Genomic DNA, 72089 nt, shown 5'->3' with positions numbered 1-72089 from the left:
GCTGCTCACGTGGTAGGCCTTGGTGCCGCGGTTGCGGTATTTCCTGCTTTGGGGCTGAAAAAAAGGCATCGGCCGCTTCGGGTTGGTGAGCTGATGGCGATGCAGGCGTTGGTGTGTTCGTGAGAGGTAGGATGCCGCTGATATTCGATCGATGATATTGTCGCTGGTCGGAGCTGCTGAATATGGCGACCACTCCGTTGCGCTGCTAGGCTCCGCCCCCCCCTCATAGTTTTTATAGTAAAAAAAACTTTGCCTTAGATTCAATTTTCTTTCTTCTAGCCTGAATACGTGACCTCGTGCCCTATGTATAGCCTTGTTTATGAATCGATTTCCAGATAATGGTGTGTACTGGTCCCGAATATAATTATGGTCTTGGAGTGTCCCTTTAAAGCAGTTCTACAACAGCTGATTATAAAACTTTAGGCTTATTGTCAGACCTATGACACTCTTAATCCCAATAAGAACTTCATGTTAAATTCCCAAACGGACCGCACTGTCTAAGTTGTTTTATTCGTGCCTCCGAGCTGTCTCAGTTTAGGCAGCCCATTCACGATTTAAGGTTTCTGTCCCACCATGCCAACTTCGATCTCTGGTGTCCTGATTATGGTCTCATCAAGGAACTGTCCCGAAAAAGCAGTGCTCTCTGCATGTCTTGCCCTCAGTGGGCTGACCTCTGGGATAACAGGCAGCCTGGGGTGCATTCACGCCAGGCTGATCTGTTAATTCTTAAGGTTCCCTTTCTAGGTTAATCACATCACTGGCCGTCTCTTCTACATCTGCCCACCTGATTCTTCCTTGCACAGACAAAAAACTTGCCAGATAATGCAACTTAAATGAAAGCTATAGGGTCAGGAACAGAAACATGTATTCCTGACCCTATAGTGTTAAAACCACCATCTAGCCCTCTTCTCATTTCCCCCCCCCCCCCCCCCCACCCCCCCACACACACACACACACACTCCCCTTGCCCCCATACATAAAGGAAAATCTTACTAGTATTCAAGTCTGCAGCTGCTGGCTCTGCCCCTGATCTGCCTGCTTGGCTGACATAATCAGAAGTGATTCTCGTAGCCAATCACAATGCTTCACCTTCGGACTGGCTGAGACTGTCAAGGAGGCAGGTCAGGGGCAGAGCCAGCAAAAGTCAAACACAGCCCTGGCCAATCAGCATCTCCTCAGAGAGATAATTTGAATCAATGAATCTCTATGAGGAACGTTCAGTGTCTCTATGCAGAGGGAGGAGATACTGAATGGCAGTCACACTGTGCAGCACTGCCCCAGGAAGCACCTTTAGTAGCCATCTGATGAGTGGCCAGTGGAGTTATCACTAGGCTGGAATGTAAACACTGCATTTTCTCTGAAAAGACAGAGAAAAAGCCTGAAGGTAATGATTCTACTCACCAGAACAAATTCACTAAGCTGTAGTTGTTCTGGCGACTATAGTGTCCCTTTAAGCTAATTTAAAAGTTGTTATGGGGGCAGGAATGCCCTGGCAGCATCTCACATTCATGTGTTAAACCGTTTTGCGCCGCAGTCAGAGAAAAGTTTCGCCTGGCGGCTGATGATAGGATGAGAGTTATAACGTGTTTTAGATTTAGTGCCATACCACTATCCTAGTTTATTTTTTGTGTTAGAATGAGAGGCAGCCTATTCTTTAGAGAAATAATATGTACCTGGATACTCGTGCTCCCATAACTTAAATTATATAAAGTTGTTATGTAGTGGTTCATTAACATGATCTGTCAACTGTGGAAACCAAATGGTTTATATAATAATTATTGTAAAAAGGTAAACGCAAACTTCAGCAATTCTACCAATGATTTAAACAATAAAATACTGGTGGAATCAGCACAAAATGAAAGACTCAGGTGTCAACTGAGTCAGCTGTGCACGAACATGACAGTGAGCCCATTCACCCTTATACTGCGGTAAGTACAATGTCAGGGCGACTCACTGTTTTTGGAATTTCTGGGAACAAATAAGGTTATCGCAAGTATTAGCAGAGCAGGATTAACCATAAGGTGACTTTAGACAGCAGCCTAGGGCCCACGGATCTGACAGGGGCCATAAATAAAATCATGAACTTGCTTGGCTCTATTAACCATCCCTATGTAAAGAATGCATTTGTAACCTGCCTTGGGACCTGAAAGCAAAATGAGTGATAAACAAATTCGGAGCAGCTAAAAAAAAGCTTTCACGTAAATAAATGTGACATCAATTTTATGAGAAATTATGAGTGATGTAGTGTCCCTGTTCCCCTAACTCTGCAGAAGAAAATATTGTAGTTTGTTCTACCAGACAGCCACCAGAGGCACTTCCTGCGGTTTCGTGGAGTTTGACTCCGTGAAACAATGCTGGATGTCCTCATGCATGAGGACATCCGGCATTTTGCAAAGCCCCATAGGAAAGCATTGAGGCAATGCTTTCCAATGGGGAAGGCCCAATGTGCATTCCCAGCACTCTCCGTACATGCGCATTAGGATCCCCCATCGGCGGACGTCTGCAGAGGAAGAGCGAGACACAGTGCCGATGTCTCTCAGGTAAGTGAAAGAAGGGGGGCGGGTCTACTGCAGGGGCAGAGGAACATTATAATGTTAGGAATAAATCTTTGTATTTTTAACACTAAATCTGCCCTGTTTATATTTTTGTTTTTTCCTTTCCCTATTCAATCATTATATTCACCACTTGACGTTTGCATTTACTTATATGTATTATCTTTTCTTATATGCTCTGGATCTCAGTAGCCATTTTGTTCTCCTCTGCCCATGAGCTCGTGATGTCTGCTGTCTGCCCTTCTGCAAAAAATATTTTAATGATGAGGTTTGTGGTTAAATGTGATTGGCAGCTAGAACAGATCCTCACTTTAAGTGACCGATGACAGGGCTGCTTTAAAACTAACGTAGCTAAGCTGGAGAAATGGACAATTAAGAAAAGTTTTGTAATTGTATTTTTTGTTTGCTTAAAAATTGCATTTCGCTTGCCAATTCTTCACAATACCCAGTTTAACCTGATTGTGAGCTATTCATGTGCTACCATACGGAAGGGTGCAGTATCCAAGGACACCGACATCTCTTGGTGTATTAACTGGAGGTGGTCCACTCTTAGTGACAGGAGGGGGGAGGTGCACAGAGCCCCTTCTACCCCCACTGGTCACTCTTGCGTAGGTCCCAACATCAGAGTCACATGAATGGGAATGCTGGCTGGAGGGGTCAAAGGAGGTTATCAGCCCAAAGGGGGTGGACTTGCCCAGGATGGGGGTGGATCTGCCCAAACTACTGGCAGGTCAGTCAAGCATGCCCAAAGTGCCCTATGAATGCCTAATGTCTAAGAGGGATACCATGGAACAAACTCAGCACAGCAGAAAAGGACCCTAATATCGAGAATGGGAGACAACTGGGAGCCATGTTTTTGTGTAGCGTGTCCTTTGCGCACCATGGAAGAGGAACCACTTTATACTCTACCTGGTCGGAGAGTGCCTGGAGGGAGCAGGGAAATGATATGATAGCAGCTCCTGTTGGACCAGGTAGAAGATAAAGTAGATTCTCTATCGTAGTCTGCAAGGCCTCGCTACAGACATGGTGAGAGCAACAAAAGGTGAAGGCAGGAGTAAGAGCCACATTGGGACAGAGAGGACGAAACGTAAAAGAGGGGAGTATGAAACGCAAGGGGGGGGAGGGGGGGAGGAGGGAAAATAAGAAACTCTAAAAGAGAGTGAGACATTTAAAAGACCTACAAAGGCACCCAGACCACCTTATCTCAATGAAGTGGTCTGGGGGCTGTGGCCCTTTACTTTTACCATGCAATGGAAAGCATTGCCATTTAGTAAATAAGCAAATGTTGTGATTGCTGGGTTAACACACCACTAAAGGACATAGTATTCTTGACAGCCACGAGAGGTGCTTCCTTTAAATAATTGAATCAGACTCAATATTCTATAGTATTAAATTCAATTAAATGCTGCTCTCACAGATAGCATCTAATTGGTGCAGTGTGGCGTTTTGACAAGTTGCGCGCTAGCATCCCATTGCTGCCCTCTGGAGAAGCAATGGATTGGTTGAGATCATTAATCATGATGATCTCAGCCAGGTAGGCAGAGCGGCAGTGCAGAGATTGGTGCGGCGATGGAGTAACGGTGTGTAAATCGCATTACGTAATTTGAAGGAGTGTGCAATAATCTATTCTAGCAACCTACTTTTCTACCCTACCCTTACCTTTTGTGTCATTATACCTCACTCACTCTAGCATGTAAGCTCATTGAGCAGGGCCCTCAATACCTCTTTTTCTGTGCGTCCAGCTTGTCTGGTTACAAATACGTATCTGTTAGTCCACCCATTGTACAGCGCTACGAAACTTGTTGGTGCTTTATAAATAATAATAATATATGTACTAGGACACTATAACGTTAGGAATAGATGTTTGTATCCTTAAAGCTATAGAGTTCCTTTAAAAGGAGGGGGTTAGAGACACAAGAGTTGGTAACTGAGGAGGCGTTAACCAGTGACATGCGCGCTTCACTGATGATGGATGTAATAGACATGACCTTTAGTTGGGGGGGGGGGCACTGAAGGGGAGTGACAGCCTGTCCGGCTGGCCACTTACTGACAGGACCATGCTGTGCACAGGGTGACCACGTCTAATTATGCGCTAACGCTTTGCTTTCCGGGGACAGTCCCTGAACACCAGGGAGCTAAAACGGGACAGGATCCAGAAATAGAGACTTTTTCACCAAAAGCATGGCTGTTGGGGGGCATGGTAAGAAGCACACATGCCTACAGAAGTGAAGAGGCCTTTGGAGAATGGGTATAAAATCCTTTCACCTGCCCTGCATGTGAGGCTCAAATTTGTCAGATTCTTAATTTCAACTGTGAGGTTGTTAGTTCTGTTTACAGCCATTTGGGGTTATAATTTGCAATCCCTCATAAACAAAAAAAAATAAAAAAATTAAAATTACCGAACCAATGAATATAAATATATATACACGTGAAGCCATACCTACAATAAAATAACTGACAATATGTATTAACAGTAATTTGTGTACACATAAAACAGGCCAACCACACACTGAATGGAAAACATGATTTACTTAAGGCAAGCACAGACTTGTTCCTCTGGAGCCTTTAAGACACATGTTTTCCATCACATGCCCGCCCCCATTTATTGCATACATTGATCTCCTGTAATAAAATATACATTAATCTGCTTGTTTCATAGTGAGTGTATCCTCATGCTCTACCCACACCATGTTTGGGGACATCTGTAAATCCAGTCCCAGGCTTTGCGGCCTACTCCTGGAAGTGGGTGCACAACTACTGCTGTTACAGCTCTCGTATGATCAATGCTGTATATATAATGCTCTAAAGCCATAGTGTTCGCTACCTATTTGCCCACGAATATAGTGCTACGTTGAACAATATGGTGTTAATCAGTAAAGTACAACATTGTATGCTATATATGTACTTAGTATTCTAAATCTTCAGCATATTTGTTGAACATAAATCAGATCATATGCAACGTCTACGTTTATTATTATACTGTTGTGTTGGACAACATATGATGGTGTTTTCTAAAAAAAATAAAAAATAAAAAAATAAACGCAGACTTGCAAATAAATGAGAAAATTTGGCAAATCAATAAATAATTTATTGTTTGCGTTCTCCTGCAAGAACTGCTGTTGCAGACCTGGTGTATTTAACCCACGTATCGGTCAATCAAAATATACAGTGCCAAAGAATATATTGGGACTATTATATAAAACATGGCTATAGGTAATGTATCTATTTTTCCAGAGTACTCATTTTCGTATTTTACTTGTGTGACTGCCCTAAGCACAAAATTAAAGGGATACTATAGGCACCAAAAAAATTTAGCTTAAAGGGACACTATAGTCACCTGAACAACTTTAGCTTAATGAAGCAGTTTTGGTGTATAGAACATGCTCCTGCAGCCTCACTGCTCAATCCTCTACCATTTAGGAGTTAAATCCCTTTGTTTATGAACCCTAGTCACACCTCCCTGCATGTGACTTGCACAGCCTTCCATAAACACTTCCTGTAAAGAGAGCCCTATTTAGGCTTTCTTTATTGCAAGTTCTGTTTAATTAAGATTTTCTTATCTCCTGCTATGTTAATAGCTTGCTAGACCCTGCAAGAGCCTCCTGTATGTGATTAAAGTTCAATTTAGAGATTGAGATACAATTATTTAAGGTAAATTGCATCTGTTTAAAAGTGAAACCAGTTTTTTTTTTTCATGCAGGCTCTGTCAATCATAGCCAGGGGAGGTGTGGCTAGGGCTGCATAAACAGAAACAAAGTGATTTACTCCTAAATGACAGTGAATTGAGCAGGGGAATGATCTATACACTAAAACTGCTTTATTTCGCTAAAGTAATTTAGGTGACTAAAGTGTTCCTTTAATTAAGTGGTTTTGGTGTATAGATCACACTGCCATTTTGGAGTTAAATTACTTTGTTTATACAACCGTAGTCATACCTCCCTGCATGTGACTTACACAGCTATCCTAAACACTTCCTAAAGAGAGAGCTAATGTTTAAATTTTTCTTTCTTGCACATTCTGTTTAATTTAGAATGTCCTAAATCCTGCTCAGTGAATAGCCTGCTAGAGCCCACAGTAGAATTGTGTGATTACAGTTCAATTTACAGTGTAGAAGACAGAAACTTGAAAAGTAAGTTTAAGATCTGATTGAAAATGAAACCATTTTTTTTTCATGCACCCCGTGCAAGTCAGAGCCAGGGGAGGTGTGGCTAGGGCTGCCTAAAGAGAAACAAAAACGATCTAACTCCTAAATAGTAGAGAATTTAACAATGAGACGGCAGGGGCTTGATCTATACATTAAAACTCCCTCATTCAGCTGAAGTTGTTTTGGTGCCTATAGTAGCTCTTTAAAGTATTTTGTGAAATGGCTGGTCAAAATAATATTGTAGTTTAATTTCATGGAGAAAATCCAGCATACATGGTCTCTTAGAGATGAGGGTTTATTTGGGAACCAAATAATTATGTCCCTTTTTGTATGCATCCAGTAATTCTTCCTTCCCTGACCTGCCACTGATACCGGAGAAACTGACGGAAGCCAAGCACAGAGAGATGGACACAGGTTTCTTCAGGAAGGAAGAGATTCTTTATTGGATCACCGATCGGGACTCAGAGGGACTAGCGTCACCAAAATACAGCAAAGTCTGAGTACTGAATACATAGAGTACATTCCTTATATAGCACTGTAGCTCCTCCCACAATTAACTACACCCACACATACCCTTAACCTATTTAATGAATAGAGTCTAAACTCATCCATCCGGTCTAACCACGTGGCTCATCTGATACAAAGGAGAGGGACGCGTAATTCCAGTTCTTACATTCCTGCACCTGGTCAGTACAGTGATGACAGTATCTTAGCTACGTGTTATTAACTAACTGATACTACAAACACATATACATACATATGCCTTGTGGCAATCTTAGCCTGCTAAACTTGTATTTTACTGGAATTACATCACATTCCCCCCTTTGATGCCTCTGATATTTCACAATTACTTGAGGCATCACTTAACCTTGGTTTGCATATACCTCAGGTTACCATGAACCAGACCAGACTTATCTTATGATGTGAATCTTCAACATTCATCTTCTTGCATTGGTTCTCCCTGATCTAGAGCCTTATACTTATATATCGCCATTATCTGTGCAGCAGCCTTCCTCTCTGCTATACTTCCTATCAGGCTTTGCACAGACCTAACTACTAAGGGTATAAGACACGGTAGGAGTAGACACAACAGTAAAATCAGTAGGACTCCACCTACCACTGCCTTAAGCCCTCCAAACCACTCATACCAGCTACCAAACCAACTACTTGGATTGTACCCTTTCCATACCTGAGTAGGCACATGCGCTAGTTTAACCATATGGCTAGTAAGCTCAGCTATTGCTTGCCCTTCGTCATCTATTTGAAGACAGCAATTACTTAGGTTAAACTTCCCACATACACCTCCCTCTACTGCCAAAAGGTAATCCAAGGCTAATCTATTTTGGTAGACTGCTGTCCTCATCCTGGTGTTATGCTTCGCTAGAAGATTGAGCGCTTGTGATGTCTCATTTGTGATAATCTCAACCACCGCCTGTAATCTTATAATACGGTTGAGCATATAAATAGGGGTTCTATAACCAAAGGTACCATCCTCAGCCCACGTGGCTGGCCCATAGTAATCTATAATACGCTGGGGAGGCCATTCATCATCTTCCCAGGCGCCTATCTCTATGGGTCCCCTTTTCTTCCTATGATTCACATCATACACTTTAACACCTAAAGTCTCACCTGTTTCAATCGGTAACAAGAAGAAGGATGGTTTGAGCATACCCAACACACATGCCCCTTCCCAGTCCTGTGGCAGCTCCGAATAGGCTTTCTTACCACAGATCCAGTACAAATTTGCTGGGGCTCTCCAAGTAGATGTGATGGATAGATCAAACCACACATCCTTTAAATTGGCATATCTAGCAAACGGGTTAGATGGTTCTGAGACATTTGAAGCCGACCACCAAGTTGTATTCTTTGTATCATCATCATAAGCTTTTTGCCCTAGACAAGTTAATTCTCCTACAGAAGTATTATACATCATTCCTTTCCTTGCTATGCAAACATAACCTATGATGGAGGTCTTTAATCTCCACTCAGATTTACCTCTAACACTCATATGATAATCGGCTTGTGTAGATATTAATTGGTCAACTGCCTCAGAACCGGACATTACCTCCTTTGCTTCCCAAGGCCATTGGTCTCCCATGTTAGTACCTCCACACACATAGCAGTTGGTAACATTAAGACTACCGGCAATACTTTCAGCTAGATCAATGAACAGGTTTTTAGCATTATGGGGGATCTTATTATCTATACTCATCTCTTCGTAAAAGGAATGGTATACTTGATGAGTCTGGGAGGATACCGTATCAGTCTCTATTCCTATAAACAATAATGTCCCAGGATCTAAACCCGTCCCGTATATTTGAAACCCAAATAAATTTCCATACTTATCTAAGAACTTGTCGGGGTTATTAATGAGTATATGGACTGGGTTGCATTCCATAGACTTACAATAAGGGCTAGTCGGCAACTTAGTCACTATCATGTCTTTGTCTACTGTCTGTCCCCAAGTTGCCCACCCCACACAAGACCAATATGGGCAAAAGTTATAATCTCTATTTGGGCATCTAGGACTTACATATTTATTTTTGCTACTGGGACAAATATATTTATCGTTAGACCCATACGTCCTCTCCCATCTAAGATCCCCACATACATTCCACGGCTTTCTACCACTCGATATCGCTTTACACGCATCAAATAGCAGAACACCCGAAGAATGTACGGATTCTAACACCGTTTTATTAATTAGGGTCCCCTGAGGATCTCCATTCCTGAGAGTCAACCAAATTGTACGAGGCTGATACTCCGGACTGAAGCACTTAGGTTCTCCTACTCTTAAATGGCACACACTATAATCTATATTTAAGTATCTACATCTCGATACATCTCCTTTACACTCGTATTGTGAATGCCAAATTAGGGTTTGGGAAATATGGTTACCTGTTCTCGTAGTCTTAATGCATACCTCACAGCTAGGAGTGTCGGTACCTCTACCTTCCTGAATATAAAAACACATATAAATAAACACTATCAAAAGCACATCTTTCGCCGTCATCCTCAGTCTTCGTCCGTGCGATGGAACCTCAGCTTCCAGGATGTGAGGGGCTGCAGGGAATGGAGTTCTGCTCATCTTCACAGGTGTCCCTTCGAGACTTTCCTGGCTTATACACTATGTGATGGTAAGCGGACAGGCTTTATTATGGCCTTCTCACTCACACCTGTAACAATAAAATTTGTAATCCACAATAATTCCTCGTTACTCCGACTGAGTAGTGCGTTTCAACCGGATCTTGCAGGGATTCTCTGGATCTGCTGTAACTTGCCAAGAATCGACTGCTGCTGGTTTAACCCTGGAGTGATGTATCCACGGAGTCACTTCTGCTACTTTTATTGCTGTAGGGGTAGACAAAAGAACAACATAAGGACCTCTCCACTTGGGCCCTAACGGTACATTATTCCACTCTTTAATCCACACTTGATCTCCTGGATGATAACTATGAACAGGGGGATAAATATTCACCGGTAATCTATCTTGTACCCATTTCTGTACCTCCTCCATAGTCTTACCCAACTCTACAACCTGCTGCCGAGTAATTCCTTCTCCCAACTGACTCAAGTCCCCCCTTAAGTTACCAAGTACGGGAGGTGGTCGCCCATACATGATTTCAAAAGGAGAGAGGCCCATCCTTCTGGTAGGGGTACTGCGGATTCGCAATAAGGCTATAGGTAAGAGAACGTTCCACTTAAGTTGGGTTTCCTGACACATTTTAGCCAACTGGTTCTTTATAGTTCTATTCATTCTCTCTACCTTACCAGAACTCTGGGGTCTATATGCAGTATGAAGCCTCCACTTTATACCAAGCATATGAGTCAGTTGTTGTAGGCACTGGTGAACAAAAGCTGGACCATTGTCCGATCCTATAGAACAGGGTAGTCCATATCGGGGTATTATTTCTCGTAGCAGGAATCTCACAACTTCTCCTGCTTTCTCTGTACGAGTAGGACATGCTTCTACCCAGCCTGAATAGGTGCACACAATTACCAGCAGGTAACGATGTCCACCCGATTTAGGCATCACTGTAAAGTCTATTTGTAGATCGGACATGGGGAGTCCCCCCATAAACTGAACTCCTGGTGGCTTTACTGGTCCTTGTCTTGCATTATTCTTAGCACACGTTACACATCTGCGTACAATGGCCTGAGTCAAGTTGGACAATCTTGGTATGTAGAAATGTTTTCTAAGAGATTCTTCAGTACTGTCTCTCCCAGAATGTGTCCCGTTGTGATAATTTTGGACAATTTCTACCGCTAGCGATGCTGGTATAACTATTCTTCCATCTTCTAGCTGATACCACTTGTTCTCCAGATACTTTCCCGGTTCAGTCTTTAACCACTCCTCTTCTTGAGCTGTATAAACTGGAGTCCATTGGGACAGTGGAGTTGGTATAAGAGCAGCTATATGCCCCACATACTCCTGTCTTCCTGATTCAGCAGCACGCTTAGCTGCACTATCTGCCATCCGATTTCCCTTGGTTACATCACCATCACCTCTCAGATGTGCTCGACAATGAATAATACCGACTTCTTTCGGCTCCCACACTGCTTCCAATAGTTGTAGGATTTCAGCTGCGTACTTGATTTCTTTGCCCTCTGAATTCAGTAGTCCTCTTTCTTTATACAAAGCTCCGTGGGCATGAGTGGTTAAAAACGCATACTTAGAGTCCGTATAGATATTTACTCTTAAACCTTCAGCCAATTGTAACGCTCGTGTTAGTGCTATTAATTCTGCCTTTTGTGCTGATGTTCCTTTCGCCAGTGGCCGAGCTTCTATCACCTTGTCTATTGTTGTCACTGCATATCCTGCATAGCGGATCCCTTCTTTCACATAACTACTGCCGTCGGTGTAATATTGAACATCGGGGTTCTGGATGGGAAAATCACGAAGATCTGGTCTACTTGAGAATACTTCATCCATTACTTCCAAACAATCATGTTGACTTTCAGTAGGTTGTGGCAAAAGGGTAGCTGGATTTAAGGTGTTTACAGTCTCTAAATGCACTCTTGGGTTTTCACACAACATTGCTTGATACTTGGTCATACGGCTATTACTAAACCAATGATTTCCTTTGTAATCCAACAACGTCTGTACTGCATGTGGGACTCGTACATAAAGTTCTTGACCCAGAGTGAGTTTATCGGCTTCAGCTACTAGCAGGGCGGCTGCAGCTACGGCTCTTAGACAAGGTGGAAGTCCGCTGGCCACTGCATCCAGTTGCTTAGACATGTAGGCAACAGGTCTTTGCCATGATCCCAAGTACTGTGTCAATACTCCCACAGCCATTCTTCTTTGCTCGTGTACATACAGGTAGAATGGTCGTGTGTGATCAGGTAGACCTAATGCTGGGGCACTCATCAAAGCCTTCTTCACATCTTCAAATGCCGTTTGCTGTTCTTGGGTCCATAAGAAGGGGTCGTGCTCTGTACCTTTGATAGCTGCGTACAGAGGTTTTGCTAGTATCGCATAACTGGGAATCCATATCCTACAGAAGCCTGCTGCCCCCAAGAATTCTCGCACTTGTCTTCTATTCTTGGGTATTGGTATTTGGCAGACAGCTTCTTTTCTCTCTGGCCCCATAATTCTTTGACCTTCAGAGATATTGAATCCTAGATACTTGACAGTTGGCAAACACAACTGAGCCTTCTTTCTAGACACCTTGTATCCTGCCTTCCAGAGAATGTGTAGTAGATCGTGCGTTGCTTGCTGACAGATTTCTTTTGTAACTGCTGCTATCAACAAGTCATCTACATATTGTAACAATACACACTCTCCTGGGATGGACTCGAAATCCAATAGATCTTGACTTAGGGCTGAACCAAATAGGGTAGGTGAATTTTTAAACCCTTGGGGCAGTCTTGTCCAAGTCATTTGGCGTTTTGAGCCCGTTACAGCGTTCTCCCATTGGAAAGCGAAAATACATTGACTTTCTGCGGCAATTCGGAGGCAAAAGAAGGCATCTTTGAGATCTAAGACTGTGAAGTAAGTAGCCCCGCCCGGAATTAAAGCAAGCAGGTTATATGGATTGGGTACAACTGGATGTATACTAACAACCGCATCATTGACTGCTCTTAAGTCCTGCACAGGTCGATACTCATCTGTGCCGGGCTTTTGAACAGGCAGCAATGGGGTGTTCCAGGGGGAAGTACAGAATTTTAGGATACCATACCGTATGAACTTATCCAGATAGGATTGGATGTTCTTCTTAGCCTTCTGCGGAATGTGATATTGTCTTAGGCTCACTGGATAAACCCCATGTTTCAGTTCAATTTTTATTGGTGGAATATTGCGGGCCAGTCCTGGTGGGTTGTTCTCTGCCCAAACTCCTGGTATGTTAAACAATGTCTCATCACTCCTAGGGTTTTGGCTAGTCAACACTGTATAAAGTCGCCACTCTTCTTCCTTTGGTACGGATAAAGTCATAATACCTGAAGGTCCATTAAACTTTAAAGATGTTGTTCCATCTGGTAGGAACGTAATCTGCGCTTGTAATTTGGATAGCATATCACGTCCCAGCAATTGGACTGGACATTCAGGCATATAAAGGAATTGGTGTTTTACTACGTGGCCTCCCAATGTACAGAGTCGACTTTTAAGAACCGGTCTTTCAGCACTTCTTCCAGTTGCTCCTATCACAGTAATAGTCCTTCCAGATGGAGGAGCAACCAGATTAGTCACCACTGAATGTTCAGCACCAGTGTCGATCATGAACGCACTCCTTTTCCCCCCTATTGATACATCGACCATAGGCTCCGCTCGACCAAGGGGGATGGAGCCCGGTCGGTATCAATAGTCCTCCATGACCGTGTCAGCCAATCCTACGAAGTCCCTACCTTCTCTATCGCGGGACCTTTGCGCTGCTGGAATATACCTATCTTCCCTCACACTTCCTCTGTTCCCATTACTCCCTCTATAACCATTACTCCCTCCGGGACCTCCTCTACCTCTCGCTCTGCCTCTAAAGTTTCCGTAGCCTGCCCTGGGTTGGTCTCTCTCGTACTGCTCTCTTTGCGGACATTCGTTCCTCCAATGCCCTTCTTCCTTGCAATACGCACACTGATCCCTACTCAAAGGCTCCCTACTCCATCTATTATTGCCTCTATCTGGGCCCCGTTTATCTACGCCTGCGATCGCTACCGCTAGCATATCAGCCTTTTTACGCATCTTGCGCTCCTCCTCTTTCTTGCTTTCTGTTTCCCTATTCATATAGACCTTATTAGCTACCTCCATTAGTTGGGAGATTGACATACCTGCAAACCCTTCTAACTTTTGTAGCTTGCGCTTAATATCTCCGTAAGCTTGGCTGACAAAGGCGGAGTTAACCATTCGGGAATTGTCTGCGTCTTCCGGATTAAAGGGGGTGTACAAGCGGTACGCCTCCAATAATCGGTCATAAAAGACACTGGGCGCTTCATCGCTTTTCTGGATCACCTCAACTGTCTTCGACATGTTAATGGCTTTCTTTCCTCCGGCTTTCATGCCAGCAATTATAGCGTCTCTATAGGCTCTGAGTTGAACCATATCAGCACCATTTACGTTCCAATCGGGATCAGTGTTGGGATAATGTGTTGCGGCCCATGCTGCTGGATTAGCTTGGTTCAAAGCACGGGCTCTATCTTCTAATGCTTTAATGGCTGCTTGATTTATTCTTGTCCTTTCCTCATTGTTAAATAAAGTCATTAATAACTGCTGGCAATCAGCCCATGTCGGATTATGTGTCTGTACTATTGAGGTGAACAGATCAGTCATGGCTTGTGGTTTCTCAGTATACGAGGAATTGTGGGTCTTCCAGTTTAAAAGGTCGGTAGTGGTGAAAGGGACATATACGAAGACAGGGTCAGCGTGTGCCATTTGACCTGCGGCATCGATATAAGCTGACCCGGGATTTAAGCGAAGAGGCATCTGATAGTGCTTTAATTGTTGGGCACCAGTCAACTGTCGGGTTTGGATGGGGCTACGTAGGGAAGCGTCAGTCATGGGTTCCGGTCGGGGAGATATAGGGTATGGGGATGTGGGAGGTTGGTTTTGGGAAAAGGTAGTGAATAGAACACTTCGGGCCGAGCTAGATGAAGCTTGACCGGAAGTCTGAAGTGGCGCCAAATCAGGATATTCGTTTCTAATGGGGGTGGGTTCTGGTTCCGGAAGGGGAGATTTAGTACGAGGGGGGGTGGATCCTGTACTGGAGGAGGAAGCGGAAGTGGATGGGGGTAGTGAGGGAAGGGTTACAGGACTTCCTGTATTTGCGTCACTTCCTCTTACCGGAAAGTAAGGGGGCAGCAAAGGGATCTCGGACTCAGGGGGCGTGTCCAAAATGGGCCTAACACCAGCCCTAGTGGACGAACAAGTCCTAGCTACCATGAGGCGACACTGTTCCTCGTGGCATGTCCGGAGCCATTTTGGCGAGTCATTTACGGCCTGTCTCCAACAATCAATATAAGGAAACTGGCCGTAAAGTTCAGGCCTACCTGATACAGCCACGTGTAAGCGCTGTACCAGAGTTGGATCCAAACTGCCACGTGGCGGCCATGCCGCAACCAAAGTAGGCCACTCCCTAGTGCACAAAGTGACCAAACGTACAGGGGACATCTTAACCCCAAAATCACAAACTTTGAATCCCTTTTTAAAATTCTTAACCATACATCCTAAGGGATCCGGAATCGTTGACTGCGACGCACCCATATTTAACAGTGGAACGTTGTCGACAACGATTACTATACACGCGTACTATTCAACAGTCACACCCGTTTCCTCTGGCAACAGCACCACGTGGTACGGTTACCAAGTGAAACGTACACAATAACAATAAACACTCAGGGAATTCCCGTACACACACAGCTGCTACACCAGTCACTATATAATCAATATTATGCCCTTTGGCGTAACTACACAGTCACCCACGCTATAATTCTCTATATACGAATTACCCGTCTATAACACACCCCAGTAACATCGTCTTTTACAAATAGCGGTTACAGTACGGTTAGCATAGGTCAAAGCACAAGTTAAGGTCACAATACAATTATTAGTGGTTATGGTGTTAAACATGCAATGGACGACAATGATTAGTACTTATTATACAATGTCAGTAAATATACAGGGTTATGGTACCGTGCACTATAATACAGCAACACACTATCAACACTCTCGCTAGACGGCTGAGCTCGCGCTATCTAACAAGATATACACTTTACTAAAACAATCGTTTAACACATTTACAATTCCCAACTAAACTATTGGCCAGTACCTTGAATGGACTACCTAAAACTATATACACCCGTTTTGGTTAGCCACACTGCCCAATCACCACATATACATAGCGAGCTAGAGATCCGAATTTACACAGGCGCCTCTTAGTCGCACTATACAACGAGCTAGAGATCCGAATTTACACAGGCGCCTCTTAGTCGTACTATCAAAAGTCTAGTGGGTTCCAAATTTACACGCCTTCCCACTTAGCCCAGATAGGATGAGAACTAGCGAACCGAATTTACACAGGCGCCGCTTAGTCTCCCGGTCCCTCCGACCTAGCGAACGTAATATACACCCTAGAACGCTAGTCTAGACAAGACACCGGTGTCCGGCTAGGGCTATCTTACACCAGGACCCCGCCTGACTAACCAAATCAAACGGTCTGACTAAAGAGCGTTCGATCGAGCGGTGCGCCTTCGCTCCTTCCCTCCGACAGAGGGGGCAGATACAGATTCAAAAACCCCTTTGGGCCTACCGCACAATCGGTATACCCCTAGCGGGTCCTGCCGTCTAAAACAGCAGTTGTCTTACCTCCTCGTTCCTGAACCTGAGTTCACACTCATCGACGGGGACACCCCAGCACTTCTCACGTAGAGGCCGATGATCTCCTGGACAACAGACCAGTGGCGCCGAGACGAAGGGAGGTCCACGCAGAAGTTCAGGGGTGCAGCCGTAGAGAACGTGGGCAAAGATAGACCGTCTCACGCCTCTGCCTCTCAGCTACCGTTGAACGATGAGCTTCCCGGCCAATGCACCAAATGATACCGGAGAAACTGACGGAAGCCAAGCACAGAGAGATGGACACAGGTTTCTTCAGGAAGGAAGAGATTCTTTATTGGATCACCGATCGGGACTCAGAGGGACTAGCGTCACCAAAATACAGCAAAGTCTGAGTACTGAATACATAGAGTACATTCCTTATATAGCACTGTAGCTCCTCCCACAATTAACTACACCCACACATACCCTTAACCTATTTAATGAATAGAGTCTAAACTCATCCATCCGGTCTAACCACGTGGCTCATCTGATACAAAGGAGAGGGACGCGTAATTCCAGTTCTTACATTCCTGCACCTGGTCAGTACAGTGATGACAGTATCTTAGCTACGTGTTATTAACTAACTGATACTACAAACACATATACATACATATGCCTTGTGGCAATCTTAGCCTGCTAAACTTGTATTTTACTGGAATTACATCACACCACCCCTGGTTTGATCTCAGATACCACACTTCTGGCAATATCAGAGAAACATCTCCAGTAGGTGCATCGTGAATGCATCCATCGTTTTGAAGTCTGGAGGGGTGCCCTGAATGGGGCTGGCCAGGGTGGCTGCTGTTTAGCCTGGCTCACTTGTACAACAGGTTTCCCACTGGAACGACCTGCATTGGCTCTGTTTACTGATCACTAAACAGCCAAAACAGAGGTACAATCATGCAAATGTTAGCAATGTTGAAACGGTGTTCTGAAAAAAAAGAGGAAACAGAAGAAGATGGCCTCTGAAGTGGCCTTAATCAGCCTGAAAGGCGACCGATAAAATGTATCTGCATCGGCTCTGGAAAAATTATATTGGTCGATCCCTACTATAATCACGCCTCATTCCCACACATTTGGTATTAAGTGTAAGTAGGGTTGTAGTTAGTTATGTTGGGTGTCATTTGACGCTCTTAGCCTTTCACTGTTGTCCAAACAGACATTTTTTTTTTTTTGCTAATGCAAAACAATGTACCTTTTACATTAGCTAGGCCACATGTACCCCAGGGATTCCTTTTTTTAAATTGTATAACACAACGAGTCAATGGCGTAGCCTATTAGCCTCATAAACACTATTGGTGCATAGATTGCCCCTTGAAAATGTTTTAGATCGCCACAGATATCAAAGTAAAATCAGTGGTTGCAATTTAATGTAATTTTTATGCAATTCTATTTAGAACTATCTTTTTACTCTCGAAGGAACAATCTACGGATAGGGATATTATCTCTTTTGATGTTTTCTGGTTAGACAGAACTTTTGTTTGGTTATGGCAAACTACTGAACGTTTGCCAGATATTTCAATACCACATGATATCCAATATTTAATTGGTTTCCTGCACTAAACAGTGAGGTAAGAACTGAATTGCAAAATTTATACATAAAAAAAAAAAAAAAACGACAAGCAAGAATGTAAAATTTTCACTTAAAATAGTGAAAATGCTTTTAAAAATACACTAAAACTCTACCCTACATCAATACAGATGAATGCCCCTTCTCCTGAAACTATATGTAGTTTGTTTTTACTGAGGGGTGTGGATTTAAAAAAATAAAAAATAAATCAAGGTATTTTATTATGTTGGTGCCCTAGGAGACATGTTATGTTTACTAACGCAAATATTACTTGATTCTGTGATTTTTTACATATATATTGTATCTATAGCGTGCCATTTCTACCACATGTTCTCTGACAATTTTAAGCCCCACATTTTGTTGAATCGTGGTATAAAATACTGTTGCCCAGTCAATTTGTAGTTTACATCCTGAGAGACAAAACCAGTTACGGTAATTATTATCGGAAGGAATCTGACAGGCATGCAATGTATTCACAGACAGCACAACTTGCTAAAAAGTTTGTGGAAAAATTAAGCGGACTTTTTTTTTTTTTTTTTTTTAAACAGACAAAAACTGTGATGGATAAATTTGTGATTCCAACAGTTGGCACTATTCTTAATGATTCTAAGCCAGCATTCCTTGATGCGTAAGACTTTTCTGAGGCCTAGTACAAGAATGGTCAATGACAGCACTGCATTCTGGGATATGTAAAGGTATATTAAATAGATACTATAAGCACCAAACACAGTTGGTGAAGCATTGTCACTCCTCAAACCTGCCATTTAGGAGTTAAATCACTATTGTTTCTGTTTATTCAGCCCTACCCACATCTCCCCTGGCCGTGATTCACACACACAGCACAGGGTGTTTGGCTTTAGACGGTCTTATCTCCTACTGTGTTACAGTGACATTGTGGCACCATAACAACGTCATCTGCATTAAGTTGTTATGGTGCAAGGAGGGCCTAGGTAATGGCTTACCTAAAGGGGTTAAACCTTTAACAAATTGTTTAACCCCAATGTCTTCAAGCCAGCGCACAATCAGTCTGTCCCTGAAGTTGAATCAGGAAGCATCAGGCCGGATCCCTCTGATTGGCCAAGAGCGTCAGCTAATGCTGTTATGGTCCTTTAATTACAGACAGGAGGTTGCTGCAAGCAATTAAAGTGACACTGTCATGTCGTATGTACCTTCCCCTCCCCCCTCCCCCTCCCCCCATTGCTTTCTCTTTGTAAATCTATTTCTACCCAAAACCATAAGACATATTCTGTTTAATATATTTTTCCAACGCCTGACACTTCTTGACAGTGGGCGGTGGAACTGCCATCAAGAAGTAATAGCTGCAGGGAGCTGGCTCTAGACAGGGGGATCCTCTATAGACCTCAACGCTGTAAAATAGAATCTGCCAGAAAAGGATGGCGGCGCCCGCAAAAAAAAAAAACACGTTCTGGTAAGTAGAACTTAACTTTGAATGCCCCTACCCCCAACCACTGGATCCCCCAGCGTCGATGTAACCATTGGGGGTCTTTGCAAATTATGCAAAGTCCCAGACGCTGACAGTGCCACTTTAACAGATCAGGAGATAAGAAATGCTAAAGTAAACATTCTGTGCAATAAAGGAAGTTTAAACATTTTAATTTTTCTCTCAGGAAATATGTAGAGATGCTGTATAAGTCAAAGTGAAGGGAAGGCATGGCCAGGGGCGCATAAACAAAATGGTTTAACTATGAAATGTCAGAGACATTAGCAGTGAAACTGCAGGGGCATGATCTGAACCAAAACCACTCATTAAAGGGACACTCAACTACCCAAATACAAAAAAAATCCACTGTGCTGTTGAACATGAAAACATGCATGCATTTCATTATATATTTTTTCAATTGGTGGTATATTTAAAAACGGTTTGCAAAACCTGACGTTCTCATCAGCAGCCATTGTAAGCCCTACCCTTCTAACCTCTCTGAGAATTTCTGCGGCTGCCCAATCATAGACTTCCCAATACAGGTGCTATGGACAGTTGCTGCCTCTTGAGTTTAGTTTCATTGAACTCAACAACCAGGAAGTAACAGGACACGTTGTGTCTGTCATCCAGGGGGATTCAACAAGGTTAATTTATAAAAGTGCTAATTTCTATTGAAATCTTAACCTTTAGTAAAATGAAATCAGAAAAAGGAGGAGGGGAAAAAGTGTTTTGGGGGTCTGGAGCCAAAGTTGCTTTGGTGCTTAGAGTGTCTCTTTAATTAGCATCCACATCCGTTCAAAGGACGTTAGAAAACAGTAGTAGTGCCTTGCAAGCTGCAGCTGCCAATTTTCATACGGTTTGGCAATGTACCAGTTTGCTCTTATAAGAAACTCTAACAAGCTAATTCTTTGCTGGAGGAAGTGATAACATCCCTTTTAACAAGACTTGGGCAAGTGGTGGGTTCATTTTATTTTACAGATAATTATCTGCTTTCAAGGCTCTTTTTTAAGCTTTACTTTCACTTGTGAGGTTTTCACAAAGATATACATTTTCATTAAAATTCTGTAAATTGTATTTATTTTTTTAATTCCTTTGAAATTCCAACACTGTCATATATATATGTATATACATTATTTTTGGTAGATATGGTGGTGTTAACAGTTCTGGCCATTTCCAAATATCTCAATATTTCCCTATTTGCCTGTGCAGAATAATCTATGAAAGAAACCCTAGACCAGGGGTAGACAAACCTTCGCTTATTCAGATGTTGATGACTACAGCTCCCACAATGCATTTCCTGCTTTTTGGCGGTAAGAGCATTAAATGACATGTAGTCCATAACATCTGGATTGCCAACGGTTGCCTAGGCCTGCCCTAGACCAACAAGACACAGGCTTGCGTATTGTATTCTACTGGATGTGAGAATACAGGATTGATGTAAATCAGGTGTGCCCAAAAGGTAGATCTCCCATAGGTTTTAAAAATACAGCTTCCATGATGCTTTGTCATTCTGAAAAGCATGCAAAGCATCATGGGAGTTGTGGTTCTACAAAATCTGTGGATCAACATTTTGGGCACCCCTATAGTAAATGAACTGCAGAGGCATAGAGCCAGAGAAATGGGGCCACCAAAATGGAGTGCATCAGGTAAGGATATCTTAAAGGGACACTATAGTCACCAGAACAACTACAGCTTATTGAATTATTACCTTCAGGCTTTTTGCTGTAAACACAGTCTTTTCAGAGAAAATGCAGTGTTTACATTACAACCTAGTGATTACTCCACTGGCCACTCCTTAGATGGCTGTTAAGAGATCCTTCCTGGGTCATGGCTCCTACCTCTGCATGCAGACACTGAACTTACTTCATAGAGATGAATTGATTCAATTCATCCCTATGAGGAGATGCTGATTGGCCAGGGCTGTGTTTGAATTGTGCTGGCTCTGCCCCTGATCTGACTCTTTGTCAGTCTCAGCCAATCCTATGTGGAAGCATTGTGATTGGATCAGGCTACCACTTCTGATGATGTCAGCAGACTGTTTGTTTTTCTAAGTCCAACAGCATGCAGAGTTACAGCTTCTGGCTTCAATACAGTAAGATTTTTTACTATATTTATGGAGGCACGAGGGGCACAGGGGGGCTAGATGGTGGTTTTAACACTATAGGGTCAGGAATACAGGTTTGTTTTCCTGATCCTATAGTGATCCAACAACAAAAAACACACTACCTTCACATATGCACCAAGACTTTACTAAACTCTTCCATTGTATTAGAGAACATACATACATAAGGTGGAGCTTCTTGTATAGGCGTTCAGTATATATCTGCAATCATATGAATATGAATATAAAACAATAGTGCAATATTGTTATAACAAAAATAATTTACAATCTTCCATTGTATTAACCGGGGACAGGCAACCTTTGGCACTCAGATGTTTTGGACTACATCTCCCTTAATGCTCTTGCACCCATAATGATGGCAAAGCATCATGGGAGGAGTAGTCCAAAACATCTGGAGGGCCGAAGGTTGCCTATGCCTGTATTAGGCCAACCTAAAACATCTGTATTTAAAAACGGAGGACCTACAGAATTATTTTAAAGTCACAGGTACTGTTCAGTAAACAAACAAATTAAAAGAATTAGACAAATTGCAAAACACACCAAATTTGGAAAAATTCTAAGTCGGCTCTAATCAGTTTGGCTATTTTGGCCTACATTTTGGAATTCAGTTTTCACTTTACTATAATTCACGGTTTAGTTAACAAGTACAGTACATGTGCACCATTTTTGTGAGGTGGGGGTAGGAAGTCACAAAACCCACACACGATTCTGTTTTGGTACAATGTTTACAATTGTTTAGTGCCTAAATTACTTCTAATCCGACCTGGGAAATAAAAAAGTCAATTTAAACAGAAACCTTGTGAAATCAGTAAAATGAAAACATTGTTGCAAAATGGAAGCCAATATCAGAGTTAGGATAAAAAATTTTTTATTTTTTTTAAAAATACACAAACACACACACAGTCTTCCTGATGCTTCTATTTTGGCCCAATCGTGTCATTTGTTTGCCAGTCATCTGCAGTTCATAATTTAAAGCAGTTTCCAACCCAGTCCTGAAGGCGGCTAAAGGCTGGAGTGTTATGTGCTTTGAGGACTGAGCTGGGAACATTGATTACAGTGTATCAACAGCCCATGACAGTGGTCTAGGGCAGACATGCCCAAAAGGCAGAGTTGTAAAACTACAACTCCCATGATGCTTTGCAGGCCTTAAGAATACTGACAGGATGACAAAGCATCATGGAAGTTGTAGTTTTCAAAACATCTGGGGATACACCTTTTGGGCACCCCTGGTTCAGGGGGTGTTACAGAAAGGACACACTTGGGCTTAGGGAAGAAATAAATAAAAGTAAAAAATATAAAATACGTTTTTGTATGTAGTGAACCCAAGTTTCTCCATTTCATTTGAGTTTGCCACAAATTGATAAACAGTACTATGGAATATTTGTTAAAGAATCAAGCTTGTGATTGGCTCACGGCTAACTTAGCTCAAGTGAATCACAGAATTACTTTTTAGAACTGCAGAGTGAAGAAGGCACGAACATCAATATCACCAGCTATTATTTGACTACAATTCCCATCAGCCATTACCTGTCACCAATGAGTCTTGGCTAGAAAGTGGTCAGGACACTTAGTTCAGATTTTGTGTAGCCTTGCTTTAGTAGCCTATTAATTTGTTAACAGCTGAGGCCAGCTGCACAGTTGACACGGGCTCAGGAATTCTGCACCCTCATGCTAAAGGCCTACAATTCCCATAAATTGTTTCATACAAAAGATGACCAGAGAATCATGGGAGCTGTAGTGCAACAACACCTGGGAGGCCAAGGTTTTAGATCAGGGGTTGGGAATCCTCTGCCCTCCAGATGTTGTGGACTATTATATCTCCCTCTATGCTTTGCTAGCGTTATGGCTGTGAGAGCATTATGGGAGATGTAGTCCAAAACATCTGGAGGACCGAAGGTCCCCAATCCCTGTTTTAGACCAATAGAATCCAATATTTCCCCTCTGGTTGATTTTTGAACTACAATTCACAGAATTCTCTACCAGCTGTTCTGGGGATATTTAAACCAGCATCCAAAGTACACCCAATACAGACCTGGATTAAAATTAACAAGATGTTCCTGTTAGCCAGATGGATGTATTACCACCCAGATGTCCTCACCAATGCCTCGGTATGGTCTTTGTATTAACTGTATACCCATTGGTTATAAGAGGTTAGCAATTGAGTTCTGGTTTATATTTTGTTTATAGAAAAGACTATATAAAAATATTTTGGTTTCAATTTTTTTTTTTACATTTAGAGCACCATAATATATATATATATATATATATATTTTTTTTTTTTTTTTTTTTTTTAAATCACCAAAGTTGCATTCAGCAATTTTCAGCTACTGTATACTGGATCCTAATTATTATTATTTTTCACTTAAAGTGATAGTTAAACACAGTTTCTTTAATTCTAATATGACTTTTAAAGACAATCCTTAAAATGTTCAAGAACAGCTGCATCATTCCTTCAATCTGCATTTCTATTGCCACTAAAACCTACACTAGTGATTTTATGAACCCAGAATTCAAAGATATTTGAATACAGGCTATTCCAGCTGTTTGAAAACTACGACTCCCATGAAGAATTGGCTGACAATTGTGATTTTTGTTCCGGCAAAGGTTGGTGGGAGTTTAAGTTCCAAACAGCTGGATAAACAGTATTTGAATACCACAGCATAGCCTTAAATTCGGTAACCCTTTACGGCCTAAAGGGCCACATTCCACAACTACAAATGTACACACATTTTTACAGTTAAAGAAAAATATAATTTCTAAGCAAGATAGTTATGACTTTATCTGTAAAAAAAAATAAAATAAAGACTAAAGCACAAAAATGTTCCACACTTTTCCCATTTGTAAACATTTATTAAAAAATCCAGACTGCAAAAAAATATATATACAGAATAATTAAACCGGTTAGAATCAGAAGCAAGAGAAAGTCTGCAAATATTTAAGAACATGGAGAAGTTTCATCAAAATAAATACAAAAACCACAAAATTGGGTCTCAGGATCACAAGGTTTGGAGAAAGTCACATCTTATTGTGATCTGCATAGTCTTTAACAGAACAGATTTCGCCCGGTTTGCAGTTTGTCTTTGTCCATTAGCATCAAGTCCAGCAAACCTTTTGGAGCTTAAAAAAAGGTCATCTTTAAAATACGGTTCGCATAGATCAGATGTGCTGGAGTCTTCCTAACTCTAACTTGGAACAATGTTTTGTGACATACTAGGTACTCCAAGGATATGTTAAATGAAAAGGGAGAAAAAAAAAAAAAGTTGAAACATTTAATCGGGAGATCAAAAAGATATGTGCAATAGCACAAAAGGTCAATGTCCACTTGGGTCTGCCACTACTAACTCCTCCTTTTTAAGTCGCTTGTTCTCCTCCTTTAGCTTCTCTAACTCCATCTCTAGCTCACGGATCCTGGAGTCCTCTATCCCACCAACCGAGGGCAACACCTGGAGCCTTAAGCGGTTGTTCTCTTCTTCCATGCGACTGAGGCACTTTTCCAGCTCCATGTATTCTCGGATTAACTCCTGCTTGCTCATGTCCTGCAAGCTCTCTGCATGGTACCGCTCATAGGTCTCTGAGAAGTCCTTCTGTAGAAACTCAGTCCCATCATTACTGTCCATTCCGTCGCTGCCTGTTCCATCCTCGTCCTCTTCCAGGTCTTCCTCTGTGCTATCGCCTTTGGTGGAAGAGTTGGCGTTTAGAGGTGGAAGATTGAGAGCAAATCTCTTTTGCGGAGGGCACAAGTCGGGTTCCTCTTGGTCGTGCAGGTCCATTAAGAACTGCGTGGTGTTGTAAGGTGCCACGGGCTGCCCTTTGGCAAACATTTCCGCTCTCATTCTGGACGCCCTTTGAGTCTCTCGCTCCTCCAAGAGCTTCTTCTCCTCCCAGGTCATCTTATTGTACGGCTTCCATTTCCTCTTCTTTTTGGACGGCCGCCTCCTGTGCCGCCTCTTTCCCACCTGTTTCCAGTCGTCTTCCTGTTTGTCTCTGGCCAGCTGCCCCGGCTTCTGAGAGCCACCCATTTTGTTGTAGTCCTCTTCTGGACAAGCAAGGGTGGCAGCATCTCTATCCAGGCACTCCTCCTTTTCCACCTCCTCCTCCTCCTCTGCTCTTTGCTGCCACCCATCATCACTGCTATCCTTACAGGGCAGCATGGAGCCCTCACCTGTCAAAGTTTTGCAAGGCAGGGTGGGCTCCTGAACTCCAACTTCAGCCATGGCAACCCCAAATCCAACAGGGAGAGTAGGTAGAAAGTCTATCTGGTCACTTTCAGAGCTGTCCAGCTTTTGTTCCCCCCTCCAGTTGAATGAATTTTTGGGTCCTCAATAATCAGCACTCCAGATTCCTAAATCAGACTTGTCTGTGCATGTAGCGTCTCTTGGTACAATTGGCATCCCTGGACACACAGTGTCCCTCCTGCTGTCCCAGCTCAGAGGCTGCTGCACAGGAATGCAGCTGTTGCCAAGCACTGCCACCAGCTGGCTGCTGCTGAACTACACAGTGTAAGAAGAGAAGCCGGAAAAAAAAAAAAGCAGCCGTCCTCCTGACACAACACAAGTGTCTGCTCCACCAGCCAGCCTCCAACTACTGCTCCCAAGCTGTGGGACGCTGCCTTTTATAGGCGATCCTGACGCCTAAACGACGCGCATGCGCGTTCCTAACCCACAGCGGCATTTCGGGATATGTAGTCCAGGGCGCAGCGTGATGACGCCACGTCACAAACGCTCCCATGTCCCCGCCCCTCAACCGATTGATAGCTACTGCCTATTACCCAATCAACACCAACCGTAGGCATCCCGCCTTTTATAAGTGACTATTGGCTGAGGCGTGCACTGGCTGTTGCTAAGATCTCGCCACAATCTGATTGGGTGAGGTTCTAGTAATTGAAGGCCAGCTGACCAATCAGACAACGGCAATGGAACCCATGGGTAAGACCATTTTCGCAACCCAATGGGGGGTGACCATTTTATCATTATATATTTTTTTTAAATCGCTTTTTGCCAAGTGATGATTACAACCAAGGAAATTCAATGATTTAAATTGAGGGAAAAAAAAACCAAAAACACCAACCCGTCTGCGGGCGTGGAAATAATTCATTACAGGTTATTATTTCAAAGATCACAATCATGGTATGGCCTAAAGATATAGTTCCTACATTTAAAGAGTATAAGTCATACACTTACTGCTTTTTTTACCTTTGATAAACAGTACTGGAATACAATGTGAGGAGACAGAGCTTGCAGAGGGGGTTCTGGGGGCCACAACCCGTTTCCAATATATGTTGTGTGCGGATGGATTCTGAAAACCAAATTTATATCAGTGTATCAGATCCTTGCGCCACTTCATGTAAACAGACGTGATATCAAGGTCCGTCTTAAAGGGGAAGTAGCAGTTAGGGATGATTTAAACCCGGAAGTGTGTGTTTCAAGGCCTGCACATGGCCACTTTGTCCCATAATCATTTACTTTCTGTGTTGGTGATACACAGCAGTTTCTTGTCTGATGACATTTGTCTCTGCAGGCATGAAACACCAATCTATTGAGCTCCAAATATTTATTAATATCTGTGTGTCATTTCTAAACCAATCTCATTTATGATAAGACATGTCTGAGGTTGCATTTTACCCCAATGTTTGTTGGTTTTTAGTGAACTGTATTCTCAGACTCATAATTATTAATTGTGGTTAAAACTAAACATGTTATATAAAATGTTATATTGTTTGCCAACCGCTCATAACTAACAGAATTGACAAGTTGACATGTTTTTGTGGTACACTCATCAATTGTGGCCAGTAACACTTTGTTTGGGCTTCTGGCCATGATCAAACCATTGGTTTCACACTGCTGACACATGAATGCCACACAGTGCCAGGCAGCGCCTTCAAGTCTTACTTCAAAGCAATTGATTAGCATCTTGCATACGTGTGGTGATCTGGCAACCCAAACGCCTATTATGGGGTTAATCCGTACAACTGGGGCCTTTTTTTTTATCACCTATTGATTGTCTAGAGTCAGAGTTATAGCACAATTTAAAGAAATACTTTAAGCACCATAACCCTTATAGAGTGCTGAAGTGGTTATGGAGCCAGGAGTGCCCTTCAAACCGTTTATCGAATGGTTTAATTTCTCATTTCAGATCTGCTGGGGTGCTGCTCCCCATCAGTGTTAATTTTGTCGACCAACAATTTTAGTCCGATTTTACTCGGCTAACATTTTTGAGATTTAGTCGACTAAAACAATTCAGATGACTAAAACTAGAATGGCTTTTTAGTTAAAAAAAAAAAAAAAAGACTATGAGTAAAACTAAATTGAAATTTGCTGCCAAAATTAACACTACTTCCCTCCTCCATTAACATTTTATTGGCTAGGAGCCAGAAAGTCTTTAGTAGGAACTTCCATTATCTCATTGGGAACTAGTTAGGAACTTGCAGTTCTTAAGATGTCTGTCAGGTATCCTGATGGTTCCTGGAGTCATTCTAGTACACATTGTAGTGCTGTTCTCCTTTCCACCTTCAATATTGAAACAAAGCAACCCTAATTAGCTAAACAAAAAACAATTTTGCGTTAGTGCTGTGTCAATATTGACGTGAGGAAAACGGACTTAACCTAAAATGCAGCTTTGCATCAATGCTGCGTCAAAATAGTCATGGACTGCTTTGTTCACTACAGATTTATAGCCAATAATGATGCAGTTATGGAGTCATGATGGCTTCACAGGCCTATGACATTTTGGCATTCCACTGATGATGTCAGACGCTAGGGCTATAAAATCTCGGTCCACAAGAAGAACTGTGTCATGTCGTTGTCTATAGCAGCCTAAGAGTGTGTTTATACCGCATTTGCGTGTTGTGGAATTTTGACCTCAGCTTGTTTATTAACTATTCTCATTTCTATACTGCAAGACCTTTGGCTTGTCTCACCATCCTGTTGTCTCTCTATATCCTTTGACCCCGACCTGTCCTCTTACCATTCTTGCTTTTGTTCGGCTACCTCTAAGGCTTTCGTTTGGCCTCCTCAAAGGACTGATAATACATTCTGTTTTACTAGCCTTCCTAGTGTGTTGGGACCAAAACCCATCACAACAGTGCTAAGCTTTTTGAAAATGGTTTGGACTGCTGATAATAAGGCTACCAGAACACCCTCGGTCAGTAGTATGACCACGGTATGCTGTAGTGGTTATGGTGTTTGGGGTGTTGCTTTAAGAAAACATACATGATTTGGAGAAATTGACTAACACAACTATAGTCACAACATGGCTAGATTATCCTCCATTTTGCAATTTGGATTTGAAATCATTGTTTTAGTGAGTAACTGTGACAAAATGCCTTTTGTCACTGGGTTTATTGGTGACAAGCTGCCCTTTACCCATGGCTGTTGGAGGAGCCTGATTTCCAGCCTCTTACCTGTTGACTATGGTCCCTGGGAGATTTGACCCTTCAGGTGCAACATTTGGGCATATTGGATTTGTATGGTGCTGCTGCTGGCCCTTTAAAAACCATCCGTGGACATATTATGACTTTTAGGAAAAACGTCCCCTTAAGACTGTGTAGCAGATTGTGTCAGACTGTGTAGCAGTCTGTCTTCAATATTATGTATGCTATTATGTGTTCGGTAAATTGTAAATGTGTAGGTTCTATGTGATAAATGTAACAGTATGTATTTTTATGTCTTTTATTGTCCTTTGTCTGCCATGTGGCTAATGGAGTTTTGCCTCTGTCCTTGGAGATAATTGAATTACTTCCCAATTATCTCCAGGATAGAGACTCTGTGGAACTTGTTTTGAGCAGAAAAGCCATGCTTCATTTGGTCACAAAGGACTTTCCCTTAACTTTTGAACCACTGGTCTGATTCGTGCCATTTTTTTAATATGTTGTTCCCCTGAATGGATTGATTGTGAATATGTAATTTATGGAGATTGGATGTATGGTTTTAGACTTATGAAAGTTGGGTAAAAAGTATGTTTTAATTGTATGTGTAATTGGGTTACCTCCCAGGATAAGGGGAGGGAATCTGTGGGTTGTAACTGAGATGTTATTGGTTGTTTTATACCTCCCTGTGGGCGGTCCTGTATTGGCAAAGATTGTAATAAAAAACAGACTGGGTGTGCCAGCACCTCAGATCATCTTGGACCTTCATGAAGTTTCGGCTCATGTTTGGGGGATTGGAGAACTACACTCTGGGGATTGCTATAATCACTATACTCCCCAGGGTATAATCACTAAGCTCTGCTAAGAGCTTGTTTTTGTTCCTGCTCTCTGGAATTCAGAGAGGTCCACCTACTGGAAGCTGGACCCTGGTCCTGGGCCCAGAGTGGGTGGAGACGGTGAGACCCCAACCAAGCTGCGGCGTTTCGTGGGGTCTGCAGTGGTTATGGTGTCGGGCAGAGTGCTTGGAGTCCTCGGAAAGCACTAGGAGCATCCGTCAGCGGAGGGTACCCGGTCGGGGTTCCAGCGGTTCCGTTACAGTAACCCTGTGTGCATTATACACATGTTCGCACAATTTAATAATGCTTTTTATACCAAGCAATTTAATAATATGTTAAAAGTGCACATACCCTGTATCTTTAACCAGAGGTTACTAACCAAGTCGTTGCATTTTAACTTAAGATCCAAATAATTAATTATATATATATATATGGACAACTGGAAGCATTGTTATACTAGAACCAAAATTAGTCAGTTTGAATGGAAAAATTACAATAATGTATATTAATTTTTTAATTTATCTGATATTTACTTCCAAAATTTTAACGAAAATGCACAGCACTGTAAACCTGTATTAGAGTATAATTTGAAGAATTCATACAATTCGGCTATTTTGTTCCTAAAATATAAAAATTCATTTTAAATTCCAGATAATTCACATTTGAGTGAATGATTCATAAATTATTTTCGTTGTATGTAGATTCTTTAATTATGTTTCCTATATAAATCATAGATCTTCTGCATATTTTCGACAGACTTATAAGGATTGCCTATTCAAAATGTGACCCAATATTTCTTTTAAGGTATTTGTCACGGGAGTCGTACCCCAACACGCAGGAAAGAGGAAACCCACAAAGATGGATCCCGAAAGACATATTACCAAGCCTTAGAATGGCCGGGCTTAACGTATTAATATAGCTAGAAACGAGGTCAGGAATAAATCAAGGTCAGGAACACAGAAGTACACAGAGTATATACAAAGCCGGGTCAGGATACCAGAAAATCACGAGTCAAGTATGAAGCCGGGTCAGGATACCAGAAATCACAAGTCAAATACGAAGTCGAAGCCAGGATACCAGAAATCACAAGTCAAATACGAAGCCAAGGTCAAACACAGGAAATCACAAGGGAATCTCTAGGAGCACTAAACGACGATCTAACAAGAAACCACGATAGGCTTACCTGTTTACTGATTGGTCCACGTCATTATTACGACTCAAAATAGATTAGGATCACAATGATGACAAGGTCACTTTATGAACAAGCGTGATGTCACGCCTACAATTTATATATAGATGTCATGCCACGGAGGAGGGCTGCGTGGCTCGAGGGAGGTGAGTACACGCTACAGTATTATAATATATAGTATTAAATAACAAAGTTACAAACCTTTAAAGTGTCAACTTTCACTGGGGTGGTGGAGTCTGTAGGGGCAGGTAATAACCCCCCCCCCCCCATCTTTAAATTTCACCAGCTGCCACTGCAATAGTGTCTGTGTACATCTGCAGGAAGACCCCTCCCACACATTGGTGAGACACTCCAATCAGGAGTGTCTCATTCTTGTCTATGTAGAATTATCTTATCCCATAATCCTCTGTCCATCAGGATATTATGTGATAAGTAGTTTATGCCTAAACAGCAGTTCAAATCATTACAGCTTTTTATTAATTATTATTTTTAATATTTTATTATTTATATAGCGCCATCAGATTCCGTAGCGCTGTACAATGGGATCACCCATTGTGACAAACAGAGTGGGAGGCATTGTTACATATCATTGCTCGTATAGCCGAGTGTCAGTAATGATGCAACGTGCATTTGGTGGTTAGATTAAACCCAAAAAAGGAAGCAAGGTAATTGTTACACCAAACCCTCTCAAGGTGAAAAAAGAAATCTGAGCTGTAAATGGGTCAAATTTCATTATTTCGGCTTCAACATACATTTTTCTTATCATTTCTCCTCAATTTCCGATTAAGTGAATAAACTCCATAATGTCACCTAAAATGTCCCTGAATAAAACTGCCTCCCGGCCCATAACCCCTACAGCAGGGGTAGGCAACCTTCAGCATTCTAGCTGTTGTGGACTACATCCCCCATAATGGATATATAAATCAGGGAAATCGCTGTCTGAACCTATAAAAAAATTAATAACACATAGTGAAGACTGTTACATATATAAATAACAGACACGTTCTTGAGTGCACTCACAAGATGTATGAAGGCAAATCGCTCTGAAACAGCCACCACCTACTCCTGTAGGGGGGTCACACAGAAAGTATACTGGATCTTGTAGATATTAAAATCCGGAACCAAAAGTAGAGCAGGAACCAAGTATGGTAGAAAAAGGTATTTATTCATAAATACAATAAAAGGCACTGGTCCAATGCCTTTTATTGTATTTATGAATAAATACCTTTTTCTACCATACTTGGTTCCTGCTCTACTTTTGGTTCCGGATTTTAATATCTACAAGATCCAGTATACTTTCTGTGTGACCCCCCTACAGGAGTAGGTGGTGGCTGTTTCAGAGCGATTTGCCTTCATACATCTTGTGAGTGCACTCAAGAACGTGTCTGTTATTTATATATGTAACAGTCTTCACTATGTGTTATTAATTTTTTTATAGGTTCAGACAGCGATTTCCCTGATTTATATATCCATTTGTTCTATTTTTGGCACCTATGTGGAAAGTTGCCGTTGGGAAGCTGTTGCTAAGTTAAGTTTATTTATTTATTTTGTGTTTGCACAGTCTATTTGAGTGTGTATTTTGTGTTGTATCAATCCCCCATAATGCTCTGACAGCCATAATGCTGGCAAAGCATCAAGAGAGATGTAGTCCACAACATCTGGAGTGCTCTAACGTGTCCAAGTTTGATGACTTGAAAAGTTGTGGCGTATGGCCTCCCCTAATCAGTGCATCAGCAACATTTTTACTATTGAAATAATTAACAGCCACTCCCTCCTCTTTCCATTCAACACCTTCCTATGCAAAATATAAGGTGTGGGTTTTTTTTTCTTACATTTTAATCTACTGGACCGCTCACAAAAGGATGCTAGTTGGAGGTAACACTGATAAAAGATATCCCACTGTGGGAAAAAAACAAAACATGAATGGTACTACTAATAAAACCATTGAGATACGCTCACATGGAGTACTGCACATATTAGATATAAGGAAGCAAACACGTCTCATCTCCCACTGGCATCGTTCACTTCTGTAGAGTCATCAACATACGTCAAAGAATTGGAAAACACCTTCCTTTCAATCATACATCTTGAAAAATACCCCGTCGTCATCATGTTGTGAAGTGCAAAACATACGTGTCAGAATGAAAGTGAGAGTTTACCACGTTTTAATTTATCAAACTGGGCAGCCAATGGAAGTTAAAATCACCATCTTTTTCAGCATCTACTGGTTGCTCAGAGTTCTAATTTAAAAAGCTGGGGTGCTTATAAAGATTCTCTCAGTATGATTTATAGGAATATTTTTTGACCAATATTTATTGCGGGGTTAAAAATATAGAGCAGAACACAAAAATGTGTAAACTGTTTCAGGATATCCCTGCTTACAGGTTAATGCTGCCTCTAAATGATAGGTTAATAAATGACTGTCCAGGTACTCAAGGTGACACCAAGTTAGCTTGAAAAAGACCCTGCAGGGTCGAAACGTTGCTTATTGCTCCAATAAACAGTGCTTACTTTTGTGTCACCTTCAGTGCCTGAACTGCCATTTATTATCCAGAACTGCAAAGTGAGGTTTGGCCTACCTCTGGCCCGGTTGCACCCTAGGGACCAGGAGAGTGCGGTGCCCTAAATGTATATGGTCTGGTCAGTTTTACGAATTTCAAAGCATGCAAAGATGTACCATGGGGAAAAAAACTGTTTTTTTTATAATATGCACAAAATAAGAATTTGATAATAACTAATAACCTATTTTGATACAGGGTTTATCTCCCCATGGAGACACTGAGTGCTTGGCTATTGATTCAATTGTCAATAAATTCATATTTGAATTAAAAAAAGCTGAAATGATCTTTAGATTGTAAGCTCATTTGGGCTTCACCTAATATCCCCGTATTTCATACTTGTATTGTTAGAATTAAATGTCTTGTTTACCTATTGTACAGCGCTGTGGAATAAGTTGGTGCTATATAAAAAATTGTAATTGTCCTGATGTGGCAAGTGACTGTGTCTCACACGCTTCAGTTCTCATACAGGCAAAGAAGCATTGAAACGCAGTAAATAAAAATAGGGAATACCTAAAAAACATAATAAAATGAGCGTATTTAGTCATAGGTGCCAAAACAAGGAACGGCCGAGGGATTTATTGTCAGGCAAGTGTCAGAGCCGTGTACTGTGTAATGATTATCCAGTGATGGTTGACTTTGGATGTCTTGCTGCATGACGAAGCTAGCCAGCAAACCACGGGAGCTTCAATCACCAGCAGCAAAAAGAAAAATCTGATTTCTCTCAGTCCTCAGGTTTCTACGGTATATTTTCCCCAGCTCATGTCTAATTATTGCATTTACTTGTGGCTCCATGAATGTTTGAACATTAAAAATTGATAGTTTGATTGAGGTAGAAGGCAGGTCATCTTTTCCATCGGTACGATCTACGCAACAGCCAGTGCACAATGAACGGCCAGATAAAAATAAAGAACAGAGTCCGAGATTGGATGAAGAGAGAGATCCAAGATTTCTGAAATAAAGGAAATATGCTGAGGTGCAAAGATATTAATAATATTAAATGAGTAATACTTTCAACATGTACAAGACACTCACTGTCTAATACAAATCCTAAGATAGAAGCGTTACGGGGTTATTTACTCAAAGGGACTCTAGAGTCACCAGAACAATTACAGCTTATTGTATTTGTTCTGGTGTCTATAGCCTGTCACTGCAGGCTTTTTTTTTTTTTTTTTTTATTCTTTATTTTTGGTATGCAGGTAGTTACAACAGTGCCTGTCTCGCCACAATAGCGTCGGCAGGCTCGGTTTTCATTGTCATATTAGTACAGAAGTGTGGCATGTTGGTTATGCATACATTTTTAAATTAAATAGGTAACGATAACGTAAACTAGCTATGAACAGTTTGGTTTAAGCTAAAGTAGTGTGGCTAGCATGAGGTGTTTTTGTCTGTCGCTTCTAATGTTAGGTACATATAGATCTATGTGTGTTCACGGTAAACCATGCTAAATTATCAGTCGCTTCGGTAATACATGCTGATTTATCGGTCGCTTCGGTAATACATGCTAAATTATGAGTCGCTTCGGTAATACATGCTAAATTATCAGTCGCTTCGGCAAAACATGCAGAATTTTCAGTCGCTTCGGTAATACATGCTAAATTATCAGTCGCCTCGGTAATACATGCTGAGTTATCAGTCGCCTCGGTAATACATGCTGAGTTATCAGTCGCCTCGGTAATACATGCTGAGTTATCAGTCGCTTCGGTAATACATTCTGAATTATCAGTCGCTTCGGTAATACATGCTGAGTTATCAGTCGCTTCGGTAATACATGCTAAATTATCAGTCGCCTCGGTAATACATGCTAAATTATCAGTCGCTTCGGCAAAACATGCTGAATTTTCAGTCGCTTCAGTAATACATGCTAAATTATCAGTCGCCTCGGTAATACATGCTGAGTTATCAGTCGCTTCGGTAATACATTCTGAATTATCAGTCGCTTCGGTAATACATGCTAAATTATCAGTCGCCTCGGTAATACATGCTGAGTTATCAGTCGCTTCGGTAATACATTCTGAATTATCAGTCGCTTCAGTAATACATGCTAAATTATCAGTCGCCTCGGTAATACATGCTGAGTTATCAGTCGCCTCAGTAATACATGCTGAGTTATCAGTCGCTTCGGTAATACATGCTAAATTATCAGTCGCTTCGGCAAAACATGCTGAATTTTCAGTCGCTTCAGTAATACATGCTAAATTATCAGTCGCCTCTGTAATACATGCTGAGTTATCAGTCGCCCCGGTAATACATGCTGAGTTATCAGTCGCTTCCGGAATACATGCAGAATTGTCAGTCACTTCGGTGAGACATGCTAATGCCACTGGTGTCAGGTCCCTGAACTAGATATTGCAAAACATGTTAGCTTGATTTGCCCATACAGCCAAGCTGATCACAAGACATGTGGATAAACAGGCCGTACATTACATTTCACAGCTTATGGTGTTAGCTAACTATGAGTAATATTGCGTTATCGCGGTTATGCTTTACGTAGCAAGGACATTTAAACCACAACTGCAAATGCAAGGAGGTACCTTTTATGGAAATTAGTACATATAAACTTAGCTGCAGTATGAGTGGGGAGAGCAACTAATCAGTTATCTAATAGTAGGCTCATATAACCAGCTTAGAAATAATGCATTTTTAACACACTAGTAACGACACTTGGTTAATGTATCTGTGCCTGCTAAGCGTTTAACAGTTAATTAGTGTGGAATATACTGCGTATACAATAGGGAGCAAAACATGACATATATAGAAACAGCATATTTCTGAGAGTTAGTGTGCCACTTTATAGTAGGTGCACTGAGAGGGTAGTGAGTCCTTCAACCTATGCCACTGGCAGTCTCTTATCTGTGTGGCGTGTCTGAAAGAGCCGGGTGGATGTTGGTGGACAGTGGACGGTGGAGGTCTCCCCGCCTGTGGGCCGCAGAGGGGTACCCTGTCCGCTGCTTCCTCCGGCAAGCCGATCCACTGCCTCCTCGCTGGCGTCGCGGCTGGCCCCGTGGGTTCTTGTGCTTTGCTGGGTGAGGAGTGTTGGGGTTGCTGAGAGACAAGCGTGTCGGGCGCTCCTGTTGGTCTTGCTCTGCAGTGTGGGAGCGTAAATTCTGGCTCCTGCGAAGCGCGGTTCTTTTTCCAGCTGTGCTGCGTTTCGCCTCCGGTTCCGATTGGGGGCGATATTGGATGTATGGGGGGCGTTCCCATCTAGTTGGCGCCGAGTTACCGGGCGGATCCATGCCGTTATCTTTCTCACTGCCAGCCTGTAGAGCTTCCCCCGGACTTTCATCTTTGTCCATAGGTTGTCGCAGAGCTGACCATAGAACTCCCTCGTGTGTTTGGCAGGTTTGATGAGTGTGCTCTGTGTTGTGAGTTTTGCCTGGCGCGCCATCTTGATCTGGCGTTGGCGGGTCCGAGTTGCCTTACGTTTAGTCGCTTGGTTAAGCTGTGGTGCAGGGGTATTCGTCCCCCGCGAGAACCAGGATATCCCCCGCAGGTCCAGAGGGGGGGTAGCAGGGCTGCTGTGGTATCACGCTTGTGGGCATGTCCCATGTCGGGCTGTCGGACGCTTCCTTCTGCCCTCAGATCTCGCTCTATTTTAGGCCGCCGCGTGGCCGGCAATGAGTTTTCCGCCGCGCACAGGTGCCGGACCGGTGTCGATTTGTTGCTCGCGGTCTGCTGAGTCGGTCCCCGACCCCTGTGTGCTGCCAGCTCTGGTAGGTCGCACGGTATTCGCTTAATTTTGCTCATCTTTGTGGGAGCTCGTGTGAAGTGCGTCCGGCCATCTTGGCTGCCAGGCCCCGCCCCCACTGCAGACTTTTTAATGTAAACAATGCCTTTTCATAGAAAGGGTAGTGTTTAACTTGCTGCCTAGTAACACCTCTAGTGGCAGTCACTCAGATGGCCACTAGAGGTGCTTCCTCGGTCAGTGCTGCACAATGTGCAGCACTAACGTTCAGCTGCACCATCCCCACAGAGATGCATTGATTTAATGTATCTCTATGAGGAGATAGTGACTGACTCAGTTCAGTGTTTTTCCACGCAATGCTTTCAAATGGGAAAGCATTGGATTAGGTGAGATGAGCTCAGCCAAGGGAGTGGAGCGTGGACAGAGCCAGCCACAACGAGAGCAGCGCCGTGCTGGAAAAAGGTAAATTAACTTTATAACAGGAGGCAAGGAAGCTGGGTACCTGAAATGTGTTTTTACAACTAAAGTGTCAGGAATACGTTTGTATTCCTGACACTATAGTGTTCTTTTAAGTGAGAAAGGTCCGTAATTCAAAGTGTATTTCAAATGCAAGGCCTAAGTAGCCGAACTGGAAGAATTCTCCATGTTAAGTATGCTTCCAGGTCAGCTACGTTGGCCTTAAATTTGAAATTCACTTTGAATTCCCAACCATTCTCAATTTAGTAAATAACCCTGTGAGTCTTCTAGAAATGGATTTTTGTAGAAATAGAGTATCCCTCAGTTCTTTCCAATCTGCAGTGATAGGTACAAAGCTTTATCACTCTGCTACAACAGTAATATCAACAAATCTCTCTCACTCTCCTACAACAGTGATATGAACACATCTCTCTCACTCTGCTACAACAGTGATATGTACTCACCCTCTGCTACGACAGTGATATGTACACGATTCTCTCACTCTCCTACAACAGTGATATGAACAAATCTCTCTCACTCTCCTACAACAGTAATATGAACACATCTCTCTCACTCTCCTACAACAGTAATATGAACACATCTCTCTCACTCTGCTACAACAGTGATATGTACTCACCCTCTGCTACAACAGTGATATGTACACGACTCTCTCACTCTCCTACAACAGTGATATGTACAAATCTCTCTCATTCTGCTACAACAGTGATATGTACAAATCTCTCTCATTCTGCTACAACAGTGATATGTACTCACCCTCTGCTACAAGAGTGATATGTACACAACTCTCTCACTCTGCTACAACAGTGATATGTACAAATCTCTCTCACTTTGCTACAACAGTGATATGTATTCACCCTCTGCTCCACAGTGATATGTACAAATCTCTCTCACTCTCCTACAACAGTGATATGTACAAATCTCTCTCACTCTGCTACAACAGTGATATGTACTCACCCTCTGCTACAACAGTGATATGTACACGACTCTCTCACTCTGCTACAACCGTGACATAGCAAATCTCTCTCACTTTGCTAAAAAAGTGATAAGCACAAATCTCTCTTGCTGCTTGTACTAGTCTCTCTTATTCTGCTACAATATTGCTAAGTATTTTTCCACCGCTCCAGCAGTGACACCTACAAATTTCTCGCACTTTGCTCCAACAGTGATTTGTACAAATCTCCTTGATAATGCTACAAAACACAGCATAATGAATGCGGTGCTGCTTGGGCAATCTGATTCAAACATTGTTGTGAGTCCTTGAATTATTCAGTTCAGTTCCCAATGGATGTATGACTGGAATGCCGATCACTGTGTGCAGAGGTGATTTAGTACATTCTCCACTCCTGGGGATATGGGGATATGTCTGCTTCCTCTTGTATGTATGCTATATGGAGTTATTGACAAGATAACTCACCATCTCTTTGTCAGTTTCATGTGGAGTTTCCTCCAACTGCTGAGCCTGCAAGAAGAAAAGAGGGCTTTTTCTCATGTAACGGGATAATAAATACATAAATAAACTTTTAAAGCCTATTTAACACAAGGACACACACAGACACATGTTGTAAAATATCAGCCTCTGTAACACATTTTAACAGAATAATGATGTTGGGTAACCTGCAGCATCTTTTCCAGACTTTCAAGACGCTGACTGATGCCCTGGATGGATGCTTGCAGGGCGTCCACTGTGGCAGCAATCTGGTGGCTCAGCTGGTGAGGTGAATGCTCTTTCCTGATCTGTGATCCACTGGGCATGTCTGAATCGAATGTTTCTCCAGAGCTCACAAGCCAGGATTCACTAGTTGACTGAGCCACTAAAATGCAAAATTGAAATATTTTCCCTAAAATATATAGTTAAAAGCTTTGAGAGAAATATACATACAAAACATGCGCCTTTACAATTCCAGGTACACCCAAACCTCCTTAGATTACATGTCTGATTTGTACCTATCTCTACATCACATTCGGTATCCCTCAGCGTTTCTCGCTTCTGCCTCCTGCTGTGCTCATTTGAGGTTGTGGCGTCTGAGGTTGGTTGAAAAAGGTGAGGTTTGATCCGGGAATCGATACCTTCAAACACCTGCAGAACAATTCCAAAAATGAATGTAACATAGGGAAAGTCATTCCTACAGGAGAATTCAGTGATTCATCAAGGAGACACAAATGGTGGGGGTATTATGACTGACTTTGGCATCTCCCTGAAAGTTATGCGTGGGGGTCACTGACAGACTAAATATGATTATTATTAATAAAGCGCCAACATATTCTGCAGCGCTGGTTGGACTAAAAAAAGTAGTAGTTTGGAGATGGATGTTCAGGAACAGAAAGTGGTAAAGAGATCTGCTCAAACGAGCTGAAGGAATCACATCTATTTTTTCCCAAGTTCTGTGACTTGTACAATTTCTGCAAAACCACGTCTTGTATCCTGGGAAACTCCTGGTTTGCGCCCAATGGTTTGTCATCTGGCTTATAGGTCAAACAATTGTCTAGGCTGGGGGAGCAGCGTGAGCCTCTGTTAGCCCGGTGACTAAACTATAAGAAGAGACTATAAAAATGTGAGTGCGCATGTTAACTAACTTGGCTTATTAGCCTGTATTTTTAGACTTCATTCGATTTCTTTCCTGCATTTTCTTCACATTTCATGTTGTGATGGAGGCTCTAATGCCACAGACTTCTGGAGAGGCTAGAAGGTCAGTTTCCTGCTCACAGACTATGGGGCTGGTCCCAAGAGCCCCTAAAGGGGCATTGTAACTGTGAGGAGAGGTATGGGGGCCTTGGAAGCTTACTGTGCTTCCCAGCCAGACTTGAGGACCTCTAGGGATTGCTTGGACTCGATTTACATTTTGAGCGTCTGACCAGGTGATTCTCTGGAACTGTTCTTCGGATCAGGACAATGCTGACATCCTGTCAATCTTTAAGTGGGTATAGCTAGGTCCCCCGAACTCCAACTAGAGCGCTATCTGGAAGTGAGGTCAGGGAGACAAGGAGCCATCTGAGGATACCTTGGGCTTGAGAGCATTTCCTTCCACAGAGGTCCATGAACCTATTTTTGGAGACCAGGACTAAACATCAGCACACATGGAACTCCACCCTGGATTGAACTTGGGCACAGACTCTTCTAACAACCTACTTTTCTATTACATGAAATACACCCCATCCTTATCTCTTGTGTCAAAATACCCCACCCCACCTAGAATGTAAGTTTGTTTGAGAAGGGGCCTCAGATGCTTCTATTCCTGTATGTCCCATTGCAACTACTTGTTTGTTAGTCCACCTACTGCACAGTACTATGGCTTTATAAAATAATAATAATTCGGTCTACTAATTTTCCACTCAGCTCTGCCTCCATAACAGGAAGCTCTACTAACTCTAATATTAAAATTCTCCTTTCTTTGAACTTACTATTTGTTAAAGTTACCAGCATACATATTTGTTAACTCACAAAGACTATCTGAACATACTTCCTTAGCATTCAGTAATAGGGGCTGTAAAGATTATATCTCACCCGTGTGACCATCTGTGGTATTGCAAGCTACAGATGCAGAGTACATCCTCCCAAGAAATCTAAAAGATGTCTAGGTAATTTAATATGGAATTAGACACTCAGAGCAACATAACTAGGGTTACCACCATGATGGGCAGCACATGAAAAGGTTTTCCCTGCAGTAGTAGAAATTAGAAGAACATGAAAGGGACACTATAGTCACCAAAACAACTTTGGCTTAATAAAGCAGTTTTGGTGTATAGATCATGCCGCTGCAGTCTCACTCTTCAGTTCCTTGCCATTTAGGCATTAAATCGCTTTCTTTATGCAGTCATAGTCACACCTCCCTCATACCATAGTTACACAACCTTCCTAAGCACTTCCTGTAAAGAGTCATCTAATGTTTATACTTCCTGCCTCCTGCAAAAACATGGTTGTTTACTAAAGTGAGAACTCAAAGAGTATTTAAAAATATTAAGGCCAAAATAATCAAATACAAATATTCTTTAACTCAGTTGTGCTTTAAGCTTGGCTATTTCGGCCAAAGGTTTTAAATTTACTTTGAATTCTCACTTTTCTGAATAACCCTGATAGTGTTCAATAATCACTATAAGTATAATAAACTCCCACCTTCACAGGAGCTTTTACAGTATTCTATGACAGAAAGCAAACAACTGATTACAACTCTCTTGGGTGAACCATAAAGCTTTGCTGTGAATTATTAAGATAAGCCAAGTATCACTTTAAAAGTTATTCGTGTGTCTTGACTGGCTGAGTCAATTCCTAGCCTGGGCAGAGCTCACTGCTGAAGCTACAAAGCCTGGGTTTTACAGCATGCATGAGTATCTTTTCATTTTTTTTTTAATTTTATTATGTTTACTACATTGTTTTTGCATATATTTTTGAATATGTTACATAAAGAGTAAAATAAAGGTAGAATGGGTTAACTCCAGCCAGGAGTGTTCCTTTAAATAGTTTACGCTCTAATTGGCACTTTTTGTAACAGAATTCTAATGATTTCCCTTGAAGCTTGCTTACCTGTACACGTCCTACTTCTTCTATACTGTCGCAGAAATCTTCATTACTGGATGCCCAGCTATGCACATCCCTTGCATGTGGTACAAAGTTGGAAGCCTCTCCTGGAAATCAGGAATGAATATTCAGATTAGACAGGAGCAGACAGAGATTACAGGTATAGCAAAGCCAACACCAGGCTTCGTCGGTGCCATAACACACCTACTCTGATTCTGGAGCAATGTACATGCCGGAGACACGTTTTATTTTACATAATAGATATTTCATGTCTTTGCAAATGATAGGTCAACTTTAACTCCTTATAACATCTGGTTTGTTAATTCCTGCTGTATATGGTTACTGTGGAGTGCTGGATTATATGTATACACAGACCTATAGGGTCACTTCGTATTTCTTCTCCCTGTTGATCTGGCTGTGAATGCACCCACACTTGCTCGTCTTGAGGTATGGAAGCTTGAGAAGTTGCAGATGGAGAGCAGACGACTTCCTTTAGCCCAAGGTCAGGTTCCTCGTCATCGGGATTTCCAAACTCTAGATAATGGAGACATCTTGACTGTTAAAAAGATAGTTTCACCTAATGCATGAAACGCGCACGTGCCTCTAATCATTGTATAATAATATTAAACATTTAGTTTGGTAGCAACACTCTTAGAGGGACTAAGAGTAGATGGAAAGAAAATATCTGATAAAAATTAACAAGATTAAAAGAGGCTTTGAAAGCGGGAAAAAATAGTAAAGAAATTGTTTTTAAAAAAATATGTATAAAGAGGAAGGGATAGTGATTATAAACACATATAGCTATTTTTAACCATTTAACCCCTTAAGGACACATGACGTGTGTGATGTCATGATTCCCTTTTATTCCAGAAGTTTGGTCCTTAAGGGGTTAAACAGATTTAAAGGACATACCTGAAAATGAGAGAAATCTCAATGTATCTCTCCTGGTGAAATATTTTATAAATAAATAATTTAAGGAAAGGGAGTACCCTAAACATAGTTTAGAAAATGCAAGAAGAGAAATGGTCTCCAGAGACACCAGTCAAGCTTTGGCGATTGGGTCTGGAGCGCTCCAGAGTCTCTGGTAGCACAGAGGAAGCTGACCTGGGGGAGGTACTCAGTCAGAGTACAGGAGCTTCGCCACAAGGTTAACACAAGATAGCAAGTGTTTGTATTATTTTTTTTTTTTATCCTTGAATGTAAATGCTACATAAATACATAAATGCTTAGTAATTTGAGGATTTTAAAAACTTTATTTAGAACGATACACATTTTAACATATTAAACTAAACGTTAATAAAATGTGTTTAGTCGTGATACGGTATCAGTTTAGGTCAGAGCTGCTGTATTCCAAAATGTTCTTAATGATAAAGCATTGTTTCAAGTGAACCTGTTATGAAACAGGACATCTGGGAGAAGAACCTAATTTTAAATCGTTTTTTTCTCCAGAACTATACATTTGATAGCAAAACTGCTAGCACAATGTATAGATAAAATGTTATGCTCAATCTAATGAGTGTAAGTTGTTAAGGGCATGACAGGTTATTAAAAAAAAAACGTAATAATATGAAGTGCCATCGTGTGGTTTAAAAGGTTACTGCACTGGAGGAAGTCGTAAAATGTTTGCAGTCAAGACGGAGATGAATTGGTAGGTAGGAATAATTTGCAAGCGACTGTAAAGTATGGAAAATACTAAAGCCACCATAAATAAGCCAAAAAAGACCTTGACTGGACACTTTGAGATGTTTCTTATGTGCTGCTAACCTACCTAAGGTTAAAAGAACCCTTCTCCTTTGCTCCAGATACCACAGATCCAACATGCCGCATCAACAGTTGCTTAGCAGACCTCATAGAATGGATGAATGCTAGTTGGCTTAAAGTGAACCCAGACAAAATAGACTTACTCTTAGTGAGGGGACCCCAGGCAACAAAAATATCCCATGATCACCCAACTGGCCTGGAGCTTGGAAGCTCTGAACTCATCAGTTCATCAAAGGTACGAAACCTCGGAGTGCTGATTGACTCTAGACTATCATTTAAACAGAAGATTTCCTCCGTAATAAAATCTGCCTACTTTCATCTGAAAAACATAGCCAGGATACAACACCGGATGATATGCAAACATTAATTCATGCATTTGTATCCTCTCGGGTAGATTACTGCAATGTACTTTACTTGGGCCTCCCAGAAAAAGAACTCCATCGCTTTCAGACTGTACAAAATGCAGCAGCCAGACTACTGACCAATCAAACTCGCTCCTGCCAGATCACACCTGTTCTCCACTCCCTGGCTTACAATTAAATGGTGAAAACATATTTTAAAATTGGCCTACTAACCTTCAAAGCCTTAAACAATCAAGGCCCACAGTACCTGAAAGAGCTCCTGACCCTACATTCCATCCCATTCACTTCGGTCAGACAGCAAATCCCTCCTGTCAGTGCCAAGAATAAAGACAGACTCAGGTTCCAGGGCATTCAGCCACACTGCCCCTACCTTCTGGAACTCTTTACCCCGCACAATCAGAGAGGCACTGTCTTTACAGGCACCGTCTTTACAGACTTAATGCCAGCAGGCATTCAGTCCGCTCATCTGACCCTCAGAAACTCCTAACTTTTATGTCTTTATGTTTGTATATTTGTAAAGTGCTTTGAGTCTCACAGGGAGAAAAGCACTATAAAAATCGCTAATTATTCTTATTACTATATAAAAGCTGCACTGTGATTCTAAGAATACCATGTTGTATAAACATTTGTATTTTACTTTTTTGATGACAGTAGTGTATTATTTCTGAAAGTACCACTTTAATTGCCACTTAACTCGTGTTTCAAGAGGGGAATAAAAACCTTTGGGCTGGGTTGCATGATCAGAGATAGGTTTATCAATAGTTGCTACATAGCACCTTCCCCATTAAAGACTATGTGGAAATTCCTTGTTCAAACAGAGATAACCTTATCTGTGGGTATTCAACCTAACCCTTGAATTGATAATGCAAGTTGCCATGCTTAAATATCTTATTTCAGGGGGCGGGGCCTGACCGCCGAGCAGACTGGCCGCACGAAGCCAGAGCTCCGTAAAAGAACCTACAATTAACCGAATTTCTCCTAACTCTCCACGCGGAATTTATTAATCTGAAGCAGCAGAATGCTGGTGTAACCCCGAGACCCAAGAGGCGGGACCGCCGGGCTCGGAGCGGCACCATAAAGCGGACTCAGCGTGGCGGCCTACCAGCGGATGCAGGCGCGGGAGAGGCGGCCGACCTCCCCGCCGGCGGTTCTGCAGGACAACGCTGCGGCGAATAGGGCTCCGTTCACCCCCCCTTGCCGGTGAGGGATATCCCGGCATTACCAATCGACTGCTAAGCTAACAGGCTCTGCCTCAAGCGGGACTTACCTGATCCGGACGCACCTCACTGACACAGCTAAAGCCGAAATGGCGACTACCGCGCCTCTAACATGCGGCCTGCTGGAGAATTATGAACAGCGGCTGGATGCACTGTTTAAAGACCTCTGGCAGAAACTGTGGCGCAGAGGGGCACAAACTACAGGGAAGACCAACAAGCGACGTCACTCACCTCCCGGTGGCCTGAAACACGAAGCAGGTGGACCAACCCGACCAGCCCACAAAACACAGAGAGCAGGGGAGAAAAGAGCCACAACTGGCCCAGAATCACCCAAAGCTTACTGCCACCCTTCGGGGCTGAAAAAACTCGACAGACAGGTGCACTGGGAGGATCGTGCCCAAAAAGAACAGCTAAAGCCACCAAGCAACCACGACCCAAGCGAAGGCCCTCTCAAGCAATTCCTCGCAAAGCCGCAGGGGCCGCTGAGCACCTCATCGTTCAGAGCGTACGGCTGCAACACCCTGCAGGCCTAAACGGTCAGCTTACAGGCCTCAACCGCCCACCAACAGGTCGACTCTCACTCTGGCAGGAAGATCCTCACAACGCCATTCGGGGGGACAACAATATTCCAGCAACGGGCGTGGGTTAAGGTACTCTCGAGAGCACAGCTGACTCAGCCAGTGTCCCATTGTTCATGGGTCCGTTTGTTGGCCACTCCTGGCAAACTTCGGGACTGTACCCGACTACACCGCACCTGTCGCCCGACGGAACACTGGCAACACGGCATGAACTAACTACACACGTAAGCCTATAGCCCAGGATAAAGGCCAAATGACTGCCTAGCTGTGCTGGCATATCAAGCCTGCCACCATGACAGATCATATTTTATTTTATTTGTATTTTTTCTATTTTCTCTTAATACTCTGCTTTATATACTGCCTTGTTGCTATGATAAAAGTTGAATTATATACAGCAGTGTGCCGCTAGACTACTATAGATAGGCGTATCTATAACTATAACTCCAAAAGTCTTACGGCTCATGTTATAAGCGTGTTTCATTTTTATCTTTTATCTTTGGTTAATATGTTTATGATAGTTCTTTCCCTGTCTCACGTATAGAGAGGCAGCGCATGATATCTAGCCTGATGCTATGCGCTTGCCTCTAATAGGCATTGTTACGCTACTTACCACACAAAGCATATCACTTACGCCTGTCTCTAATATGCTTCACTAAACTACACTATACTCAACATTGGACACTGCTGCTCCACTGTGCAAGCAACTATTGTTACTCTACAAAGCAAATTCACACACCATACCTAGACTAACATAGATGACCTAACAATTTCCAGCTACTAGCATCATTCTTTTGCTAAATGTTGTTATATTTTGTAATAATTTACTTAACCTCACTCTGTTAAAGTACCTGCTCAGTAAAACAAAAAATTTGTGCGAATTAACATGCCACTGTCTGACTACTGTGAAAGCCTGAGATACGCTATTGTGGCGTCTGTCAAAACTTGTAACCACCTGCACAACAAAAATAAAGAATTAAAAAAAATAAAAATAAAAAATATCTTATTTCAAGGGACGTCATGAGTACAAATCAATATAGTTACAGTGGCACTGTCAGCTTTGGGGTCTTTCATGTTTTGAAACACCCCTAATGTGACATGTCTGCTTCCGCCTATCTAAGCAAAAATAGTCCCCTTTTTGTCTTATGGTATTTTTTGATTGCACTGGAATTTTTGCTAAATTCCTACACAGACTACATGAGCTTTTCATAAAGTGGCGGTACAGCTTGATGATGCATACAGCCACTCAAACCTCACAGACACGCCTAACTGCTACTACTAAAACACCAACACGTTCTGTATCTTCTACAATATGTTCACAAACAAAGAAGGAAAACATTGCATGCATAAATAAAGGTCTCTGCTTGTGAGTCCAACACTATTAAAGGACCATTAAAATCACCCAGCCCATGGATTCTCAATAAACTGGGTTGAGAGCAGTGGTCCTGTATGTTTAACTCTTTAAGGTTCCATTCCAAACCCATGGATTCAGTGCTTTTCTATGAGCATTGGATGCAGTCGCGATGCTCATCACAAATGCGAGCATTGGACTGGACCATCACTGGAGGAAGCCAAGCCTCCTCGATGTTGTCGTAGGAGGCGGAGAGGACAGAAGCACCGAGGTAGTGTAGGTGCTGGAAAAAGGTAAATAGAACTATTTTTTGAAAATTATTTTTATGGAAATTGGTGGTGAAAGGATTGTTATACTAAAAAAAAAGTTTTGAAATGACAGTTGTCCTTTAATAAACAGTTTGAAAAGTTCTATATAATTGTATTTTGCATAGATTTCTTGCATTTTGCTTACATAGAGGGTGTACCCACCAGGGGTTTCCTTGAAGAAGGTATCTGGAGGACGAGGCATATCTGGAATAACTTCATACAAAGGTCGGAAAGGCTCAAACATATCAGGAGACTTGTCATCCAGAGGCACTGTGTCGATAATCTATATGCATATCAAAATGTACAAACTTCAATATACGTTGAATTAAATCAGTTCCAGAACCCACTGACATGAATGAAATAATAAATGCATTGAAATTACAACGTTGCAACCAAATACTTGCACATACAGCTGTTCAGCGTAAGAAGTTCACATTACAGCACGTACGTGAAATTTCAACCAATCAAAACAGTGCATTGTTAAAGGCACCCACAATAATAGTTGTGCGTTCTTAGTTGTAAAAGTAGAAAAGGACATTCATTTTATTTATAGTGAAATCTGTGCTTGCAGAAAGCATGTCACGGATAACAGATAAGTGAGTTGTTGTAAAATTGATCATTAGAGAAGATAAGCATTCAAGAAATACATGGGCAATTAGAGGTCAAGGTCATAGTGTTCAACAGACTGAAAAAATGGTAAGAACAGTCCATACAGGATACAATCAGTGTGTTTACACGAGCTTGGTTTGTGTTTTAAGTTAGAAAGTGGGGACAGTAAGGTATATTGTTAAAACTACGGTTCCACTGAAGGCGACACGTACAGAAAAAAAATATTTATAATAAACAGAACGTTTTAGATTTTGGTTTTGGGTTCCTACTGGCTGCAAGGGGCATTTGATTGATCAGAAATATATATGTGCACTGTTTTGAGTTTATTTTTTATTTTGTTTGTTTCTTTTTGTAGTTCGTAAACATGTGTCATACCTTTTGTGCCACTGATTTCATCTCTTTGATATAAGCACACATGGCATCATCTTGACTCATGTCTCCAAGCCGGTTCCAGGCATCCCTAAAGACACATACATTTTATTTTTGACATATATACATACACCTATATTATCACGTTCTATTCTCAGCATATAACTAATGACAAAATATATGCATTATTAAATTATAAGATCTGTGCACTTTTCTGGGACAATGTACAATCTACTGTACTACTTATTTGTCATCAGTAGGCCTGTAGAGACCGGTTTATTCTAATAGGGAACACAATATTTGTAAAATATATTCCCCATGGCTCTCTTTCTGTCATTAATAGAGGTCATACAAATAATAATATTCATCTTCTTTTTTTTCCCCTTCTTCTGTTTTTTTATTCAGCACAGCATTTAGATTTTTGATGTCCATTATCCCTTGGTTTAGTGCAGTACCATATTTAAGGAATTAATTACCACTTATATCGACCAATAGGATCCCAGAATCCAGGCCGTGGAATGCTACAGGGACCTACTGTGGCCTGCTTGTAGTAGCTGTAGAATCGAAGCATCTCTTCATACGATGGACGATATGCTCCTAATCAGTGAGCAAGAAAAATACATTTTGTGAGGAACAAAATAAATATACATTTGTAAAACGTATACTTCCTGTGGCATGGCTGAGATATTGCAATATTAATTTATTTCCAATATTATCAATTTTTATACATTGACAACAAGTTCCATAGAGCTAAATGCACTGAATAAAAGCGATTGTAAAACTTTTTTTTTGTATAGTCAGAAAAAAAAAATCAATATATGTTGGGCATGACAGGTGCACTTTAAGCACTATAACATATACAATTTATTTCAGTGGTTGTGGGGCAAGGAGTTGTTTTGGCGCAGTCCCTCTGGTGCTCGCCAAACTATTCAAATGGTTCAACAAAAAACCTGGGTTCCCTTCTGCTTTATCCACCCAAAGCTTTTCAACCTTGATCTGCAATGGTGAGCAGCAACTACTGGGGAAACCTGCCTATGGTCCTCTCGCGGCCAATCATTGCCATCTGCCATCAATGCTGTCAAATAATTGTTTCCAATAAAAAAAATAAAAAAACAATGAAAAAGAAATAATGTTCACAAATACTGGCTGATTATAGTTTTCTTAACATTGAGCTATGTACACTCTCTATAGGCAAAAGGTTAAATGCGAGACTCTGACTTCTACATGAGAATACCAGATGCTGTAAAAAGGTTCTGTGTTGGATTTTGACCGAATTACTGTGAGCGATGAGTGTCAGAATCAAAGTACAGAGGCAAAGCAGATTTTAATGGCTAAAGTACAGGATAAGTGTTCCTGATCACTGCCAGGCACATTACACATATACCAATTGACGGAAGTGGCAATAGAGACATAGAACAGTCTTGCAAGTATTGTCAAATGCAAAATACAGGAGGCAAACATACAGAATTATCCTTTTACTTTCCTTTTAATTTCTTTCACCTGCTCTCCTTCCTGTGCTAGGATTCTGACTATGCATTTGCTTTTTATTATACTTAGAAAAAGGGAAGAAAATAGAAACTGTTTTAGTATCTGTAGGAGTATCTGTCAATCTATGGATTTATATTTTATATACACTGTAACTTGCCATGGATAGACTAAATAAACCCATTTGTAAAAAAAAAAAGGTTTCTTACTTTAACGCATGCGGAAGAATTGATTCTATGTCTAGGTGTACCTACCATTTTTAGGCAGGCCCTGGATGACAGACACTGCTGCATTAAATTGTCTCTGTGGTTCCGTCTCATCTTGGTCTATCAACATCTTTTTTTTTATATATGTCGTCCCGCCGACCCTGTGATGGACAGTTGTATCAGGTCTACGGCTCCGTTAGCTGTAGAAGATCCAAGTGCAGTTTGTCACTGCAGCTGAAAAGAAATCCGAGATAAAAGATGAACTCTGATCTGTTTTTATTTACCTATTCTTTACTGGAATGATTAGAGAAATAGTGACACCAAAAGAACATGTTTAAAAGACATTATAAGGATTAAATGGCATAACACATCTGATGGTTTTAATTGGTGAGTCCTATTGAAACACTCATTTTGAATAAACACTTTTTGTACCTACAATGGACATGTTACAGGTTCCTTCCTTTTGAATGGAAAGTGTTGGAGGGAGGGAAGCAGGACGAGATTGGAGTCAGCGCTCGTTTCTTTTTTTACATTACATAGTTTTATAGTTACATAGCTGAAAAGAGACATGCGCCCATCAAGTTCAGCCTTTCTCGCATCTGTTTTTGCTCACATCTGGGGGTTTTTGGCAAAAAAAATCCAGTTTGAAGCACTTTCCAATTTTGCAACAAACTAGGAAAACATTCCTTCTTGATCCCAGAATGGCAGTCAGATATCTCCTTGGATCAAGAAGATATTACCCCACAAATTAAAAATGATATCCCTCAATATTATGTTTTGCAAGTATTAATTCAGTTGCTGTTTAAAGATCTGCACCTACTCCATTAAAACTACCTCTTCAGGCAGAGAATTTCACATTCTCATTGTCCTTTGCCTTAGATGAAATCTCCTTTATTCTAGTCTAAATGCCTGACTTTATGTCCTATGTATAATCCTGTTTATGAATACATTTCCAGACAATGGTTTGTGTTGGCCCCAAATATATTTTTAGAATGTTATCATATCCCCTGTGAGGCAGTGTTTTTCTAAACTAAACCGATTAAAATGTTGTAACCTTTCTTCATAACTACAATGTTCCATACCTTTTATTCATTTTGTAGCCTGTCTCCGCACTTTCCTAGTGCTATAATATTCTTCTTTAGAAGAGGTGCCTTATATTTCACAGTATATCTACATTGTGATCTTACCCTTGATTTATAATGAGGCAAAATTTATTTTTTTAAATTAATGCCCCTTTTTTAGACCTGACAATATCTTACTGGCCCTAGCAACTGCTGACTGGCATTGCACATTGTTGCTTTGTTGTTGTCTATAACAATCCCAAATCCTTCTAGTGTGTTGTTATCCTTAATTCACTAGTTCCGGGTGTAAGTTGTTTGTGCTTTCTTTACCCCCAAAGTGCATAAACTTGCATTTGTCTACATTAGATTTAATCCCCCGTCACCCGATTTATCTAAATCCCTCTGCAGTCAAGTAATATCCTGCTCACATTGTATTACTTTACAGTTTTGTGTCATCTGCAAACACTGAACCATGACTTTCAATGCCTATTTCAAGACAATTTATAAATATGTTAAATAGAAGCGGACCCAGAACAGAATCACTTAACATGTTTGTCCAGCTTAAAAATGTTCTATTAATGACAACTCACTGTACTCTATCTTTCAGCCAGTGTTCTACCCAAGAACAAGGATTTTCAGCTGCACCAATTTATTTTAAGGTCAACACTAATCAATTGTGTGAAATAATTTAATAATACTTTTTGCAATGGGAAAAAAAAAATTCAAAACTCTTAATACTTTGCTACTTTTTAGATTTCACCTACGTAAAGAGAGATTCTAATGCACTGTATAATATGTATGACTGTACAATTTACCTATAACATTTGGAACTTAAATAAACCCATGGACATGGCACATTGTAAAGAAAGCAATGAGGAGGATATGTCTCTGTCTAACCCTTTGACAGCCAGAGAGGTGAGCAATTTTCTTCTCTTGTTAATAGGTAAATACCCTAAAGAAGTGATCAGACCTTTTGCCAGTGACATTAAGGCAGGGTGGTCCATTGGCTGAGGTAAGCCTTGTTGAGCAAGGCATTCAGTAAATTGCAACGAACAGGGCTATTCACTAAAATGAGAATTCAATGTGAATTCGAAGGGAATTTCAAACATAAAGCCAGACTAGCAGAACTGAAAGCATAGCGGACGTATTATTCCAGTTCAGACATTTTAACTTTAGATTTGAAATCCTCCTTGCATTCTCACTATGGTTAATAAACCTGTATATAATTTCTATGGGAGAGTCTATAGTTCTGCACACGTGCGTACAACGTCCCAGTCATTGCTGTTATACAGTTATTTCTAAGCAGTTCAGCCTCTATTTCGTTAAAGTTCCAGGGTATAGTTTTATCAGACATCTGGGTACTTGAGTCCACTGGAGTGGCTGCAGCGATAATCCGTTAGTTTCAGTATGCCATTCTCCTAAAGGTATCTGGTTATGACGTCGCTGCATTGTTCTGAGCAGTAGCGATGAAGGGTCCTTTAAATGTCCCATCAGACTCACTTTATGCTATAATTATCTCACCCAGTCCCTTTGCATATTATATAACGAGTTTTCCAGTTGTATCTGACTTTTTGACTATCTGGTGAGACATTTACGGAGTCCTATTTCAGATCTCGCTTCTGGAGTCTGGAGAGACAAGATGATGTATTCACTGCAAAATATAAAGTTGGTTCTAGAATTCTTTACTGAGACTTCATTGGATATTGGCTTGATGTTTTGATTACATACACTGCCCCTTCAATTTCAGTAAGACAAACAGTATGGCTCAAGCTATGGCTTATGAATGACCTGTCAGAGAACAGTCTCAACATTTCTAGAGGTGCCTGCTATTTCGGGATCATTCGGAGGAGGAAAGATTTCTTCCTCAATAGTGAAAATGCAGGTATCCTTAGGCTAGTGCAACAATTGAAGAGTATTTAGAATAAAGGTTATTTTAAGAATGGTGAGGTCTCTCAATCCCAATTGTGGAAAAGTGGTCATAAAATTCTGATGGCAATCCTAAAGTCACTTATTCCACAGACAGCGAATAGGTGCAACAATTCATCTATAACTGTGTTAGAAATGACGAGCACGTAGATTTTCTGAATTATCCAGGAATTGATTGTACCGGAGCTCCAGGACTCAGTCTGAGTGTCTCAAACAAACTCGCTCTTTTACCCGCAGGATATTTAGAGCGGCTATAGCAGCTCACTTAAACATCAGCTGAGACTTGATGAAGGGTGAAACACAGTACACTTCATTCAAGAAAACCACATATATTTATTCACACACAATGCCTATACACCCTCAAGGGGGTGATCAGCATTACAAAATATAGTTCTCTTAAGTTAAAATGATTAAGTTTAAAGCTAATGCAATTTCCTCTCTTCTGTATCTGCTCCAGAGAGAGACTGCTAGGAAATCAGAGCACCAAACCCCCTTCCCCAACACAGAACTCCACAACCCCCCCCCCTCCCCCCCCCCAGCTACCCATTGTCCAAGGTTTGACAAGCTGCAACTATGTTCTAATCCGATGTATAGTTGATCGTCGCCGGCTTGTATCGTCCACGTTCCAGGCTACATCTGCTATGTTTTTGGCAAGACATTAGAGATGTGAGAATAGTCCTTTTGGGTACTTTTGGAGTGTTCTGTTCTGTGCCATGGTCCATAATCTGTTGAAAGGAGGATGGCATTCAAGCCTCTCCATGAGTACACAAAATAATTATACAATATAAATAAGACAAAGAGAACAAGGGAGTGTTAGGTAGATTAGGATTTTTGTAGTAAATATCAGTTTACCTTCAAGATCCTCAATAGAGAGTTGTGTACGCTAGATTGACTGACTTCCTTGTATCGCACTCTCTGCTTGACCCGCTTAAATCTGGATTCCGTGCTCATCACTCTGTCAAAACAGCCCTGACCAAAGTATCCAATTATTTAATTGCTACTAAATCCATTGGTCACTACTAATTCTCCATGACCTTTCTGCAGCTTTGTTCACCAACAACTTCTTCTCATTCTCCGTAATCTCGGTCTACAAGACTCTGCTCTTTCCTGGTTCTCTCAGTGCTCTTTCAGTGTTTTGTTTTCTGCCCCCTCCTCCTCTCCTCAACCGCTGTCTGTCGGCGTTCCCCAAGATTCTGTCCTTGGTCCCCTACTGATATACATCTATTCTGACTCCCTTGGTAAAATCATCAGCTCTTTTGACTTACAATATCACTTCTAGGCTGATGACAAGCAAATGTATCTGTCCTCTCCGGATCTCTCGTTGTTCCTCTTGACTCGTGTCTCTGCTTCTCTGTTATTTCTAACTGGATGTCTGCGCACTACTTAAAAATTAACTTGTCCAAAACAGAACTTCTCATCTTTCCTCCCTCAAGGGTTGCTACTCCCATGTCTGTCTCCCTTCAAGTAAATGACACTACCATCAGCTGTGCAGGCTCGCTGCCTTGGTGTTCTCTTTGACTCCAAACTCTTATTCACCCCTCATGTCCAGTCACTCACCAAATCCCACCGGTTCCATCTCAAACACATAGCTCACGTCCGCAACTAACACCAGATACGGCTAAGGTGCTGGTCCATGCCACTATCATCTCTCACCTTGACTACTGCAATGAATGTGGCAACGAGGCTCATCTTCCTGTCTGCTTGCACCTCCCATGCCCCCAGCCTCTGTCAATCCTTACACTGGCTTCCCATAAGATTTAGGGCTCAATTTAAAATTCTGGTTCTTGCTTACAAATCTCTACATCATGGGTCGTCAACCTGGTCCCTACCGCCCACCAGTGGGCGTTTTAGGATTCCATGTGGGTTGTTAGCAGAATCCTCCCTCCATCCAGAGAGATGAACGCTCTATTCATCTCTCGCGCACTAAGTGGTAAGCAGGAAGTACGAGGTTGCAGATGCGTGTGCATGAAAGCGCGGGCGTGTGTGCCTGAACGCGCATGTGCGCCCATATCGCGCGCACGTACTCACGTACGAACACATGCGCTCGTGAACCAGTGTAACACGCGGATAGAGGAAGGGTTTGGAGTTGGAGAAGGTAGGGGGATACAAGATGGCACGGAGTGGAGTACTTGGAAAATAGGAGAAAGAAGGAGCAGAGTATTTGTAGAATAGGAGAAAGAAGGAGCAGAGTATTTGTAAAAAAGGAGAAAGAAGGATCAGAGTACTTGTAAAAAAAGGAGAAAGAAGGATCAGAGTACTTGTAAAACAGGAGAAAGAAGGATCAGAGTACTTGTAAAACAGGAGAAAGAAGATGCAGAGTTCTTGTAGAATAGGAGAAAGAATGAGCAGAGTACTTGTAGAATAGGAGAAAGAAGGAGCAGAGTACTTGTAGAATATGAGAAAGAAGAAGCAGAGTATTTGTAAAAAAAAAAGGAGAAAGAAGGATCAGAGTAATTGTAGAATATGAGAAAGAAGAAAAAAAAAATATAAAAAGGAAAAGGAGAGAATTGTTGTTGGCTAATAATAATAATAAGTGGGCTACCTAGCTCAGCCTTCCTGCTAGGCATTGCTATAAGGAAGGTAAATAAATAGAAAAAAGGAAAAAATGGGGGAAGGGGGGCGGGGGGGATTGAGGAGGGAGAGGAGGGGAGCTGATGCACGGATGAGAAATCATATTATGAGCAAACAGAGAAATCAGTTGAACATCACCAAAAGAGGAGACCTTTGTTTGTTCCTTGCGAAAATATAACCAAATATCAAATATTTAGTCTCGCAGCATCAGCCTCAAGGATCACATTAATCACTAGTTAAAGGTAATTTCAATTTACTTTATTGTTTTCTCATTAAACTTTATAAAGTTAAAAACATTATAAACATGCATAAAGTAGAAATAAAAAGATAAATGTTTTTTTTTTTTTTTTTAAAAAACACCCTCCTTTCTAAAAAATATTCTGCACTTCTGGACATTTTTCCATCAAGAAAGGTGCATTAGTGGGCGGTAGGTAGAAAAAGGTTGACTACCCCTGCTCTACATAATGCTGATCCTACCTACCTATCCTCATTAATACACAAGTATGTCCTGTCAAGGCCCCTAAGCTCTGCCAAAGATCTGTGTTTACCATCTGTTTGTACTACCACCTTCAAGACTTCTCTATACTGCACCATTCCTATGGAACTCACTTCCCTGCTTCATTAAACTCTCACCCAGTCTCCATTCCTTCAAAAGATCAACAAAAACCTAATTCTTCAGTTAAGTATATCAATAAACTGTTAATAGCCTTTCCTCCCCGCACCTTGGTGATACACCTAGCTTCCTCTTTTCAACTGTGTCATCCAAAAAACTAAGCCTTCATTGTAAACCATTCTAGAAACCTACTTTTTCACGTACATACAATACATCCTACTCTTACTTCTTGTGTCACTTTACCCCACTCCTTCTACAATGTAAGCTTTTTTGTGCAGGGCCCTCAACACCCTCAGTTACTCTGCATCCAACTGTTCTTGTTGCAAATAACACCACCCATTGTGTTTAATTTGTTGGCGCTTTATAAATATTAATAAATGGACCATATGATGTGCAGTAGTTGTCTTAGGGATTGTTTGAAGATCAGACACCATGTGTGCACGCTTTCCTCAATGGTAACAAAACTGGCTCTTCAATCCATTGTTATCATGTTTGTACCTATGAGACTTTCTGTGCACACCTTCATTCAAACGACTTTGAACATGTTGGCTCTTTTCACCTAATCGTGACTCAAAACTGGTGGATTTGCTTGTCTCTCTATGTTTAGTGTATCAAGGCTTCAAGCAAAATCTTCCGATCTATCTGTCCTGCCAGACAGTTTTCAACAGAGTTAGGCTGCCACATTGTCTCTGCCACTATTCAACTGTATCCATTACATAAGGTTCTCAGGGCTAATTCTTCCAGGGCACCCCCTATTGGCCAGATGAAGCAACGTCTCCTGTTGAAAGTATTTCCTGAGCATCTATGTTGTCCTCATTCAAAACGTTCACCCACCACATTTGGATACTAAGGCTTTATGTACACTTCAACCAAACTAGTTTGATTTCCGTTGTTGTTTAGCAAACCCCCTGTGTGCTGTTTCTGTCCTCTCTATTCTATTATTACCCAGATGTTATGTTACCATGCAAAACTGAAGCTAGATAAAATGTATCCATGTTTACCAAAAAGTTATTTAAATGACTATTGCCATGGCAGCATTACACTTCCCCTCCAAGCTTTTGGAAAAGACTGGCATACAATGGTTGGTAAAGGCTTCTTCAAAACGGTGTAATCTTTCCTATCCTATTTCTTGAGAGGTAAGACTGACTAATTAAGGTGAATGTGTATTGTACGTGCAATGTGGCCTAATTAGAAAGGCACGTTATATAGTTTTAAAAAAAGTGTTAATTTTTCAAAAGAGGAAACTGGTCAAATATCCACTTAAAAGAGGAATTTGCTATATTTTTAGATACATTGGAGTTCTTCATTTGTATATGATGTTGTTTGAACAGAATATATATATATATATATATATATATATATATATATATATATATATATATATATATATATATATATAAAGTGTACTAAGTAAATTCCCTTTTTACTTTATTTCAGTCACCACTAAAGCACCTGGCAGTGTTTCAACCCTCCCAGATCTTTATTACTCTGAAGAGAAGGTAAGGACAGACTCTGTTCTGTGGCCGTGGGCTGAACCTCTCTACATTCTATTATAGACTCTTCTGACAGATCACATTTCCTTTACCCCAGTAAACTCTATTGGTGCATTACTAGAGAATAAAGTGCATCAAAGCTAAGAATTGAAGACTAACATGTACTGGCACCAATGACATGCCAAGCATAGTTAGGGGCATCTGTTTCCAAATAGTTAAACAAATTCATATAAAATTGGGCATTCTCTCCATACGCACACAAATACCTGCATGCAATCAAAAACTAAAACCATAGATAAACCTCCTGCTAGTTAAAGAGGTGTGCTCAAATCCTACCTGTGACACTCTTAAAGATAAGTTCTGACAGTCCTGTTTTCAGTTACTCCAGTAAACACTCTGAAGGACTTTCAGATTCTGTCACCAATACGGCTAAAAATAACGGCCATGCTAATTTGCATAATTAACAATATATGAGTGACATCACACGACCCCTCATCACCAGTTGTTACATAACATCACGAGGGGTGACTTGTGAAAAAATAAATATTTTTAAAATAAAAATCACCTAAATCACTAAGAAAATAACTTGCAGCGTGTGTACTATTTCTGAGTGTGTGTGTGTGTGTGTATATCAGTATGTATACTGTGTCTGTTTGTAGTATTGTAAAATAGAAAGGGGAATCACACTCAATTCAAATAAAACAAAAGGTACTTAGCTGGACCATGGCCCAGCACTAGCGCAACAATAAGAGATACCAGTATCAGAACACTGCAACGTTTTGACCCGATATGGCTTGACAAAGACTCTATCTTAGGTCGAAACCTTGTAGTGTTCCACATGTTTTAATAAACGTACCTGAAGTAATTGGAGTGCCTGGACCCTCTATCTGATACTGATAACTGTTTGTAGTATTGTGTCATTAATATGTTTGTTTCTACTGTGTATGTGTACAGTGTTTTGTGTATACTGTGTATAGCAGAGTGAGTCATTGTGTGAATACTTTGTCTAAGTGTGCATCTAGCAATGTGTGCATACTGTGTCTGAGTGTATGTGGCAGTGTGTGCGCGATTGTGTGTATACTTTGTCTGAAGTGGGGGTGTCATTGTTTGTATATAGCAATGTGTGTACACCATGTATAACAGAGGTGGATATTCACATTGCTTTTTCACCATACCGTTTTTGCAATACCATACCATTTGGGACCAACAATACAGCTTCGAATACCGACTGTGCCAGTAACATACCAGCCAGGTGGCAATCCTAGTCACTAACATGTTGTCAACATGAACCTAGTTCACTCAAGCATCTCCTACAGATAACGCAAATTATGTGTTTTCTATGATGCCTTATCCCCACATGCTCGCCTACAGACCCCTATACATGGCATTGCGATATACAATGAACGTCAATGTCCACCATAACAGCTTTGCATGTAATTTATCAAAATACATGAAAACCCTCTGCCACCCACCCTAAAAAAACAACAACAAAAAACACCGACCAATATTTTTGAAAAACAATTGGCGCTTTCCTCCTTGAAGAATTATTTATTGGGTATGGCTGAAAAACAGCGCAAGTCAATGGACCTAGTTCCTGTATGGGGAATTAAATATGCAGCTTTTACCGACGGCAGATATAATATATTTAATCAACATATGATCATCGGCATCTTTATATAGTCAAATCATTACATTTATTTAAATAATATAATGACTAACTCAAAGTTTTGCATAAAATGTTTTAATCAGAGTCCTAAAATGGTACTTATTTCTCCGTTGCAGAAACACTATATATACATATTTATTTATATATATCCTGAGGAAGACCCGAACGGGTTGAAACGTTGATCAGCAACCTGTAAACCGTTTGATGGATTAAAATACTATTATTTCTCTTTAAAAAGACCGAAGCGTGCATCTTTATTCTACATACTGTATATATATATATATATATATATATATATATATATATATATATATATATATATTATATAAAATCCTTATGTTTATGGGTGCTGGCTTTACCTCATTTGGGATTTAGAAATAAATACTTGGAGATAAATAAATACATGGTTTATTGCACAAAAAAGAAAACAAAATAAAAAATACTTAATAATTAGAAATATTATGACATGTTTATTTTCAGGGCAGAATGAGCTTTGCTGACCATTTTATTTATTTATTTATTTATGTATAAATGTAAATGTTTCTCTGCTGGTTCTACCTTGTTTTGAAGGCGATACCATGGAGAATGCAAAGAACCTGCTCGTTCGGGACAGCGGACGCACAGGCCTCTAGGCGTCTTGCCTTCCGGGGTCGGTGTTGAGATTCATCCGCCTGAGACCCCCTCCGGTACGGTATGCATCTGTCAAGAAAGCTCGGGGATTGTGCAAAGGCCGAAGGCCAGCCTGGAAGGGTGGCTCGCATTCCTATTGGCTCGCGTACTGATGACGTAACCAGAAGCTTCTCAAACTCCACCCCCCTTTGGGATTCAAAACAAGTCTGAGCATGTACACTGTAATGTACTAGAGCTATAATTACACTGGGAGCCATTTTGTTGGTTGCTGGCAGACTTGTTTATTTTAGTTTTATAAGAGTTTTAGTGTCATGATGGTTTATTCAATGTAATAATATGTATGATATAATAAAGCCTTTGCAAATCATGGCTAACTAACAATAAAGATATTTGCAATTTCTTCATATCAGTTTGCAGTTCAGTCATTGTAATTTTTGTAAATAGCACTGGAATTGCCGTGAGGCTTAAAAAAAAAAAAATTAAAACAAATAAAGCATATGTTTTACATTACTGTAGTGCCTATAAGTAATAGCAGATAAAGAAAACGGGAGCAATTTTCAGTGTGGAATGAGAAAATCACATTAAAAATTTGGTTTAGCTCCCCACCAGGCTCAAGCAGTTAATGTATTAAATTAAATGCATTTATTAAATATTGCTTTAAAAAAAAAAAAAAAAATGTTTAAATGTGCAGTAAAATCTCAATTCCTCAAGTTTTGGCAGAGGTGTCACCCAGGGCGTTCATTTATGTTGGTACTCCCCTTCCCAAGTTTTAAACTTTTTTTGTGCAGCTTTCACTCTCACTCATCCCTTTGTGTGTGTCTCCTGACCCTTCTTGTGTGTTTCTCATGGCCCCCTTCCCCCTTTCCACATTGTGTGTCTTTTAATCCCATGCACCTTCTTGTGTGTCTCTTAACCATGTTACTCATTCTGTATCACTTAGCCTCCCTTGTGTGTTTTATAACCCTCCTACCTTTTTTGACCCCCACATACACAGTGACAAAGATGAATAGATTGTAATCACACATACACAGACACACAATCACAGAATAATTATATAGTTATACACACAGTCACACATACATAAACCTAAACACACACTCACATACATACACACAGTCACATGCACGCGCACATAGTCCAACAAACATACACAGTCACATGCACATAATCAAACCACAGGCACACACATGTAGTCACATACACACACACAGTCACACATTCAGACGCACAGAGTCAGATAGACGCAGTCAAACAATGGTCAGGTGTACACAGTCAGACACATACAATATGAAACATACGGGCAGATACACACACAGACACAAGCACACAGATGCAAACGGCGCACAGAATCAATGGCACTCAGTGATACATATAGTCACATACTAACACACAGTTCAGTTAATATTCAGTTGTCATTTCCCGGAGTTAAACTCTGTGAAAAGCCAGGAAGGGCCTCTACAGGCCGTTTGGTAGACAGATCCACTAGAGGCCGTGTTAACCCTTTAATGTACACATTGCTGTGTTTCTGAAACTGCAATGTTTAACATTTATTAGTTATAGGGACAGGGACACTGCACCCAGACCACTTCAATGAGATGAACAGACCTCTTCAATAAAAGGAACAGACCTCTTCAATGAGATGAACAGACCTCTTCAATAAAAGGAACAGACCTCTTCAATGAGATGAACAGACCTCTTCAATAAAAGGAACAGACCTCTTCAATGAGATGAAGTGGTCTCCGTGCCTATAGTGTCCCTTTAAAGGGTTATTTAACACTTTAATTTCAGTGTGGGCAGAGGGACATTACAGTGTTTGGAATACAACTTTGTATTCCTAACACTATAGTGTTCCTTTAAGGAAAAGAATTTAAGAATCACCTGAGTCAATAATTAATTCCAGGGAAGGAATGCACAATGTTTACATCATTTTCCCAAACTGTTGCAGAGACCTGTTGGAAACAATAGGAGTCAGCAATCTTTTATTTTAATTATTATTTTAGATCTTACCTAACATCCACGTTATGTTTGATCATTAAAGAAAGAAGCCACACGTGAGGAACAACATTCCTTGAAAGCTTATTCATGTAACAATCGTTTTATATATCTGTTTGTGTGTGTTTATTATCAAGCACACAGAGAGATGATGTAAGCGTAGGCTGTGTTATTATGCTGTTACTACGGAATTTGAAACTGTATCGACGCAGGCTGTGCAACTGACACATGGAAATGGGAGATCGCCAAGTTAAACTAGAGTTAATTAATTGTGTGAAACTTTATTAGGGACAAATGAGGCAATAATTACTACGATCAAAAATTCTAAAACTATCTCACTGATTACATTTCTTAACAGTAAGTTATTTTGTAAGAATACAGGCTTACTTAAATTTCTAACTTAAATGTCTGACCACCTTGTCTGTTAACTGACCTCCATAAATCATGACTGCTGTCTAGATGCCTGTACCACCCACCCGGTGCCCCCCTTTCCCAATGACACACAGAGACCGTATAAAGTTGGGTAAGGGCATCGGCCACAGCTTTATTAATTTTCCATGCCAGCAACATAAATACTGTCAGCTGTTGGGGTGATTGCCCAACAGACAGGTCTATCCCCACAAACCATGAGTCCATGAGCAGCCTGCCTCCGCCATCAGCTCCCAACAGGCTGCGACTCCCCAAGCCTCCTCGGCAACTCCATCACTTCTGCCTGCGCTGGCCAGGACTCCCGCATGCTGTGACAAAACAAGAAAAGACAACCAACAACAAGCACCAGAAACAAAACCCACATTCCTTCAATAACCAAATGTCCTAAGGGCGGGAGGGCGGGAAAGTCAGGATCCCTGCACTTCCAAGAGCTGACTGGTAAGTCCCCTCCCCTCACTGTCCTTATAACTGTCTTCCATCTTAGCAACTATGTATCCATATATCCCCCTCCCATCTGATCTTCCTTTAAGACTCCTTATCCTAGCCGCAGTCATGTCCCCCCTTCCTTGTCAGTCCAGGGAGGTGTCTTGACTGCTGTCTAGATGCCTGTACCACCCACCCGGTGCCCCCCTTTCCCAATGACACACAGAGACCGTATAAAGTTGGGTAAGGGCATCGGCCACAGCTTTATTAATTTTCCATGCCAGCAACATAAATACTGTCAGCTGTTGGGGTGATTGCCCAACAGACAGGTCTATCCCCACAAACCATGAGTCCATGAGCAGCCTGCCTCCGCCATCAGCTCCCAACAGGCTGCGACTCCCCAAGCCTCCTCGGCAACTCCATCACTTCTGCCTGCGCTGGCCAGGACTCCCGCCACCGCGATGACGACTTCCCCTCACGCCTCCTGCCGTCATCGCGCCCCCCGCCGACAGCGCAGCCTCAATCCCACTCTGCAAACCCGTGTTCAGGATGTCCAAACCTATCTCATTTAAGTGGACCCCATCCCTCCTCATTAAGTTCTGGTTCTCCCCTTCCAGCTCCACGTGTCGAACGACCACCCCACCTAGCCGCCGGACAAATTTCCCCACTGCAATGTTCAGCTTGCGCCGGCTCTTCTCCAAACCGCGCGAGTGCGGCAGCGCGCGCCAGCACGGCCTGGAAACCACCTCCGACCAAACCAAGGTCATGTCCGGAAACAGCGCCATGCACCTCGCCAAGTCGTGCCGAATCGCGTGGAGAAGGTCCACAGTCCTGGAAACCCCCAAGTCGTTCCCGCCCGCATGGACCACCACCACCACCGGCCCTGACACAAACTTACGGAGCTCCACGAACTCAGGATATACTTGCTGCCATCGGAGGCCCCTAATGCCCTTCCACCTGACTCGGGCCAAGTCCACTGAGAACCCCAAATTTCGTCCATAGGCCCGGTCTTCAGCTCGCCTAGCTGCCCAGTACACGTAGGAATGCCCTAGTATCCACACGTACCGGGGCCGCCCACCTACAACGAGAAGAGGGTTACAGCATATGAGGTCGGACATAAGACTTAAAACGCCCCGACTCCCATCTTCCAATGCGTTTAATGCCCGCAGCCGAGTAACCCAAAACACTTGCCTGGGTAGCCGCCCCAATCCGAAAGGAGTGGGCCGAAAACCCTTGACTTTCCATACCACCCGCGGCCAATGCTCTCTTCAGCATTGCCGAGAACTGATAGCGTGTTAGGGGAGACCCATCCGCGTGAGCCAACAAAGGGCCTCCCCGCTCCGGGCGCACCTCCAGAAAATCGTGAAAAGCCCCGACAGGACAGACGACATCCCTCGTGGCCCCTAAACGAACCCAGGCACCCCGGGCCGCCTGGTCCGTCTTAGAGCGCCGCACAAAAATGTCAACGGAGGAAGTAGACCACCGCACATCCGACAATGCCAAAGGCGAGGCCTTCCCCTTGCTCGGGGCTACCAACTCGCCGATGCGAAAGGCTCCAAAAAAGCAGACCGAGAAGGCTACGCGAAACAACTTCGATACATAATCCGAGCCACAGACCCGCGGCAAGACTAAAAGAATCCGCCGCAACATTTCCACCGAAATCGGACGACGACGATCCGGGCGACGCCGCAGTCGCCACCCCTTCACCACTCTCTGGATCCCAAATTCCTTAGTAACATCCCGCCAGCCCATAAATCGAAACAAGAAAGACAGGGCAGCCAGCACCTTCTCCGCTACTGCGCAAGACCTACCTCTCCTGACCAAGTCATCCAGCAACACAAGAGTCGCCTCCGTACGTCCCATTTCCGTGGATACATCCCCGTCCCGTGCTGCCGACAGCCACTGTTTCCACACTGCCCGGTATGCCTTCCAGGAAGCCTCCGCCAAGGAGTCCGATACCAAGCCCATCAGGCCTCGAAATCGAGCTTCCATAAGGAGTCCGGACACTGCAGACCGGTCCGCCGCGCCTCCGGCGCTGCCTCGCGAAACCGTTCCCACTGCAAGCGAGACAATGCATCAGCCACCACATTTTGCACACCCGGGACATGTTGCGCCCGCACCCAAACATTAAACTGAAGACTAAGGAGCACGAGGTGACGGAGAAGAGCCAACACTGGTGGGGATGAGGAGGACGATCGGGCAATCACATGGACCACACTCATGTTGTCCGTGTGAAAGACCACCGTGTGATTTCTCAGCTCCTCACCCCACAGTTCCAGGGCGACCACTATCGGAAACAGTTCCAAAAAGGTCAAATTCCTTCGAAATGGGGAAGACTGCCATTCCTCCGGCCACTCCCCCGCGCACCACTGACCCCGAAAATACGCTCCAAAACCAACTGACCCCGAGGCATCGGTAAACAGATCCAAGGCAGCATTGGTGGTGGCCTCCCTCAACCAGCAAGAGTGCCCGTTGTAACGTCTGAGGAAGGAGCTCCACACTGCCAGATCCGCCCGAAGGCGCCTCGTGATCCGAATGTAATGGAAAGGTTCCTTCACCCCCACCGTGGACAAGGACAATCTACGACAAAATGCCCGACCCATCGGTAACACCCGACATGCAAAAACCAAGTGCCCCAACAGGCCCTGCATCTGACGCAACTGAACCTTCTTGGAACCTTTGACTAAGTCCACCAACCGCAGCAACCCCTCCAACTTCTCTTCCGGAAGCCGGAAAACCATTCTCTCGGTATCGATTTCGATACCCAAGAATGAAAGGACCAACACCGGGCCAACCGTTTTTTGTTCGGACACAGGAACCCCGAACTCAGCCGCCACCCGCCGGAATGCCTGAAGCAACGCTGTACAATCCTGGGAACCCGACGGACCAACAAACAAAAAATCATCCAGGTAATGTGTCAACGAACACAAACCCGCAACTCTGGACGTGACCCACTCCAAAAAAGAAGAAAACAGTTCGAAATGATAACAAGAGATAGCGCAGCCCATGGGCATACACATATCATAATAGAAGCAACCGTTAGCGAAACACCCCAACAAGTGAAAGCAATCCGGATGAACCGGCAACAAACGAAAGGCCGATTCAATGTCCGATTTTGCTAATAACGCCCCACGACCGGCCCGCCGCAGGAGGAGCAATGCCGAGTCGAAGGACGCATAACGTACCCTGCACGCATCCCTGTCAATGTCATCATTGACTGACGACCCCGAAGGGTACGAGAGATGGTGAATCAATCGAAAAACTCCCGGATCCTTTTTGGGTACCAGACCCAGCGGAGACACCCTCAGGTTGTGGAATGGGGGGGAATCAAAGGGGCCGGCCATGCGGCCCCGTTGAATCTCCGCCTCCAACTTTTCTTGTAACAAAACCTCTTTTCCCCGCGTGGACCGAAGATTGTCCGCGAACTGGCCCTCGTCCGACAGCACAAAGGGAATCCAGAAACCCGTTGTGAAACCGTCGAACAAGAGGCTAGCAACGTCCCTCTTAGGATACTGGACGAGCCATGGACGCATCTTTTCCACGCTCACTGGAGTCCTCTCTGCGAGGAACGTCGTCCCTACCAGAGCCCTTGGAGGCAGATGGTCTGCCCTTCTTGAAACAACGGAGAGCCGGGTGGGCTCCCCCACAGTGGGCACACTCGTGCCGGAATCTGCAGGAGCTAAACCACTTACAGTGGCTCTCGTTGAAGAGCCAACAGACTCCCTTCCTCTGACCTGCCGACGTACCCGTGGGGACGCCGGCCGCCCCCGAAAAGGGAGAGGGTCTACACGGGGTCATAAGTAGCAGCCACAGGCTGCCGTCCTGCACCCCAAAACCCATACCCGGACACGCCGCCATCTTCTGGCGGAATTGCTGGTCGTATTTGAACCAGCATTGCCCTCCATAAACCTTGTAGGCGCCCCAAATTAAGTCCAAATAACCAAATAAAGAGGGGGCCCTCTCAGGGAAACGGCGCACTAGTACGCTGGCAAAGATATTAAATCCTTGCAGCCAATTACCGAACGTACGCGGGATAGCCTTACCCTTTTCTCCCTCCAATTGTTCGCCACGTCGCGGTCTGTCCACGGACTCCTTGTCTGGCGGAACGAGAGAAAGGAGATCCACATACTCACCATGAATAATCTTCTCCTGCACCTCCGCTGGCACATGTAAACCTAGGGGAGCCAGTTCACACCCTGGGAGAAAGGAACCAACCCCAACCCCATGACCCCTCAAACTATCCGCACTACCGGGACCCTGAGCCCCTAGACCAGTACCCCTGGCTTGCCCCTCCACTAACATCCTCAGCAGGCGCAACACCTCGCTATCCTGACCTGAACCCCCTGCAGCACCCCAGGCGCCTGCGCATGCTGACTCACCAAATGAGGGGAGGCGCAGGGGCCGTCCTCCATCACCTTCTCGCTCCTCCTCAGACTCCTCCTCCTCACCGGACTCCCCCTGGAGCCTCCCAGCTCCCAGAGGGGCTGCAGCCGACACGGCCTCCCGACCGCCGGCATCCTGGCAGTACTGCAACCTTGGGGCTGCCGCCTGATCCGCGGCACCCCATGAACCGGCCGGTCCTGGGGACTCCCATCTCCTTGGGGCTGCTGTCCGGCTCACAGCACCCCTATTGCCGCCTTCTTCCGCCGGCGCTTGTGGTCTCCGGGCGCCCGGCGTCCTATTTCCGGCGCGGGCACCCACTTCCGGGTTTTGCCCGTCGCCGGCTGCTGTCGTCATATCCGGCGCGCCGGCCGTGCGCGACCGGCGTCGTGACGTCACTTCCGGCCGCGCCGGAAGAGAAGGTGGAGGGCTCCTGGATCTTCCCGCCGAATCGCCATCTTGGAAATGGCTGCCGGACGCAGCCGCAGCTCTCACCTGGGACCGGATCGCTCGGGGGGACGACACCAGGCTCGGCTCCACAGTCCCAGCCACTCCAGCTCGCCGGCTTCTTCGGCCTTCACGACCTCCTCTCACCGGGCTGGGAGACAGTCGCGACGGCGGCCTTGAACGCCTGGCCCGCCGCCCACCTTCCACAGGTCGAGCCTCTTCACCGGGGACGCCATCCATGCCGGCCAACACCTCTGCTAACGAGCCTGCACCATGAGCAGCCCGATAAGCCTGCAACAGGGCCACCAACGATTCCTGGGAAACGTCCATCACTCTCAAAATTCAGGAACAGGTAAGTATAAAACTTTTTAAGAATAATGTCTATAATATTTTTTTTTTTTTTTTTTTAAGGGGTCAGCAAAGAAAGACAGATGCAAATCTGAAAATCTGAAAGTCAGGATCCCTGCACTTCCAAGAGCTGACTGGTAAGTCCCCTCCCCTCACTGTCCTTATAACTGTCTTCCATCTTAGCAACTATGTATCCATATATCCCCCTCCCATCTGATCTTCCTTTAAGACTCCTTATCCTAGCCGCAGTCATGTCCCCCCTTCCTTGTCAGTCCAGGGAGGTGTCTTTCCATACTCCTTTTCTTTTATACTTCTTGCTTTTCCTCGGTTTCTTAGCTTAAATATTGGAACAAGAACCCTAGGAACAATCAGAGGGTGACCTTGATAATAAATTTTGGCATACACTCTAAAAATGCACCGATTCACAAAAACTTATTTTCGTTATTAAATTCCCTTCTTGACCTGTCTTAACCCCATTTATTAGCCTTATCGCCAGTTCCTCTCTCTACAACGCATGTGACATCACTACTTCCTCCTTTTGAATCTGTGCTTATCGCTAATATATCTATTGCCATGACATCGGACTGTCTTTCTGTGATGTAATTCCAGTAAAATACAAGTTTAGCAGGCTAAGATTGCCACAAGGCATATGTATGTATATGTGTTTGTAGTATCAGTTAGTTAATTACACGTAGCTAAGATACTGTTATCACTGTACTGACCAGGTGCAGGAATGTAAGAACTGGAATTACGCGTCCCTCTCCTTTGTATCAGATGAGCCACGTGGTTAGACCGGATGGATGAGTTTAGACTCTATTTATTAAATAGGTTAAGGGTATGTGTGGGTGTAGTTAATTGTGGGAGGAGCTACAGTGCTATATAAGGAATGTACTCTATGTATTCAGTACTCAGACTTTGCTGTATTTTGGTGACGCTAGTCCCTCTGAGTCCCGATCGGTGATCCAATAAAGAATCTCTTCCTTCCTGAAGAAACCTGTGTCCATCTCTCTGTGCTTGGCTTCCGTCAGTTTCTCCGGTATCATTTGGTGCATTGGCCGGGAAGCTCATCGTTCAACGGTAGCTGAGAGGCAGAGGCGTGAGACGGTCTATCTTTGCCCACGTTCTCTACGGCTGCACCCCTGAACTTCTGCGTGGACCTCCCTTCGTCTCGGCGCCACTGGTCTGTTGTCCAGGAGATCATCGGCCTCTACGTGAGAAGTGCTGGGGTGTCCCCGTCGATGAGTGTGAACTCAGGTTCAGGAACGAGGAGGTAAGACAACTGCTGTTTTAGACGGCAGGACCCACTAGGGGTATACCGATTGTGCGGTAGGCCCAAAGGGGTTTTGAATCTGTGTATCTGCCCCCTCTGTCGGAGGGAAGGAGCGAAGGCGCACCGCTCGATCGAACGCTCTTTAGTCAGACCGTTTGATTTGGTTGATTATATAGTGACTGGTGTAACAGCTGTGTGTGTACGGGAATTCCCTGAGTGTTTATTGTTATTGTGTACGTTTCACTTGGTAACCGTACCACGTGGTGCTGTTGCCAGAGGAAACGGGTGTGACTGTTGAATAGTACGCGTGTATAGTATTCGTTGTCGACGACGTTCCATTGTTAAGTATGGGTGCGTCGCAGTCAACGATTCCGGATCCCTTAGGATGTATGGTTAAGAATTTTAAAAAGGGATTCAAAGTTTGTGATTTTGGGGTAAAGATGTCTCCTGTACGTTTGGTCACTTTGTGTACTAGGGAGTGGCCTACTTTGGTTGCGGCATGGCCGCCACGTGGCAGTTTGGATCCAACTCTGGTACAGCGCTTACACGTGGCTGTATCGGGTAGGCCTGAACTTTACGGCCAGTTTCCTTATATTGACTGTTGGAGACAGGCCGTAAATGACTCGCCAAAATGGCTCCAGACATGCCACGAGGAGCAGTGTCGCCTCATGGTAGCTAGGACTTGCTCGTCCACTAGGACTGGTGTTAGGCCCATTTTGGACACGCCCCCTGAGTCCGAGATCCCTTTGCCGCCCCCTTACTTTCCGTTAAGAAGAAGTGACGCAAACGCAGGAAGTCCTGCACCCCTCCCCTCATTACCCTCATCCACTTCCGCTTCCTCCTCCAGTACAGGATCCACCCCCCCTCGTACTAAATCTCCCCTTCCGGAACCAGAATCCACCCCCATTAGAAACGAATATCCTGATTTGGCGCCACTTCAGACTTCCGGTCAAGCTTCATCTAGCTCGGCTCGAAGTGTTTTATTTACGACCTTTTCCCAAAACCGACCTCCCACATCCCCATACCCTATCTCTCCCCGACCGGAACCCATGACTGACGCCTCTCTACGTAGCCCCATCCAAACCCGACAGTTGACTGGTGCCCAACAATTAAAGCACTATCAGATGCCTCTTCGTCTGAATCCCGGGTCAGCTTATATCGATGCCGCAGGTCAAATGGCACACGCTGACCCAGTCTTCGTATATGTCCCATTTACCACAACCGATCTTTTAAACTGGAAGACCCATAATTCCTCGTATACTGAGAAACCACAAGCTATGACTGATCTGTTCACCTCAATAGTACAGACGCATAATCCGACATGGGCTGATTGCCAGCAGTTACTAATGACTTTATTTAACAATGAGGAAAGGACAAGAATAAATCAAGCAGCCATTAAAGCATTAGAGGATAGAGCCCGTGCTTTGAACCAAGCCAATCCAGCAGCATGGGCCGCGACACACTATCCCAACACCGATCCCGATTGGAACGTAAATGGTGCTGATATGGTTCAACTCAGAGCCTATAGAGACGCTATAATTGCTGGCATGAAAGCCGGAGGAAAGAAAGCCATTAACATGTCGAAGACAGTTGAGGTGATCCAGAAAAGCGATGAAGCGCCCAGTGTCTTTTATGACCGATTATTGGAGGCATACCGCTTGTATACCCCCTTTAATCCGGAAGACGCAGACAATTCCCGAATGGTTAACTCCGCCTTTGTCAGCCAAGCATACGGAGATATTAAGCGCAAGCTACAAAAGTTAGAAGGGTTTGCAGGTATGTCCATCACCCAACTAATGGAGGTAGCAAATAAGGTCTATATGAACAGGGATACAGAAAGTAAGAAAGAGGAAGAGCGCAAGATGCGTAAAAAGGCTGATATGCTAGCGGTAGCGATCGCAGGCGTAGATAAACGGGGCCCAGATAGAGGCAATAATAGATGGAGTAGGGAGCCTTTGAGTAGGGATCAATGCGCGTATTGCAAGGAAGAAGGGCATTGGAGGAACGAATGTCCGCAAAGAGAGCAGTACGAGAGAGACCAACCCAGGGCAGGCTACGGAAACTTTAGAGGTAGAGCGAGAGGTAGAGGAGGCCCCGGAGGGAGTAATGGTTATAGAGGGAGTAATGGGAACAGAGGAAGTGTTAGGGAAGACAGGTATATTCCAGCAGCGCAAAGGTCCCGCGATAGAGAAGGTAGGGACTTTGTAGGATTGGCTGACACTGTCATGGAGGACTATTGATACCGACCGGGCTCCATCCCCCTTGGTCGAGCGGAGCCTATGGTCGATGTATCAATAGGGGGGAAAAGGAGTGCGTTCATGATCGACACTGGTGCTGAACATTCA

At 42.8% G+C, this 72089-nt stretch overlaps 2 protein-coding genes across 2 annotated transcripts; both read right to left on the bottom strand.

The window, feature by feature from the left end:
• Positions 1–24460: 24460 nt before the first annotated feature.
• HEXIM1 (HEXIM P-TEFb complex subunit 1) lies at positions 24461–26159 on the bottom strand. Its single transcript, XM_063425555.1, has one exon. The coding sequence runs from the start codon at positions 25843–25845 to the stop codon at positions 24943–24945; it is 903 nt and encodes a 300-aa protein (XP_063281625.1). The 5' UTR covers positions 25846–26159; the 3' UTR covers positions 24461–24942.
• A 6471-nt stretch (positions 26160–32630) lies between these two features.
• ACBD4 (acyl-CoA binding domain containing 4) lies at positions 32631–60573 on the bottom strand. The gene is made up of 11 exons (XM_063459326.1): positions 60384–60573; positions 50544–50729; positions 49281–49401; positions 48811–48895; positions 47989–48109; positions 42628–42786; positions 42259–42359; positions 39684–39816; positions 39354–39550; positions 39154–39198; positions 32631–34529 (listed from the first exon to the last, which is right to left on the bottom strand). Exons 2-11 carry the CDS (start codon positions 50623–50625, stop codon positions 34422–34424), a joined length of 1152 nt encoding a protein of 383 aa, XP_063315396.1. The 5' UTR covers positions 50626–50729; positions 60384–60573; the 3' UTR covers positions 32631–34421.
• Between the last annotated feature and the right edge of the window lie 11516 nt (positions 60574–72089).

This window comes from Pelobates fuscus, chromosome 6, assembly GCF_036172605.1.
Source record: "Pelobates fuscus isolate aPelFus1 chromosome 6, aPelFus1.pri, whole genome shotgun sequence".
Classification (NCBI taxonomy): Eukaryota; Metazoa; Chordata; class Amphibia; order Anura; family Pelobatidae; genus Pelobates; species Pelobates fuscus.
Note: the sequence above shows the minus strand (reverse complement) of the source record. Positions and strands in the feature narration are given on the sequence as shown.

Bases quoted from the DNA above. Each gene is read 5' to 3' on its own strand.
- ACBD4 (XM_063459326.1), bottom strand. From the start codon at position 50,625: ATGTTGATAGACCAAGATGAGACGGAACCACAGAGACAATTTAATGCA. The intron at 39,817-42,258 runs GTAAGCAAGCTT...ATTGTTCTGCAG, and splicing joins AAGAAGTAGGACGTGTACAG to GTGTTTGAAGGTATCGATTC. The intron at 39,199-39,353 runs GTTACCCAACAT...TTCTTCTTGCAG, and splicing joins GTCTGGAAAAGATGCTGCAG to GCTCAGCAGTTGGAGGAAAC.
- HEXIM1 (XM_063425555.1), bottom strand. From the start codon at position 25,845: ATGGCTGAAGTTGGAGTTCAGGAGCCCACCCTGCCTTGCAAAACTTTG.